The sequence below is a fragment of the Polypterus senegalus genome, chromosome 9, assembly GCF_016835505.1.
Source record: "Polypterus senegalus isolate Bchr_013 chromosome 9, ASM1683550v1, whole genome shotgun sequence".
NCBI lineage: Eukaryota > Metazoa > Chordata > Cladistia > Polypteriformes > Polypteridae > Polypterus > Polypterus senegalus.
Window position 1 is genome coordinate 120,134,847 of NC_053162.1, and position 72,089 is coordinate 120,206,935.

The following is a 72,089-nucleotide window of genomic DNA, read 5'->3' on the forward strand; positions in this document are numbered from 1 at the left end:
TCGTTCGTTTATAAAAGAGTGGAGAAGCTGTGTAAAGGCTGTTTCACAAAAAAACAACAGAGCGTCTTATATGAGCAGGCAGTCAGCTAAAGAAGGGAATCAATAAATATCTATATAATCGTAATAAACGAGCAAAAAATAAAGTAAAAGCCGCGGATTAAATAAAGGAAATGGGTACCTGAACAGTAAAGTAAGTCTCGAATAGCTACACAATAACTATAAGAATCATAATTAACGAACAATAAAACAGTACAGAACCGCGAAGCAAGGAGAAACGATGGCCTTATATGGTGTTAAAGCAGCAGAGAAGCTGTGTGAAAGCAGCTACACAAAAAACAGCAGAGCGGCACACTCTGAATGTATTTCTCGCATCACCGTTATACCCTCTGATCTCCCATTTCAATTGAAATGCCTCAAATTTCCAGTAAGGCTCTGCTTCGCGATGACAATTAATAAGTCTCAGGGACACACCATACAAAAGGTTGCCATTGATTTGAGGCAACATTGCTTTTCTCCTGGACAAAACTATACGTTGCATTCTCAAAAGTAATATATAATATAATATATATATATATACACACCCCGATCTACAGTGTACATACTGTCAAATAAATGAACCACACACCCTGGCGCAACATGAGAGGCTTCGCCTATAGCGCTGACGTCCGAGGTTCGATTCCTGAGAGGGGGTGCAGTGAGTATGTACTGCCTGATGAGCCCAGAATTACGACTAAACACGTGCCACGTACTGTTTGCATTATTTGACAGTAAAACTATTTCAATATATTTAATATACTGTATATATATCAGCACTTCCCGATTCATTTTACCCTCGCACCCCGTTGGTTTGAGAAGCAGTATGAAAAAATATGAGGTTAACGCAGAAAAATAGATCATCAATTGAAGCTTTATGAATAATGGATACTTTATTCGCCATCAATATTTGTTTTGGTAAAGCCATACTCAGTGTAATTCTCCTTCCATGTTATAATTTTTCCGCGACTAGCCATGATTAAATGAACTGTAAAAAAGTAAGAGCGAAGCAAGGGTGACTTATTTAGGCAGGCAGGCGACAGCTCAATAGCTCAAATTTGGGTATAAGGAGGTTCTATTTAGTCGCCAGAAATATCTTTCGTAGGAATGGAAGTTGAATTTAGTCTTTAAATTTCTATGGTGAAGAAAAATTAATGCAATGATGACTAAATTTAACTTACATTCCTACTAAACATATTTCTGTCGACCAAATAAAAATTACTTATATTTAAAATTTAAATAGAACTTGAACAGATACGATAGTTCATAATACCTATGCAGCACTAAGTGCACGTAAGAGCAGAAATCATCCATTTTAACAAGCAGCGTATTGCACTGATACAAGATAGCCTGCCCATTTAATTATTTAGGAATGGGTTTTTGTACAAATAATGTTTTTAATTTTTCTTCCTCGATGGATTCTGGCACCCCCAGCAACAGCTGCTCGCACCCCAAAGGATATATCTATCTATCTATCTATCTATCTATATATCTATCTATCTATATATATATATATATATATATATATATATATATATATATATATATATATATATATAAACTGCTCACAAACGGAAAACACATCAGATCTCAATGGAAAAAGAAATCCTCCTGGATATCTATACTGATATAGACTGGGTAATGTGTTAGGAACGAAAGGATGCCACATCGTTTGATGGAAATGAAAATGATCAACCTACAGAGCCCTGAATTCAAAGACGCCCCAAAAATCAGAGTGAAAAAATTATGTGGCAGGCTAGTCCATTTTGCCAAAATTTAATTTCAGCAACTCAAAATTGTACGCAGCACTTTGTATGGCCCCTGTGTTCTTTTATACATGACGGTGCATGCTTCTAATGAGATGACAGATGGTGTTGTGGGGGATCTCCTCCCAGATCTGGACCAGGGCATCACTGAGCTCCTGGACAGTCTGAGGTGCAACCTGGTGGCATTGGATGGACCAAAACATAATGTCCCAGAGGTGTTCTATTGGATTTAGGTCAGGAAAGTGTGGTGGCCAGTCAATGGTATCAATTCCTTCATCCTCCAGGAACTGCCTGCATACTCTCACCACATGAGGCCAAGAATTGTCGTGCACCAGGAGCCACTGTACCAGCATAGGGTCTGACAATGGGTCCAAAGATTTCATCCTGATACCTAATGGCAGCCAAGGTGCCTTTGTCAACCCTGTAGCAGTCTGTGTGACCCTCCATGGATATGCCTCCCCAGACAATCATTAACCCACCACCAAACTGCTCATGCTGAATGATGTTACAGGCAGCATAATGTTCTCCATGGCTTCTCCAGACCCTTTCACTTCTGTCACCTGCTCTTATCTGTAAAAAGCACAGGGCACCAGTGGTGCATCTGCCAATTCTGGTATTCTATGGCGAATGCCAATTGAGCTGCATGCTGCTGGGCAGTGAGTTCAGGGCCCATTAGAGGACATGGGGCCCTTGGGTCACCCTCATGAAGTCTTTCTGGTTGTTTGGTCAGAGACATTCACACCAGTGGCCTGCTGGAGGTCATTTTGTAGGGCTCTGGCAGTGCTCATCCTGTTCCTCCTTGCCCAAAGGAGCAGATACTGGTCCTGAAGATGGGTTATGGGCCTTCTATGGCCCTCTCCAGCTCTCCTAGAGTAACTGCTTGTCTCCTAGAATCTCCTCCATGCCCTTGAGACTGTGCAAGGAGACACAGCAAACCTTCTGGCAATGACACGTATTGATGTGCCATCCTGGAGAAGTTGGACTACCTGTGTAACCTCTGTAGGGTCCAGGTATCGCCTCATGCTACCAGTAGTGACACTGACTGTAGCCAAATGCAAAACTAGTGAAGAAACAGTCAGAAAAGATGAGGAGGGAAAAATGTCAGTGGCCTCCACCTGTTAAACCATTCCTGTTTTGGGGTCATCTCATTGTTGCCCCTCTAGTGCATCTGTTGTTAATTTCATTAACACCACAGCAGCTGAAACTGATTAACAACCCCCTCTGCTACTTAACTGACCAGATTAATATCCCATAAGTTTCATTGACTTTATGCTATACTCTGATTAAAAAGTGTTCCTTTAATTCTTTTGAGCAATATAGATAGATAGATAGATAGATAGATAGATAGATAGATAGATAGATAGATAGATAGATAGATAGATAGATAGATAGATAGATGTGTATGTATGTGTGTGTGTGTGTATATATGTAGATATGTATGTATATTGTCAGGGATGCCAGGGGCAACGACCCGGCCGGGACGCCTTGAGTGACCGGAAGAGGGTCAATGCCCACCTTGGATCACGTGGGGGCTGCGTTCCTGGTTGCTTTGGAGGCTACGTGTAGAGGGCTTGGAAGCCCAACCCTTTAGGGACCCGTGGTCACTGCCAAGGGGCGCCCCAATGCCTTGGGGACCCTGGACCTTAGCACTACCGCCACACCAGGAAGTGCTGGGGGGAAGTAGAAAAGCTTCTGGGAGAACAGCCGGAATTTCTGCCACACTGGGGCGTGACCAGGGAGGAATGCCGGGACACACCTGGAGCAGGCTATTTCGTATCAGTGCAAAATACGCTGCTTGTTAAAACAAATGACTCCCGCTCTTACGTGCAAGTCTGCGTGGATATTATGAACTATCGTATCTGTTCAAGTTCTATTTAAATTTTAAATAGAAGGAATTTTTATTAAGTCGACATAAATGTCTTCGGTAGGAATGTAAGTTAAATGTAGACATCATTACATACATTTTTGTTCACCATAGAAATGTAAAGAGTAAATTCGCCTTACATTCCAACCAAAGATATTTGTGTCGACTAAATAGAACTTCAAAAGATATATTTTTTTGAACGTGATTGCGCAATTCAGATCGAGTTGACACGCACTACATCGAGCTCGCGTGCTATTGCGGTTTCGCCTGCGTGCCTCAATAAGTCACCCTCCCCTCGCTCTTACTTTTTTACCGTTCATCTAATGATTACACTGAGTATGGCTTTACCAAAACAATCATTGATGGTGAATAAAGTATCTATTATTCATAAAGCTTCAATTGGTGATCTGTCTTTCTGCGTTAACCACATATTTTTTCATACGTCTCAAACCAAGGGGATGCAAGGGTAAAATGAATCTGGAAGCGCTGATATATATGTATGTGTGTATATATATGTATGTATATATATATTGAAATAGTTTTACTGTGAAATAATGTAAAGAGTACGCGACAAGTGTTTCGCCCTAATTTTGGGGTCATCAGGCTTAAATACTCATTTTCAAAATAACGTAACATGATTGTCAATATACAGTAATTGTTTTGTGAGTGTTATGAGTGTTGCTGTCATCAAGGATTTGATTATCATTATTTCTTTCAATCAGGTTCGTATTTGTAGGATGTGTTGTGTTCAAGTTACATTCCGTGTTTGTCAATCGTTGTAAAGATAAGAGGTTTCATTTATCGATTCGTTTCTTACTGCATCAATAAACAGCTCGTCTTCCTCTTTATTTGAGACGTGACACACTGCATGCACGGGTTTTTTTTTACACTGTCTTCCTTTAGCGGGACATTGACTTTTTCCACCGTGTGCTTTGTTTCCGCAGTAGTTGCACTTATGAATATGCTTGTATGTATCAGACGCTTCATATTTTTTTGCTGCCTTCTGAATTGTGTAATTCGGTTTTTGTTCAGCACTCTTTGTAACTGTTGCTTTTTGTCTGTGCGCTGAGTCAGTTCATGTGAGCCACTCGGTGTACATGCATCGAAGGGTCCCAGCTGTGCTGGTGGCGTCTCGTGCGATGTCCATGGCTGTATTTTATGTTAGCTAAGACCCGGCACTTAAAAGTTTCTCTCGCAGTTTCGCTGAGTTTGTGCCAAACACCACCCTGACCATTTCATCTTCGTCTGCATAAGCACAGTCCTTCACCCGTGAATATTTAGCGGCAGTGTTTCTATTGGATTGCCGCTGACGGACGGCCTTATATGGGCAGGCACTAAATTACGTGGGAGGCATAACTCCGCCTCCCCCGGCCATTGAGCAGACGTCTATTATAGTATATGGACGAAAAAATATGTTCCAGTTATGACCATTACGTGTAGAATTTCGAAATGAGACCTGCTTAACTTTTGCTAGTAAGCTGTAAGGAATAAGCCTGCCAAATTTCATCCTATCTACACGGGAAGTTGGAGAATTAGTGATGAGTGAGCCAGTGAGTGAGTGAGTCAGTGAGGGCTTTGCCTTTTATTAGTATAGATATATGCCAGCAACACTCATGACAATGACAAAACAATTACATTGTCAATCATGTTACATTATTATTAAAATGTTTCCTTTTCTTTTTCATTACTTCTTTAACACACTACTTCTCCGCTGCAAAGCGCGGGTATTTTGCTAGTAATGAATAAATTGTATACAAATAAATATATGCACTCTTGTATAAGAAAGATAGATAATTACAGTAATTACAGTAAGAGAACTTGAGTACAGAATCATTTATTTAAGTTTCTAAATGACAATTCAATGATAAGATCAGATGGCTAGGGTGGACAAAAAAACTCTACTTAAGCTGGAGAATAAAACAAAATCTGCAGTGGTTCCAGGCCAAAGAAACACCCACTGGGCATACTGTCACTCATAAATGTTCTTAAGTAGTTCCTTAGTGCATGCAAAGCAGTGGGTCTTGTGACAAGTTGAGGTATCTATTTTTATTCAGACATCACAGGCAGCTGCACAAGACTTTGATCAGCTGTCATGGAAGAACAAGAAAAGAAAACAGAGTAAAGTAACGATTAATAATGATTGCTGGTTTGCTGAAGAGAATAATAATTCTCTTTGTATTCTCTTAGATATTAGGTAAGATTCGTTGAAATTATCTATGTAAACACACTGTTTCTACTGTATATAGTTAAACTAAATATTATTTTAAAGATATCGAGCGTCTCTGATATCACATATGTTACAGCCATTACGACAGACAGGCCATCAGCTATAAATACGTACAATGCAAGAAAAATTGTATACAGTAAAATGTGTGTACAGTGACACTAAACTATGTACATGTAATAAGTACTGTACATAGAAAATTAATTATGGTTACTCACCAACAATGACACAGCGACTTGTCTGATAATGATGAGTTTAATTTTACTGCACAACAAAGGAGAGCGTTACAGCTTCAAGTGATTGTGTAGCACCGCCGTTGTTCTTCTTCCGGCAGTCTTCAATCCAGATCCCTAAAGCAGATTCCATCCGGACTACCGCCTTATTACATCCACTTACAACTTGTTTTGCACCCTGGTTAAAGGACACTGTGGCCGTAGATCTTATATTCTTTTCCTCCTTTTTAAATAAAAAGAATCGTGGACTCATTGATGCCGTAATGGGGTTTTGCAGCGGTGTAGATGTTCCCTTCCTTCAACATATCCAAAACTTTTACCTTTTTGGTAATCATTAGCAACATCCATTGTCGCTTGGGCACGGCCCCTGAAGCAGTAGCAGGAGCGGATCGTTTTGGAGCCATAACAAAGTGTTTGACTATGCACAAGATGAGCACAAAAGTGAACTCTTTACACAGCGAAACACGTTGATGCTGAATGAGCGAGACGAAACTTCCTGGTTAACGCAGCGGAATCAAATTCGGTGCACCGTCGCTGAGTCAATCAGCACACAGGAACTTAACTGTGTGCTCTGATTGGGTAGCATCTCAGCCATCCGCCAATAGCGTCCCTTGTATGAAATCAACTGGGCAAACCAACTGAGGAAGCATGTACCAAAAGTAAAAAGACCCATTGTCCGCAGAAATCTGCGAAGCAGGGAAAAATCGGTGTTAAATATTTAGATATGCTTACATATAAAATCCGCGATATAGTGAAGCCGCGAAAGTCGAAACGTGATATAGCGAGGGATTACTGTATACAAGCAGCTATTAGAAGAGCTAAGGTCACAACTTGGAATGTCGGGGGACAAGCACTGCAAGATATAGGGATGAGCAAGATTCTGTAATGCTTTACACACCATGAGTAGTATTTTAAAGTAATTTCTAAAGGACATGGGTTACCAATGTAACAACACTAAAACTGGTGAGATGTACTCATATATTATCTTTCTAGCTAGGATTATTTTGTGTTTAAAAATGTGGCTAAAACCTTACAAGTTTCACTATATGTATTGAAGAGGCATTTCATTGGCTTAACTGGTTTTAGATAACAATCAATAGTAGAAAATACAACCCTTGGTTTTCCACATGATCATGTATAATTTTAGAAAAATAGGATTGCATCTCAAGCCATACTGCTTTGTTATTTTCAGCTATATGTGCCTTTTAACTATATATAACTTTTAATCACAATTACTAAATCTAGCATATGTCCTCCAGTATGTGTAGGCTGGCTGACGGTCGACTAAAATCAAAACAGTACAATAAGTTGATAAATTCTCTTGCATTAATGAAAATTGAAATCCCTACAATAAGTAACCTGTCGTAATTAGTTATTTTTATGGAATCTGATAAATCTTCAATAAAGGACGATTATATTTAGGAGATCCATACCATACCACATGTACTTCAGAACAGTTTATTCACCTGAAGCTAAGCATGCTTGGCCCCACCTAGTACTTGGATGAAAGACCATCTAGGAATTAGTTTCAGTTTCTACTGGAAAAGGTTTTGGTGAGGCCAGCAGAAGGTGCTTACCCTGTGGTCTGAATGTGGATCCCAATGCCCCAGTGCAGTGATGGGGACACTGTACTGTAAAAATAGCACCATCCTTTGGATGACATGTAAACCTGAGGTCTGGACTTTCTGTGGTCATAAAAGATCCTTCCTAAAGAGTAGGGAACAGTGTGGTGTAGTGTTTAAGGCTCAGAGCTTCAAGCCCTGAGATTGTGGGTTCAGATCCAGCTACTGACACTGGGTGACCATGAGCAAGTTACTTGAATGAACAAAATTGTACAGTAATTTGGAGGAGCTGCTTCAATTAACACTTCCACACTATCACTACTGAATCACATGTCACTCAATGTGAGTCTATTGTCCTATCACTAATAAGATTGTTAATGTAAATAGTCTTACTGGTTAATGAGCTAATATTTAACAAAACCATATTTAAGTTCTCGGAAGACCACAGCTATACTAAAATGTTAAGCCATCTTAAATTAGCAATTACTTTGTTCACATTTATTCTGTTTAGTCCAGATCTTTTAGTTAGACCAAGGAGCAATATTATAGTGTTGATACATTGTACATCTATAGGTGAAGTCACTGCAGAACGATAACATCCTAACACAGGTTTTTAGTTAACAAGACTAGAGCTACATTAATAGTTTAAATCAGCATCACTGTTATTCTGATTTTTTTTCACATAAAACGATTTTCTAGTTAGACCACTGATGCTACAAACGGTCATTTTGTAAGACATGTGTTGGCTTGATTTCACCAAACAGGTAATGACAGGGGTATTTATTAAATTGTGGACATTAATCCCTTACTGTATACAATTTTAATGTGTTTATTATTGGTTACATTCAGCTTAATATAACACATGTTTTAGCAAATTAGCCTCCGGCTTGGCTATGTTTGATATATAATGTGCATTACTATGGAGATTGATTTCAAGTAGTCAAAGCTGATTAATTACCTTAGCTATTTTGTCTGTGAGGACCTGAGCACTTTGCCTGTTTGGATGTAGCCCATCTCTTCTAAAACTGAAGGCAATGCCCTGGTGAGCACATGTGCAGCAGCGATCCAAAGTCTTCTTTCAGCACCTCTGACTGGCAACTGCAAATGTCATTTGTTCCCACGTGGAAAATCACAGTACTGACATCTTTATGCTGTATGAGGACAGATGGAGTTTTTTTTAAACAATGTCTTAAACATGTGCCCCACGAAAGGAGGACACAAAAGATTTCCAGCCAGGAGATGCCCAGTCTAGGTTTCATACAACGGAGTACCCAAAAATGACTTTTTCAGGTAGCCGGTGCAGAGTTGAGAGCTTCAAAACAGTTGCTCAACAGTTGCTTCTCTGGGCACTTGACGTGGAGGACCCCTTTTTTGTTGGTACTCCCATACTCTGTCCTGAGTGAGTGTATGAGTTAAGCAGATATTCGCCAGCATCAGGTGCTGCTGATGTGTAGACAAAGCTGGCAGGCAATTGTTGGAATGTTGAGCCGGTTCATGGTGCCCTGCTACAACATGCTGTAGCTTTAGGGCTGTCATGCATGTGCATCAGAGGACTCCCTCACCCGCACTGTCAACGTATGTAATAATCTGCTTTGGGATCAGTGCTGCCGCTAACACTGTCTTTTTCTTTTTCCCCTCACAGCAGTGAGCACCTGTCCAGTGAGGGCAAGTAGCTTCATCACTTTCAGTCCCACCCACATAAGACTTTGGATTCCCAGAAGGAGGCGTCACTTTTGGCCCGAGCAAGCTGCAGGATGGAGCTTCTTAAAAGCCAGACTGTCTTAAAAACATCTCTGAAGCTTCCATTATGGAATACATGAAAAGCTACACTCTTTACATTATTTTTCAGCTTATTTTTTTTCTCTCGTCCTTGAACAAATAAAAGTAATTACTGGATTGTTGTTCCAAAAATGATTTGTTTTTGAGTCTGTCATTGCAAACCTGACCACATAGTTGTCAGGATTCAAGGGCTGGAACCATGACAGACAGCCCCGGGGACTGCTTAACCTGGTGCATGAGGGATGGGAGAAAGGAACAACACCTCCCTTCCATAACATAGTCTCCAATCTTTGAGACCACTTCGAGTGACTACACCCTGTGGTGAAGGAGCATCTTGAGGATGCTCCATGCTCCCAGTCCCTGTTCTACAAACGGAACTCTCACCTCCACAAATTTTGTCATGGGGACAAAGTCATGGTACTAGTTCCCACATCCCATTCCAAACTTCTGGCCCATTGGCAGGGGACATATGAAGTCAAGGAATGAAAGGGCTGGGTGGATTACCTTGTCTACTGGTATAACCGGCGTCCAGTGTGTAAATATCATGTCAATCTGCTGCAACCCTGGGTTGACTGAAACTCCAGTGACTCCATGGCAACTCCCACATTGTTACTTTTTACGGACTCCAGACAACTCGATTATGAAGACAAACTTGTTCTGCAGCAAAGGGAGGAGCTAGGGAGTGTCATTACCTCAGTCACTGAGCCAGGGGTGGTCTTCCACGAGTGGTCCTACCAGCTCCTGGAAGCTAAGGGGGCAGAAGTGGAGCTGGAAATACATCAGATGCTCGACATGGGGTGATAGAGGCTGTGGTCAAACCCAATCGTGCTTGTCCCTGGCATTTTTGTAATGACTGAAGTCAGACAGAAAATTCTCACAGCTGAAGTTTGTTTATCTGGGAATGAGGTGTCTGGAATTGTATAGGAATATAATATATCATTATCCATCCATTCATTTTCCAACCCACTGAATCCGAACACAGGGTCACGGGGGTCTGCTGGAGCCAATCCCAGCCAACACAGGGCACAAGGCAGGAACCAATCCTGGGCTGGGTGCCAACCCACCGCAGAATATATCATTATTTGAAATACATACATTTCATGTGTGTTCCATGTCTACAACAATCAGTGTAAATGTAGGATGACATTTCTTGTGAGGCAAGAAATGTTGAACACATAACTAAAGGATATTCTTTTTCCATATGTTATAGTGATAATGACAAAATGTTGACATGAAGTGTGTAATGTGTGAAGACTGAAGTCCAAATGTCAAATAAACACTTTCACAAAAGGTGTAAGGAAACAAGTGTGCTTATATTCAAGAATAAAACTGAAGAAAAAGAAAATGTTCAATTTACATGTTGCTGTCAATGTGTGAAGACTGAAACCCAAATATCAATCGATACAAAGAAAAGACGTTTGCAAGTGTTTGCGCCTTTCACAGTGGAAATGCGGCTTTCTCTTTGATATTTGCTTTGTTGGTGTAGGGGTAAGAACTGCTGCTTTATAATCAAGCCTTTGCTAGTTCACTCCCGGGTCCTCCCAGCATTTAGCACTTTGAGTGGTGGGCTGCTTTTGTTGTTACTATTGTATAATAAAAACATACATATGATTTGAGTCTTCAACAAATCAAAGAAAACAAGTGTGTTTTTATTCAAGGATAAAACTGAATAAAAACCAGTTTAAAAATAATTGTACATTATGCCATGTCTTTATCTGAAAGCTAACAGTGTCAGATCGGGGGGAGCATCAACATGACTTAAAGAATGAAACTGAATAAAAAAACACTAACTTTAGACAGGCTGTTAAGACTAACTTATGCGTGATCACAGTGCCGAGAATCCATCCAATGAGGGTCAGTAGCTCTGCCACTTCTGGTCCTGCCAATATAAAACCTGGGAGTCCCAGAAGAAGGTTTTGGCCTCACTTTTGGCCTGAGCAAGCTGCAGGATGGTGCTCCTTAAAAGCCAGACCCCCTTAAAAGCATCTTTGAAGCTCCTGTTATGGGATACATGTGAAGATGCACTCTTTATGTTAACTTTTAAGTTTTTTTTTTTTTTTTCCTCAGACAAACAAAAGGGTCGACCCGGTTGATGTCCCAAAATTTACTTGTTTTTGAGTCTGTCATTGCTGCTCCGGACCAGAGGCTTTCAGGTGCCTGTAGCAAGTGCAAAGCTTTAGTATGTGTTCCCCCAAAATCTTCAGTTCTTCATTGATGTTTACAAGGATGCCTCCTACTTGCCAAAAACACATTTTCTTAAGTAAACATTTTTGCTGCTTCAAAGTGGACATATTTTGGTAAGTTTTAAAGCTTTTTCATTCACCTCTGGAGTCATGTACCCTTTTACCCCATTGCAAACTGCAAGAACAGACAAAGTATTTTTGAAATTTATTTAAAAAACGCTTCACTTTAGATAACAATTGTATGTGGCAAATTAATATATACCATGATTGTGAAAAAAAAACTTGAAAAATACTGAAATTACCATTTAACTAAATAGAAAATACTGAAAGAAGTTCAAAGTAAAGAAATAAAGCACACCATTAAAATTTACAAGAGGACTGGGTCTTTAATTATGGGTGCATGTTATTTTGGTAATGTTGTCTAGAGGCAGTAAATTCACAGGCTTATTACAGTTGAGAGTGCCGGTTGTACTCAGATATTTCATTCATGTTTACACTTCAGTAACATGTGCTAAATGGTGGCTTAGAAGCGAACCTCAATAGCTTTTTTCTGGCAAATGAATTTATAAGAGAAGTTGCAAGGCACATCAGACCATGCCTTGAAATGTGAGTTGAGCACGGCACAATCCTCTCCTTCCAAGTCGTCAGCTTTGAAATTGTTTGGCTCGTTATTAGTTAAGTGCCAGTACCTATAAAACACAAAAGATATAAGGAAATAATGTAGAAAATCTGAGTATTCCACACATCAGGACAACATCAGGACAACAAAACTACTACATTTACTGCATTTGCCAAGCCCCACTTTTTTGTCTTTGTTGATATCACTCTGTTGCCCTCTAGTGGGGAAACGTACTCAAAAATTCCAGTTGGAAGTGAAAGAAATATATACTACAAGACAAAAATAAATTAAGGGTTTACTTACACAGGGGTTACTACTGTGATGTAGGGCTATACTGCTGTTAATCTAGCAGCTGGTTCACCTTACCATGCCTCATCAATTTCAATTTACCAGGTGTTTCCAGAATAATTCTTAGTGTTAATGTAAAAGGCCCCATGAGGGCTTAACTGAGTTATACTACTACGTAGCTTCTTAAATAATATCTTTGTAATGTTTACTCCTAACCATTTATAAGTTCTGCCCCTGCATATTTTTGGGAAGCTAGAAGCTTTTGAGATCGTTTACATGTGTCAGCGACCTATACCATTTGGATTAATTCTTGGTGTTGAACTGAGATGCACCTGTGGTATAGCGGGTTCACAGTTCAGATCAAAAACGCCGTTTTTTAAAAATAGATAGTCGCAACACTCACGGCTTAAAGAGGGTCCGTGGTAGTGTGGCCGGAGCGGTTCTCGGGTGCTTAGTGACGCGGGGGACCTCGCTTAAGTACAAAGGAGAGGAGTCGTCCGTATTCATAATTAATGCCGGGAGCTGCTAATTGCCACACCTGAGCCACGCCCCCCTAATAAATAAGAGAAGCACGAGACAGAAAAAGGGGAGGAGAACTGGGGTAGTGCAAGAGAGTGGACCGACCGAAACCCTGGATAGAGCGAGCGATCTGCGCTCAAGGGGACGGATCGCGTCCACTGAATGGGAGAGTGGGTACGATCGAGGAGGAGTCTGCCCTAGGGATCCAAGGGACGACCACGTGTGCGAGAAGGAAGATGGGAGAACAACCGACCCCGAGCTGTGCCGGAGGAGGCACCTAAGACGATTGTCGGTACAGGGGGCACCGCGGCGGCTGAAGTGTCGTTGGCTGGGAAGGAGCTGTGTCTTGCTGGTGTAGCCCCAATAACTACTGCAGGTTTTAAAACTTGCGTTATAGCCCTGTTTTAACCTTTTGGGTTTTCTTTTTACGAATTTATGGACATTTGAGTACTGCGCTTTATTTTGAAGACTTTTGCTTTTGGTTTGTTTTTAATAAAAGCCTTTTAGCACTTTTTTTGCACCATCCCCTTGCATCGTTGTTTCTTCACTGTACAGCTCATCCGGTGACATTACCGACGGTGTCGGGTTCAAGAGCTCCCAAACTAGAGACGGGAGCCTGGAGCAGAACCCACATCATCACAGCACCACGGTAAATTTCCCCAGACTGGCTCACTTGCTAACAGGTGTGAGATTTTTAAATAAAATGGTAAAATGGGCAAGGTTTGTATATTAAAAACAAAAAATGTAAGTTTAAAATTGAGCAGCCAGAAAAATAAACACAGAAATGTTATCATTCAATTAATATGGCAGTCAAGCTCAGGTTTATGTACTAAGTGATATAACAGACAATGATTTTTTTTTCAGTAATAGCAGTCACATTTGCCCATGTACATGGCCGCCTTCTCCTAAGTATATACAAAAGCTTACACATGTTGGTGAAGGGTAGCTGGGAATATGGGTGGAGAAAAAGCTATAATTATAGACAGATCCATATTAAAGAACATGTACAAAATAACATTCAGCATCCAGATGATTTAATCCCTTGATAGGCCACTACCTGGTACTATAATTAGTGAGTTTAGCTACCTTACCTCAAAGCTTCTGTCTTCCTTATCTTAAATAGCTACTTTTTCTCACCCTGCATCTTTTTAATACTATTTTTAAATAATATTAAAAGAGCAAATTTACAGGGGCTGTATTTGGAGAAATATAGCAGATATAGCAAATAGCAGAGAACAAAAGACGTATATTAAAGGACCAATGAAGACGGGGAGCAGTGAAGGGCATGTGGTGACGAGGGGTTGGCTATATGTATTTAATACTTTGTAATAATCAGGGTATTCTTAGGGTAAATGTAATTAAAACTTTAGGATATAGTAACCTTAGTATAATACATTTGACAGTGTTTTGGCAAAGCCCATAAAGTACAATTAAAACTGTTAGGTTTAACTTGAGTAGAGCAACATCTGAACAGATGAAGTAGAATCCAAAAATATTTGTAGGCCTACCGTTTTAAATGTGGAAACAGTACAGAATAAGTGAAGCAGGTTTAAAAGCCTTTTATCTATGATGCAGGTCAAGTCTGGAAATTTAGAAATAGTAAGAAATTAAATGGAACTGTATCTTAGATAAAATAGGAGCTGAAGAAATACCTGCTACAGAAAAACAGCTGAAAAATGCATACAAGACAAACCATTCCACTGCTAACCTAGGGGATATGAGGGTATGAGAGAGCCAATTAAAAAAAAAATTAGGAAAGCTAAACGTCAGAGAGAAACTTTGCTGAAAATGTGAAAGAAGACCAGTGCCCGTATTTATCAAGTGCCTCAGAAAAGGAAAACAATCCTAACTGTCTCAAAAATCTTGCCATAAAGCAAATTTGGTCCAACTATTAGGAGTAAAAGCATATTATCAAAGTTCCTAATTTAAGAAACTACTTCTAACTTCATCAGGATTTAGGAAACCTTGTGGGTTGTCCTAACATATCAGGAGCTTCTTGAAGGTGCCATTCAGGCAGAGATCAGCACACACATTCCAGGAAAGGCAGAATGTTTTGGAAGTGCTGGACAACAATTAACTCGCAAAAAGATATTATTTTTTTGGAAACGGAATAGTATTGATAGCAAATCTTGTACATCACATGATCGGCCCAACTACTTGAAGAAGTCATGTATTGTCAGCTGAATTAAAAGTGTTGGTAACATGATATTTTTTGCCAGAGGCAAAATGCAGGTCTGCAATAGAGGTATCACAACCAACCATTTCTTGAATTTTACACCAAACGTTGAATGCTCTAACAGCATGTGACATAATATGCAGATTAATACATTTCGCTCTGTACTCCACACAAGGTAATGTTAATGCAAGCTACATTCAAGCAAATTGCTGGTTTTCCTGGAGTTGTTGCTGTTACTGATAACATGCACATAAAGATCATCACCTCAACTGTGGATCAGCACCTGTATATGAATTGCAGGTGGTATTACAGTATCAACACATGGGTGAATATGGATGCAAACTGTATTGCAGTAGCCAGCATACTTCCCTGAAGACATAGGGGACTGGAGGGGTGCTTGAGATATCACACAGGTACACTAAGCTGTGCATTCCATGAACCTCTGAACATTTACATTACAATTTACTGTACAAACACGGGATGGTTCAAGTTGGCAAGCAAGAATTTATTGATAAATAGAGCCTCACAGAAGATAATGGGTGTTTATTGGAAAGAGGCATAGTACACAACTCCATTATGATTGGGAGCACAGGAAGAGTGGAGATGACTTCAATAATAATACAGAAATAGCTGTGGCTAGCTTCAGTAACTGTTACTTTAGGAGGTGTTTCCAGTGGCCATACATTGTTAAATAAATATGGCCATTATCAGACTTTACTCTCATTCAGTGTTTGTCTCAGTGCTTGCTACAGTATTACAGTCAATACATGACTCTAGAGTACGTATGAGCTGGCATAATCTTTTTTTAATGTATTCTTGTTCCTTGAATTATTATTATTATTACTAGGGGGCTGACCCCCTGCTCGCTTCACTCACCAACCCCTGTGGCCTATGCTACACGCCAGCCACTTAGCGTTTCTGCCGCTTGTTCTGTGAAGTGGGGGCTGAACGCACTCCAAGGAGATGCAGTTGCTCCTCTGAAACCCCCTCTTAAATGATAATACAATGGGAAACAAATAGTTTTTTTTACCTCCTCTTTGCTGGATCAGCTGCTGGCTTGTTGCTGCTGCCGTGCCGTGTGGTCTGCATCTTGCGCAGCGCTTCAGACATTTAAATGCCTGCCAAGCAGCTTGCTTTGTCATCTACTATTTGTCTTTTATTTTTGGCCCAGGTTGTGGTTAAATCTGTTGGCACAAAGTCTCGTCTCGTGGGACATGAGTTCTTGTTATTTTTTAGTTTATAATTTAAAAATGGAATATAAATCTAAAAATCTAACAACATCACATTAAAGTTTGATAAATTCTGAAAAGAATGATACCAAACATATGCATGTAGGTTTTAAAATAAGCCTGATTTAAAGCGTGACAAGAAACGTGACATAAAAATATCACATGAAATCTTGCACAAAATTGTTGCACTTTTAGGCTTAGAATTTTATATATATAAAGTATATTATTATTATTATTATTATTATTATTATTATTATTATTATTACCATGATTTCCAAGATATAAAATGCCTTTATGAGTGCCATTTTGTGACTTAAAATCATGATGTCATTCATTGCCAAGCATGAACTCCTACTCCTATCTTAGAGTGGGAGTAGGACACTTCATAAATACTTCTCATGTCCTGCTCTAAGGTGGGACAAATTTTTATCCTAGTCAGCACCTTTGTTGAAATTTCTAGGAGTAATTCTGAGACTCTTGAAAATACAAGCACAGGAATGAGATTTGTACCAAGGAGGCTAGTGGTGATACCAACTGTGCCATTATGGTATTACTAATATACTCCTACATATGTAAAATCATTTTCTAGACTTACTTAGTCCATTATAAAGTCAAGGGGGGCTACAGCATACCCTCAAAACACTGGTCACAAGTAGGATGCAACAGTGTATGAGACATTAGTCCATTACAGATTACCTTCATGTAAACATCTACAATTACTTATACTAACGAAATGCAGTTTTATCACTTGAGTACCACAGTATATTGGCAAAGGCATGGACATAGGAAGAACATATAAATTCACCTAGACAATAGCCAAGGTCAGGAATCAAAATGAAGATATCGCACCATCCATAATGACACCTCCAAATGTCTTTTGCCATTTTCATGGTTAATCACATATATTAAAATGTGTTGTTTTTTCCTTCCTTCTATACTAGTTCTATACAACTGTCTTATTCATTTACTTGATCTATTGGTGTATTATGCTAATTTTACTTAACAACTGAACAACAGAAAAGACCATATTCGGGCCTACTCACACATACCTGTATATCAACACAAATGAAGGACCAAATAATCTACCTAGGACAACTGTGGAATATAAGAGGAAGCTACACTGTTACCAGACACAAGGCTCACACCCAGACTTGAATTATAGTTTGTGAGTCAACAATAATCTGTTGAGCCACCAGTGTTCATTTAAGTATATATTTATTTTGATATTTTTATATACCTCCCTCCCTGCTGTTTAACTCTGGATACTTAGCTCTGTGTATTCTTCTTATAAGAAGGTTGTGCCATATTGACATTTGCAAAATTAAACAGTGGTTTCTTCAATTATTTCACACTTGAATAATAATAAAAAAAAAAAATCAGGTAACCTACCTATGTGAAATGTCTACATTCGGTGACTGTCAAGGACATGGCATTTCAAAAAAGTGGAGTGTTTAAGTTTTCAAAGTTGTAATGCATTTTTTGGTCATTCCAAAATATCTCATTACAAAGCAATACATCTCTTACTTTGGGTCTGAACCAACTTAATAGCTAAAAGGGTGATAATTTTTTCCTTGTGGTTAAATAACATTTGCAACATTTTGTCTTATTATAAATAATCAAAACACATAACATTTAATAATGTTGCCAATGGAGTTACTGAACTTGTCCCGAGATCAACATCAAGCTATGATATCATCACTATCGGGATTACACATACTGTACTTTTCACAACTCTGAATAGATTTCTTTTTATAGCCTAAAGAAATTTTCTCTAAATGGACTGAAAAAATGTAGTCAACCCTGAGAAAGTGTGGGAATGTGTATGAGCACTCCATGTGATGGAGCAGCATGTGATATTAAGTTGACTCCTGCACCCATTTCTGCTAGAATAGACTCTTAGTTTGCTGCAAATCTCTGCATGACAACAGAAATTTGAAAAATATTTGGTTGCATGCTCCCATTCCCTTCTTGTGCCCAGTGCTACCAGGATAGGCACTGGCTCTTCGTCACTCTGAACTGGACAGGTACGTTAAAAAATGAAAGGATGGTTACATGCTTAATTTGTTTTGAATGATGAAGCATTGGTACAGTGGAAAAAAGAGCTAAATATGGTAACCATAAGAATGCTTCTAAAGAAAGTGAGCAGGCTTCAGATGATGAGGAAGGAAACTACAGGTCTTAGCTCTCTGCACTTTCGACACCTCTATTGAAGTGGTGCATCTGTGCAGTTTATTGTCTTAAACAATGTCAGTGGCATTTCCTTCTATTGTAACCTTATTTCAAACTATTTGTGTTTATTGAATTTAAGATAGTAAATGAAACTAAAGAATCAATGTTTTATGTATTTAATGTAACAAGTTAAAACATGTGTCTATGACATGCATATAACAAACTCAAACCCAGCTATAACCTAATGCTGGGGGTCATTCCCCACAAAACAGGGTGTAAGGCAAGAAACAGCCCTGGACAGATTCAAAAGCTGAACAAAAGTGTATTTTTAAATGTTCTTGTTGGAGATGTCTATAACAGTGCAATATTTTTTGTAAAAGAAACAGTTAATGCTGAAAATCTGTTGTAGGAGACTCATTATTGTTGTTTAGAACTTTATGTTAAAAGCAGCGGTTGCAGGCATTAATATATCTTAAACCAAGTTAATATTCTGGGTTTGCTGAACTTACACATTTTTGTCCTAACTTATTGATTTTTTCAATTATCCTTTTCCAAACACCATTTTCCAATAAGAGATTATGGAGAGTAGCACTGGGCACAAGACTGGAAACAATCCTAGATGTAATGCCCACTCATCTCAAGTAACCCTCATATATGCACCACACTCATTCACACAAGGCCAATTTTGAGCTGCCAGTCAAAATAATAATCTGCATATTTTCTGTATGTTGGGATGAAACTGGTTATCACTCACATAGGGAGAACATACAAACTCCATAAAGATAGTAACCAGGCCAGAACTCAAAGTGAAGCTGCTGCAGCCTTTAGTCAACAGTGGTAACCATTATGTAAATGTCGTATTACTTACTTTTTATGTAATTTTAATAATATCTTAGTTTTTTATTGACTAACCCAAAATTTTAGAACTAATAAGCCATCTCTATTAGGTAAACAACATTAAATTTCAGTACAAAAATATTTCAGCCCTTGTTATTGTTGATCTACAGTACTCTCGGATAATAAGCAAAATGTTGAAATAGTGCCCTCTTACGTTGTGTTAAGAGGAGTTTTGTCCACCCATTGCCATTCTCCCTCCTTAACAGTATCAGATAGACCAATCCAGAAATGAAAATCCCAGGTTCCTGTTAAATTTCTGGCACCCTCATGCAAGAAGTCCTGCAAGAAAGAAAGAAAAACAAAACAATATTTTTAATCATATTTTGTCATTCACTAAATCAGAAGAATTTCCTTGTATTCATTTTTGGAATGTATTTAATCCATGCCTTTCACTCTCAGTTTAAACAGAATTATTAACCTGATCTGAGGTAGACAGGGAGATCCATCCTGTAACTGTGCTACACGCAGGTAATTCCTAGCTGGAGTGTCCACATCACAGGGATGGACACTGCAGGAGCAGTGACTAAATTCAGCCTGGGAACCAGCTTCGTGGAGTATAGTGCGGACCGCTAGCCTGGGGATAGAGGTGAAGATGTTGAGAAGCAGCAACATCTTCTGTTGGATCGATGGAAGAACCTTCATAGGTCAACCATGATTCAATATTCAAGGATGGATATATATCGAAATGGAAGTTCCTACTGCGTCAGAGAAAAGAACTGGGCACTGTGCTTCAGTATTTTGTCCAAGAATACAGCTATGGATAGGATATGAATCAAATAAGGACAAATAATGGCATGAAGAGAAACTCACAGGAATTAGCTCATTTATCCTTGCTTGGTAGGGGATCGTTTCCACTGTGGATCAACTCAGACTGTAAATTACTGACCACAGATTTTCTAATCGCAACAAGGAATGTAAGGGCTTTACACCAGGCAAATAAACTAGTAAAAGTGGTGGCTGAAATGAAAAAAAATAAACATTGAAATATTGGGATTAAGTCAGGTCAGATGGATGGAATCTGATGAAGTGAAATTACAGGATACAACCTTCATCTATTCAGGATTGGAAAAAAAACATGCTCGTGGTATTGGAGTGGTAATAGCTGCAAGAATGGTGTGAAGCCTTAAGGGGTACTGGGCAGTTTGTGGGTAGGGATACTGGGTGTTGGTGGTGAAATTGAAAGGATGTCAGTTTGATATTACTGTTGTACAGGCTGATGCACCAATGAGTAGTAGCAATTAGGATAATCTAGAGAACAGATATGGATAAATCAATTACTCAATGTAAGAATCAAGAGATTGTGTTTGCTATGGGGGACCTAAACGTGAAAGTTGGACGGGTACAGTCAGATGATAACAGTATAGTTGGGCCATATGGCCTTGGTGAGCATAATGAAAAAGGACAAGTATGGGATCAGTGGTGTGAGCAAAATAATCTTGTTATTATTAACATATTCATTGAACATCATCCTAGAAGACTGTAATCCAAGTAAAAGGATATCCTGGAGCAGACTATGATAATGATTATGTGCTGGTAGCCGCAGTGGTGCAACTTAAGTTGAAAGAAGTTTGCCGGGTAAAGCAACAACCAAGGCCGTTCTTAGGCATAGACAAAGTAAGCGACCGCCTAGGGCCCCACTGCCCAAATACAACTTACAGGTCCATATTTCAAAAGTACAAATTTCCTCTGGTGGCGGAATTATCAGTATGGTTAAATGCAAGAAGAGAGGAAAAAGTGAGGCCTGGGGTAGTGGGCGGGGCCACAGTGGGAGGGCAGAATATGCTCCTCGCTTGCCAGAGTGTCAGCACAACAGATTGATCTATACTAATAAAAGGCAAAGCCCTCCCTGACTGACTGACTGACTCACTCACTCACTCACTGACTCCCTCACTGACTCATCACTAATTCTCCAACTTCCAGTGTAGGGAGAAGGCTGAAATTTGGCAGGCTCATTACTAACAGCTTACTTACAAAAGTTGGGCAGGTTTCATTTCGAAATTCTACGCATAATGGTCATAACTGGAAGCTATTTTTCTACATATACTGTAATGGAGTTGAGCTCGAAAGCCGTGGGGCGGTTTCGTGTGACATTATCACGCAATCCACGTAATCACGTGAACTGACTATCAACGTAGTACGTAGAAAACCAGGAAGAGCTCCAAAAAGTGCTGAAGAAAACATGCATTATATAATTGAGAAGGCAGCGAAACAATAAGAAGCAAGCAAGTGACATATACAACCATATTCATGAGTGCTGCTACTTTGGAAACAAAGCAAAGTGTAATCCTAAAGTTTAAAATAAGTTCATAGACACGCTGCTGCTGGCGTTTGTCATACCCATGGGTAATGTTAAAAGTTTAATGAGAGGACGCAGGATATAAACGAGAGTTTTGATCACTTTGTAACTAAGTTAAAATTGCAGGTGAGGGGTTGAGCTTATGCAAATTCCGAGAGACTGTGTTTGTGGGGGATTGACAGTTAAGGCGGGTGGGGGGAGTCATGTCATCATCTCCCCTCCCATTCACCTCATTTCGCTCTGAGCTGCGCTCTGGAGCTAACGCAGTGTTACGACTTTGTGACGCTGCCACCAAATACTCACAGACAGATCCACAAGTTAATACACACGTTGTGTCTAGAGTTTCTCCACACTGAATCCTCCAGGCACTACTTACAAAAGGTTACATTGACAATCGTGTTATTTTTAAAATGTTTCCTTTTTTTAGCACAAGCACAGCTGAGAAGCTTCGATGCATGTGCTCCATAAAGCATTAAAAAATCACGCATTTAATCACATGCAAAGGGGAACTTCTGTCAATGCATGATTTCCTGGTACACCGATTACATTGATCAGCACTTCCCGATTCATTTTACCCTCGCAACCCCTTGGTTTGAGAAGAAGTATGAAAAAATATGAGGTTAACACAGACAAAACAGATCACCAATTGAAACTTTATGAATAATCGATTCGCCATCAATAATTGTTTTGGTAAAGCCATACTCAGTGTAATCCTCCTTCCATTTTATAATTTTTCCGCCACTAGCCATGATTAAATGAACGGTAAAAAAGTAAGAGCAAAGCGAGGGTGATTTATTCAGGCAGGCAGGCGACAGCTCAATAGCTTGAATTTGGATATAAGTAGCTTCTATTTAGTCGCCAGAAATATCTTTGTTAGGAATGGAAGTTGAATTTGGTCTTTAAATTTCTATGGTAAAGAAAAAGTTATGCAATGATGACTACATTTAACTATATAAAGTCAAAACTTGTATATATAAAGTCATTCGCAAATATATAAAGTCAAAACTTGATTATATAAAGTCACTGTTGGAATAAATAAAGTCAAAACTTTAATATATAAAGTCAGTGCTGGAATATATAAAGTCAAAACTTGAATATGTAGCCTAAAGTCATTTCCAAATATATAAAGTCAAAACCTGAGTATATAAAGACGGCGTTGGAATATTTCGGAATATATAAAGTAAGCGCTGGAATATATAAAGTCAAAACTTAAATATATAAAGTCAGCGTCGGAATATATAAAGTCAGCGCTGGAATCTATAAAGTCAAATCTTGAATATACTGTATATAGCAAAATACCCGCGCTTGGCAGTGGAGAAGTAAAAAGAAAAGGAAACATTTTAATAATAACGTAACATGATTAACAATGTAATTGTTTTGTCATTGTCATGAGTGTTGCTGGCATATATATATATATATATATATATATATATATATATATATATATATATATATACATGTGTACATATATACACACACACATATACTATGGGGTGCCAAACAGGCAAATAAATTGATTTTGTGAATATATAAAGTTGGCGTCAGAATATATAAAGTCAAAACTTGAATATATAAAGTCACTGTGGGAATATATAAAGTCAAAACTTGAATATATACTGTAAAGTCACTGTTGGAATATATAAAGTCAAAAATTGAATATATAAAGTCAGCGTCGGTATACATAAAGTCATTCCTGATTATATAAAGTCAACATCGGAGTATATAAACTCACTCCTAAATATATATAGTGAAAGTCAAAATCTATTGATTGAAACGACTCTGAACTGAACGTATTCAGAAAAATAAATTAAAAAAACACTGTTTGGTTAATGTTTTGAAAATGATGCATGTGCCCTGCCCAGGATTGGTTCCTGCCTTGCACCCAGTGTTGGCTGGGATTGTCTCCAGTAGACCCCCGTGACCCTGTGGTCGGATTCAACGTGTTGGGAAATGGATGGATATTCCAGCGCTGACTTTGTATATTCTGACGCTGACTTTATATATTGAAGTTTTGACTTTATTTATTGCAGCGCTTACTTTATAGCCTGTATTTCGACGCTGACTTTATACTGTATATATATATATATACTGCTCAAAAGAATTAAAGGAACACATTTTAATCAGAGTATAGCATAAAGTCAATGAAACTTATGGGATATTAATCTGGTCAGTTAAGTAGCAGAGGGGGTTGTTAATCAGTTTCAGCTGCTGTGGTGTTAATGAAATTAACAACAGATGCACTAGAGGGGCAACAATGAGATGACCCCCAAAACAGGAATGGTTTAACAGGTGGAGGCCACTGACATTTTTCCTTCCTCATCTTTTCTGACTGTTTCTTCACGAGTTTTGTATTTGGCTACAGTCAGTGTCACTACTGATAGCAGGAGGCGATACCTGGACCCTACAGAGGTTGCACAGGTAGTCCAACTTCTCCAGGATGGCACATCAATACGTGTCATTGCCAGAAGGTTTGCTGTGTCTCCCTGCACAGTCTCAAGGGCATGGAGGAGATTCTAGGAGACAAGCAGTTACTCTAGGAGAGCTGGAGAGGGCCATAGAAGGTCCATAACCCATCAGCAGGACCAGTATCTGCTCCTTTGGGCAAGGAGGAACAGGATGAGTACTGCCAGAGCCCTACAAAATTACCTCCAGCAGGCCACTGGTGTGAATGTCTCTGACCAAACAACCAGGAAGACTTCATGAGGGTGACCCAAGGGCCCCATGTCCTCTAATGGGCCCTGAGCTCACTGCCCAGCAGCATGCAGCTCAATTGGCATTCGCCATAGAATACCAGAATTGGCAGATGCACCGCTGGTGCCCTGTGCTTTTTACAGATGAGAGCAGGTTCACCCTGAGCACGTGACAGAAGTGAAAGGGTCTGGAGAAGCCATGGAGAACATTATGCTGCCTGTAACATCATTCAGCATGAGCAGTTTGGTGGTGGGTTAATGATTGTCTGGGGAGGCATATCCATGGAGGGTCACACAGACCGCTACAGGCTTGACAAAGGCACCTTGGCTGCCATTAGGTATCAGGATAATATCCTTGGACCCATTGTCAGACCCTATGCTGGTACAGTGGCTCCTGGTGCACGACAATTCCTGGCCTCATGTGGTGAGAGTATGCAGGCAGTTCCTGGAGGATGAAGGAATTGATACCATTGACTGGCCACCAGACTTTCCTGACCTAAATCCAATAGAACACCTCTGGGATATTATGTTTTGGTCCATCCAATGCCACCAGGTTGCACCTCAGTCTGCCCAGGAGCTCAGTGATGCCCTGGTCCAGATCTGGGAGGAGATCCCCTACAACACCATCTGTCATCTCATTAGAAGCATGCACCGATGTTGTCAGGCATGTATACAAGAACACAGGGGCCATACAAAGTGCTGCGTACAATTTTGAGTTGCTGCAATTAAATTTTGGCAAAATGTACTAGCCTGCCACATAATTTTTTCACTCTGATTTTTGGCATCCTTTCATTCCTAACACATTACCCAGTCTATATCAGTATAGATATCCAGGAGGATTTCAGGATTTCTTTTTCCCATTGAGATCTGATGTGTTTTCAAAGTGTTCCTTTAATTTTTTTGAGCAGTTTATATATATATATATATATATATAGATATATAGATATGACAATAACACTCATATCAAAGACAAAACAATTACATTAACAATCATGTTACGTTATTTTTAAAATTTTTCCTTTTCTTTTTCATAACTTCTTTAACACACTACTTCTCCACTGTGAAGTGCGGGTTTTCTGCTAGTTATACTATAAATAGCAGAACCTCGGAGGATAAAACCATTCCACAAAACGGCATGACCGTGGGTGGTTTGCTCCGTCCATCTATTTTGCTACAATTATAACTTACTGCGTTTCCTTCGAATTACACATTATTCATCATTAGTATGTCTATATGTTCATTCTGCCACTAATATAATCAAGACCACTAGTCTACGGTCAATTGTAGCATCAGTATTTTTGTATGCACATTGCACCACAAGTGATTAGCTAACACAACTCGATCTGAGTTAGTCCTCCCTGTTTGACAATGAAGTGGGTTTATCAGTCTGATGCTATTAAACATTAGAAAAAAGCCACTAAACAGGCTTTCTTTGTGTCATAAAAAGGAGCTCTGTTGAACTTAGTCGCTAGAAGAGAGGAAAGTTTTAGCTGTAACACTACTAGTAGTACTCCTGCTGATACCTCCTCAAAATCAAATCCAACAATAGTAGTAAATGATGCTGATGGTGAATGATTACTCGTCATTCTCTATGCACAACTGAGTGAGCAGAAAGATCAACGAGGTGGAGATGAATGCGCACAGCAGCATAATTTATCAACCCATGACAAAGACCATGATGGTGAGGGTGACAATGAGTAACAAGATATATCAGTGTCTTTGCCTGATGCTGAAACAGTTGCTGCTGGTCACTTGCATTTGCTTCCAAACATTCAGCGAGATATTGAATTTCAAGACATAGAACATCAAAAAGAAATGGACAACAACATCATTGCGCAAAATGTTTTTTTTTGATTACAGAGATTCAGGATTATGGCCTTCATCAATCTATGAATCCAAGCAAATTTTCTTAGTTAAGGAGGGGCATTTCAGAGAGGAGCATGTGAAATATCCACCAAGTGAGGATTCTTCAGAAAGATGTAATTTTTCTGCAAGTTTTTCTCTCGCAAACTGAAAAATGATGAGACTGTGAACCGTATCTGGCTTGTTTATTTGAAACACAAACACACTGTCTTTTGTTTTTGTTGTAGTCTGTTTTGTGATTCAAAAATAAAACTGATCACAGAGGGAAAGAGCGACTGGAAGAACATCTGTAGTTCAATCACCACCAAAGCACCTGAACGCTATTAGAGAATGGCATGAAATGGCACTAAGACTAAAACAAGGAGAACCAATTGATAAAGAATGTCAGCAGCTGCTACAGTGAGAATGCGATGATTGGAACGACGTGATACAAAGGTTAATTTTTATTGTGCAGTTCCTTGCACAGAGAAACTTGGTGTTTTGTGGCAGCAGTAACTGAATCTGGGAGCCTAATAACGGTAATTTTTTGAGACTTGTCAAGTTTTTAGCTAAATATGACCCCTGCTTACATGAGCATCTATGTCTCATCAAAAACTATGAGATACATGACCATTATTTAGGGAATCATATCCAAAATGAACTCATCAATCTGATGGGTGAATTGGTTCTTAAGAAAATCATTGCTGATGCTCAGGTTGCCAAATATTATGTCTTCGTGCTAGATTGTACTACTGATGCCAGCCATCAGGAGCAGATGACTATGATAATATGAATTGTCAATGTTAAAGCGACAACCAATGAGATTTGTGAGCATTTTGTGGGCTTTTTGACAGTAGGTAGTAGCACAGGATTGAGTCTGACAGAAGCATGCTTGAAAAAGCTTGATGAACTGAACTTGCAAATACAAAACTACAGGAGGCAAGGGTACAACAATGGAGCATATATGAAGGGACACAACAGCACAGTACAAAAACACATACCTGAGCTAAATTAAAAACCATTTTACATTTCATGCGGTTGTCACAACTTAAACTTGGTGCTCACTTATATGGCCAAATCATCAACTACGACCATTACCCTTTTAGGGATTTTGCATTAGATTTATGTGCTGTTTGCTGTGTCAACTCAACTGCGGGAAATGTAAAGGATCATGTGAAAACTTTTACTGTGAAGCAAATCTCAGAAACATGCTGGGAATGTTGAATAGACTCTTGTTAAAGCTGTGAGCTTTCAGATAGGATCGATTTATAATATATTGATTAAGATCTCTAAGAGTGCAAATGATCCAAAGGCAAGAATGGAGGGTACCGCTTTGGCAAACCAAATTACACATTACCCTTTCTTTGTGTCATTAGTAATCTGGTATGATTTCTTAGTGCAAATTAATATTGTTTGCAAAATGTTGCAAAGTGAGGATATGTAGATTGACATCGCTTTCAATTGCATTTAGAACACAGGTTTCGAATCGGCCCAAGATGCAGCCAAAGAGTTAGCTACAGAACTGGAAATAGACGAGAAAGAAATACACTTTCCAGCTGCACAGACCACACGTAGAAGGTGAGTGTGGAGACAATTTGATTATGAAACTCATGATGAACCGATATGTGATCCTAAAGATGAGATCTTCAATGTCTTGTTAGATCAAGCCCTAATGTCAATGACTGAATGATTTAACCAGATGAAGACCCATTATGACAATTTTGGGTTCCTGCACAATTTCAGATGTATTACGAGCATGAGTGAAACTGATTTGACAGAGTATTGCAATGTTCTCAGTAATATCTTAACAGATGAAATTAATGGGTCCGATGTTGATGCTCATGATTTATATGCTGAATTGCATAATTTAGCAAATTTGATTCCACAAACTATTTCTGCTCTTAAAAGTCTGCAATTCATATACAAGAACAATTTGCAAGATTCTTTCATAAATGTCTCTGTTGCATTACGTATCGCTTTGACAATTCCTGTAACTGTCGTGTCCGCTGAATGCAGCTTTTCAAAGCTCAAGCTGATTATGAGTGACGTACAAACAAGTATCATGCAAGACTGAATGAACGGCCTAGCATTAATATCAGTTGAGCACAAAGACGTCGGCTCCCTTGATTATTCAGACTTAATCAAAGACCTTGCAAAAATGAATGTACGCAAGGTATTTTTACATTAAAGGTTTGATTTATATGCTATGTTAGGTATAGTCGGTAGGTTCCTTTGACATGGTCCTCTCAAATCTGATATATATAATATATAATCATAAAATGAGAAGCTATGCAACATTAATTATTATGCATTTATACAGATAAAATAATTATTATGCATTCATATGGATAAAATAATTATCATACATTCATACGGATAGAAAGAGCAGGGCCCCGACAGATACCTTTGCCTAAGGCCCTAAGCTAAGAACGGCTTTGTTACAATCAAGATTGTATTTTTCTCAGCTTAGGATAGAATGCGTTAAAAGAACTTACCATGAAGAAGTAAACTGCAGGTTACGGAAAGAAAAAAAGAGAAAAGGTGGAAAAGATGAATATTAAGGAGCTCAAAAAGAACTTTGAGAGATTTAGTAATAATTGCAGCTGCTGAGTCTGTGTTAGTAATAACTCCTAAAGTGAGAAAGAAAAGCTGGATGACCAAAGAAATACTGGCTATGATGGGGCAACGCAGGAAGATGAGTAGAGGGTCAACACAATACAAGGAGTTAAACAAGGAGATATGTAGACAATGCTAGAAAGCAAAAGAGAATTTGAACATGGAGCCTTTTGAGCAAAAGAACCCACAATGTTTCCATGACAAGGTACAAGAGATAATTGGACAACGGAAACAAGTAACAATGGGATTATAGAAGCAAAAGATGGTTAAGTCATCATGAAACAAGAAGAGATGCTGCAAAGATGGAAAGAGCATATTACAGAGCTATTCAATGATAATTGTAGTAACTGGCCTAATATAAAGAATTCCAGTGGGTGTCCGATATTGGAGGATCAGGTAAAGAAGGCTTTGGATAGTATGACAAAAAGGAAGGCAGCTGGACCAAATCGGATAGTCACTGAAATGTTGACAGTGCTTGATATGTTTGGTATTGAATGTATTAGTCAGTTGGCAAATAAGATTTATGAGGAGGGTTATTTTCCAAAAAAGATGTGTAAATCTATATTCATTGCTATTCTGAAGAAACCAGGTGCAACAAAGTGTGAGCTATATCGAGCTATTAGTCTCAATAATCAACTAACCAAAATGATATTTAAGATGTTATTAAACAGGCTGGGTGGAGGAATGGTTAGTGAAGTGTCAGAAGAACAATATGGTTTTATGCCAGATAAAGGAACAAGAAATGTGATTTTTGTACTCAGGATGTTAGCAGAAAGAGCAATTGAAATGTAGAAAGATATCCATGTATAGATTATGTGAAAGTATTTGATTGTGTGAAGCATGAGCCATTAATTGAAATGCTTGAATATATCAATGTGGATGGACAAGATTTGGAATTATTAAAGAATTTAAATTGGGATCAGGAAGCTGCTATTAGATTAAATGGACTTATTAGTAAGTATACATAAATGAAAAGAGGAACAAGATAAGGTTGTGTTTTGTCTCCTGTTCTTTTTTCATTATATACAGAAATGATCATGCAGTATATCAGAGAACTGGAAGGAATAAAGGTTGGTGGCGTGAATATAAACAATTTGTGGTACACAGTGGATGCAGTGCTGTTAGCCAATGAAGAACAAAATCTGTCAGTTGAAGAAAGTTATGAGAAGAATCTGGAAATCAACAGAAGGAAATCCTACATGCTGGTATCCTCGAAGAAATTAACTATTTCTACCAGTAAAAGGAGAAGCCTTAGAGCAGGTGGATTGGTTTATATATCTGGGAAGAACGCTAATGGCTGATACGATAACAGACCAGGAAATAAAAAGCCCAACTGCCATAGCTAAGAGTGCTTTCAAAAATATGGAAAGGTTTTTGTTATGTAAAAAGTGTGTCAGTAAATACTTAATATTGAACATTGAAATGTTATATTTGATCTACTCTTCTGTATGGTTGTGAGAGTTGGACAATTAGTAAAGCTATTGAGGCACTCTTAGAAGTAGTGTAAATTTGGCTTCTCGGAAGGATGAAGAAAATATCATGGACTTAAAAGATTACAAATGTAGAGGTATTGTACAGAGCTGGAATGACTCGAGAATTGCTAGAGGTGATTGTGAAAACACAAATTCAATTTGTTGGCCATGTATTGTGAAAAGAAAAATTGGAAGAATAAGTATTGACTGGTTGGACAGAGGGTAAACAGGGAAGGGGTCATCAGCAATTAATGTTTTTGGCTGGCTACAATGAATAACTGGAATGAAGACACTTGACATATTGAGGAATCTCAAATACAGAAATGAGAAAGAAGCCATAGCTACCACCCATGTCAAGGTTTGGACATGGCACTTTGAATGAATACATTTTATCCATATAGGGTCACAGGGTACTCGAACCTGTCCTTTCAGAACTGGGCACAATGCAGGAACAAGCCTTGGATAGGCACACTTATTTACACCAACATACGGTATAATGGATTAGTTCAGAGTCAGCAATCAATCAGTTGTAAGATGTGCTCTTTGGGGTGTAAGTGTAAATTGTTAGAAAAAAATTAGCATGATTTGCTTTCTAATATTCACACACACACACAAAAAGCAAACCCTTTGTCTTAGTAAGAGATAATATTCACATTTTTCAGCAAAACCATTGAGTTTTTAGTATGTGTTTATCACATTACGTTAATTGTAATATTAATATTGCCACATGTAAAGATTAATGAATGAATGAATGAATTAATTACCCTGCTTACAGCACCTAATCTTCATATTATTACTACATCATTATTGATGGGCTGTGTTTCCAATAACTTAAAAGCAGACATTGTCAGAACCTTACGGAAGACATTAGGTTTAGCCTTTAATGATTATAAACCAGTTTCACACACACATTTTTAGTCTTGCATACTCAATATCAATAAACACTACAAAATATTTCAAAATTCTGAGTCCAGGTTTTTCAAAGACATGGAACAGAAACGATTTTCACTAATGTTAACTAATATTGGTAAAGACATTCTATTTTAATATCCACTGATAGGAGATTTTCAACAATTGTACTGTTTCAGATTATCAACAATTGTACTGTTTCAGATTAAAGTTTTTGGCATATTTGACTGCAACTCAACTTATGCATTTTGTTTTTTAGCATTATGTGTAGAGCACATTGCCCAATTTTTATTTTTTCTCTGTGTTACTATTATAAGGAGTGTCACAGATGTACGGGGACACTGCCCGGCCGGGACGCCTGGACAGTCCCCAACGGGGACAATACTTCTCCTCGGCCACGAGAGGGCAGCCACCCGGGTCTATTTGGGGGCCACAGAGACGGAGCTGGGATGCCCGTGAGAGGACGTGGCCACCGCCAGGGGGCGCCCGGACAGTTGGAGAATCCTGGATGGCAGCACTCCCGCCACACCAGGAAGTGCTGCCGGAAATAATTCCAAGAAGACCCGGAGTGATTCCAGGGGCTTTCCTGACACTACCGCCACACCAGGAAGTGACGTCAAGGGGAGCACCTGGGGCTCATCCGGGTCCTGATAAAAGGGGCCGCCTCCTTTCAGACAATGAGCCAGAGTTGGGAGGAAGGAGACGAAGCTTGTGAGGAGGAGGAGGAAGGAGGTCTAAGAGAAAGAGAAAGAAAGAGAAGAAGAAGAGAAAGAGGAAAAAAGGAAGAGAGTTGGTGAGAGAAGGCATTGTGGTGCTAAAAATAAAGGAGAGTGCTTTGGACATCCTGGTGTCGGTCTGTCTGTGTTTGGGGGTACGCTGTCCACAGGAGATACATGATTCTCAGCTGCACTTACTAAAGCATAATAATATTTCTTCAGTTGTATCTAGTTAAATTGGTTAGTTTACACATTTAGATGCCTGAAGACTACCTTCACTTACAAACAGGAAATCTCTTTGTATTTGTAAACTCTGCAGATAGCAAGAAGGCACTGTTATATTTTAATTCAGAGGGTCTGAACATCACTTTTACCAAATGCATCTTCAGTTTGCATTAAATTTGAAATGCTGGGGCATGAATCACTGCCAGAATCAGTAAATAGACTATAAAACTCTAGTTCTCTAATCTACTTGGCTTCAACTTAAGTTTATGAATGATTTCAGAATGCTTCTTATAATAAATACCAATTTAAATACCTTTATCCAAATTTAACTTACTTATAACCATTCTACAGTATACACTAGAATCACATGAAGTCTGTGTTTTAACATTTCTAAGGATAAATAAAGATACTCCATGTAGTGCGGACTTTAGCTACATGGCCTCAATCCTTGGAATGGCTTACCTTCTAGTATCATAGATGCTCATCTCCCTTAGCTTTTAAATCCACATTGAAGGGCACTGAATACTCATATCACATCTCCGGAATAGGCTTTAATATGGAAATTATTATTAATTATTCTTGTTAAATAGAACCTTAGAACTTGTAATTAACAACATTAAGTAAGTTGCCTTAATGTCTTTGTTCCCACTGCATCATACCTTGTTCCTTAACTACCTTCACTAAGTTACTAGTCCAGGCTATGTTACAAGAAGATTAGGGCCAGTAAGAAAATTTAACATTAACAATGACATGTACAACACCAGGGCATCAAATGCTAAATTTATGAATGCCAACACATGATATATTGTACTGTGTTGCTTAGGTAGAGCGGTGTGTTCAGTTCGTCCAGGAGTGTGGAGCCACTAGATGATTTTATTAAGCTATGAAAAATAATTTTGATTTTACTTTTCTCAGCTTCCAGCTGGTGGGATTTTCTGTTATTAGCATCTTCTCCCTAAATGTTTTAAACATTTCTTAACTTCACATTGCAAAATAAGAACTAACTGAACTGAACTAAGGACTGTCCAAAGCTGGTACTTGCCATATGCACCTCCCAATGCATTTGATACAGGCTTCAACTTTATGTGATCTTATAAAGCAAAAAGTAGATTTTAAAATTTAGGCAAGTGTTACAACTGGCAAAAGGGACCTTAATTACAAACACAAGGAGAGCAGTTGGAAGCAAACTCTGAAGTAGACTGCATAGTACAGTGTACATTAAACATCTTCAGCAAACTCTAAAATGAAGTACAAGATGCAAGAAGCTGGAAACATGGTCAAAAGGTACTGCATATAATTAGGAACAGAGATAGCAGAAAGTGAAACAGAAATGGAGACAAAATGTAGAGGAAACAGGATTACATAGGTGAAAAGAATAAAAGCTTTGGTCCTAGTGCCAGGTTTATACAACATAATGCACGTGAAGGCCAAATGATGATGTAGTATAAGAAAAGGAGACCTAGGTGTAAGTGACTAGCAGTTAAAATCAAAGAGCAAATAGTGAGATGCAGAAAAAATATCTTGTTCTGACTAAGAAAACCAGACATTAACATCTTCCTGTACATTAAGCTCACCTTCATTATCTAAAAGAAGCGATTGCTAGGTATGTGACTATTTAACTTCCTAGCCCATCATTGTGAAAAAGCTCTGAACATGGAAGCTACTTATGCTTGTACAGCTAGATCTGTATTTAACAGGCACAAAATTCAAATAGGCCAGTCACAGAACTAATTCAAATATTACAGTAAGATAAGCACAAAACTAGCCAACATTTAGATCTCCAACCTAAGTAGACTCACTAAGCAACTAAGTGCTGATAACTAGAATATTATATAATCAGAGGTAACAGTTACCTCAAGAAACAAGCTAGTTATGAGTAAACAGTTAAATTATACTGAAGTTAGTACATTCTAGACTTGAAGTAGATGAATTGCTGCTTGTATAACTAATTCCAGTGTACTGGTCAACTTTTCTAATGTGTTTCTACATTATATTTCATATTTTTGTTCATTATACAATAGTAATATACATAGGTTACTTTGGTTTACTGAACTATGCTGCACTGAAATGCCAAAAACATTTTAAACTCCATCTTAAGATCAATCATTCATTTATGAGTTTTTTCTGAAAAACCATAATTAAAGTAGTATATCAAATCCATTGTAATCTGTTTGCTTGCTGACCCACTCCTTAATCTCTTAGTGCTTCATAAACTGACAATATTTTGTGATGACTGTAGCAACAGACTACACATAGAACACATTAAATTCACATTATGAAAATTCTCTGAAGATTTAGAATACTAAGATTATATTATAAATTATGTAATTTTCCTGATTAGATTCATTAATGCATCTGTATTATTATTTTTTATTGAAAAACATTAATCAAATTAAAATAATTTATACTGCTAATAATTACAGATTTATAAGTTGTTAATGTTTCTATGTCCATTGTTCGCATGTTTTGAAGAATCTGTAACCTAAAGAGCAGGATGAAAGGAAAGGGAAAAACTGGCACATTAGGGCAGAGTTAGTATGTTTGAATTAAAAAAAATCTGATCAGAAGAACAGAATTCTGTTCCTGTGTCTCTGAGCACCACCTCATGAATCCAACACTTACACATTAATTAAAATGTATTGTAACTGATACTCGAATACTTACACCCTCTTGGAGTCTAGTTACTTCCACTGTAAAGATTCTCTGAAATTAACATACAGATGATTTTTAAAAATATTGTGACAAAATGGCCTGGCGGTGTGCACAATATCTTTATATGAGCCAATTGGATCATTTCTCAAAAGGCAGGAAGTGTAAAGTTGTATGGTAGGTGATGAACTTGTGATATTAAAGATATTAAATAAGATATTTAAAAAGTGTCCTCCCTGTGTGTAGTTTGCATGTTCTCCCCGTGTCTATGTGGGTTTCCTCTGGGAGCTCGGGTTTCCTATCACAGTTCAAAGACAAAAAGGGTTAGGTGCATTGGTGATTTTAAATTGTCCCTAGTGTGTGTGTCCTGTGGTGGGTTGGGAGGCCAGGTGTAGTTCCCAGCTCTGGATTAAAAGAAAGCCCACTGCCTCACTTGAATTAAGTCAGAGTTTGGAGGGAGCAGGCACCACTCAGTAGGAGGTAGACAGGAGGAAGAATACTTATTGAATTTATTTGTATTGTTTATGTAACTGATTACTGGAGGATTGTGAAGAAGTGCTTGGTGTGAATAAATAGCTTTTATTTTATTGATATAATGCCTGCTGTTATATTGTGTCTTGGGTTTGGGGCTCTCTGGTGTCCACAACATGGAAAAGCAGCTTGTAAGTTATATACTCAGTAATTTCTAAGATTCATAATTTTCAGAAAATTTGCATATTTGTTAGTTTATTCACACTGTTAATGCCTGCTCAAAGTGAGAAAATCTTATTAGAGGGTTGCTGCTTTAATTTTTCTGTCTTGGTTATAGATAAATCTTTCTTTTATAATTATTTTTTTTTTAATTTAGCATCTCCTCAATTAACCTTGAAGCAACAACTGAAACTAAAAAGGCAAATCACAATTCACACACACAGATATTATGTTGATATTTATAGAAACAAAATAAAACATTTTATTGAATTAAAAATGTTGCAAGTACAGTACTTTTGACACAGAAATGCATAACTTGGCTAGATGTACATATGCTTGCTTATTCTGTAATTTTAGTCATTTGATTGCTGCTGATAAGAACTTTGTTAAATAACTTATTATGTCTTATTTTGTGGATAATGGCCACTTAAGACATCACAAGACAATTCTGATGATAACACATCATGTTTTAAGTCAGTAATAATTACAGAGTAAAAGTCTAATTGTGCTAGAAAGACAAATTTCTATTTTGCAGCTGACAACATTTTTCACAAAATTATACAGTGAAGTCCCTTTTGCTGCAAGTTATTCAAATAAACTTAAGTGAGTTGTGACTGTAAAGCCACAAATCTGAACCGTTACTCATAGATGTTTCATAAGTGATGAAACGGCCATAGGACCCTAGATTATAGCTTGATACCTTATATGTATTTTGTTTATTTTTTGCCTGAGTATACAAGTGACATTATAACTGTAGGTTAAAATAACTAGTCAGTTTATAACTCAAAAGTCAGGTGGGACGCACCCATCCCTAGGGCACTGGATATACAGTACAGACAAAAACTCTTAACAAGATAAGGTGTTTTGCACATACTTTTAGATTAAATCTTTTAGGCCAAACCATTCATCATTAGAGCGATTAGCCATTTACTTTACTAGGTAACATCACAGTGTCAGGAGACCCATGTAGGGAACATGACACAAAGGATAACTTGAAGCTCAGTAGAAGAAAAACCTCATCTATCTTGAGGTCAGCCGTGTCATTCATGAACCGCATAGACTTCTGAATCAAGACCAGCCACCTGAAGATCCTCTCTTTCTCTCTCCTGCAGAAATGCATTTTTTACGAAAACTACTCATCATCAACTTTCATATCCTAACTGAAAGGAAAACTTTTTTTTATCTGATTGGTGCAAAACGTTTTAATTTTGAGACAAATGTGTATTTTATTAGGTCTTTATATTTAGAATGTTTTGTTGCTATTGTTTTATTTGGCAATAAATGGTGCCTTAGGGAGGCATAGTGGCGCGATGGTAGCGCTGCTGCCTCGCAGTTAGGAGACCTGGGTGCGCTTCCCAGGTCCTCCCTGCATGGAGTTTGCATGTTCTCCCCGTGTCTGTGTGGGTTTCCTCCGGGTGCTCCGGTTTCCTCCCACAGTCCAAAGACATGCAGGTTAGGTGCATTGGTTACTCTAAATTGTCCCTAGTGTGTGCTTGGTGTGTGTGTGTGTGTGTGTGTGTGTGTGCCCTGCTTTGTGCTGGCACCCTGCCCAGGGTTGGCTGGGTTTGGCTCCAGCAGACCCCGTGACCCTATAGTTAGGATATAGTGGGTTGGATAATGGATGGATGGATGCTGCCTTGCATTAAGCTCCTATACTTTGTCTGAACATTTTGTGTGATTGAGGAAATAAAAGTAAATGCATGGCATTTGATGTGTGGAGGTAATTGCTTAGATGGCCAAAACGGGGCACCTCCAGTAGAGGAGCGGCACTGGAGGGAGTAATGAATAGTGGGTAAGTGACAGTAAGGCCAAAGATACACTAACGTTCACTGTCTTTGGGACACCCGGTTAGCTTGCTCTAGCCTATGTTAGTGAGTCCCTATCAGACGAGCAGTGGTAGGTTGTGCAAGTGCCACTCATTTGTTAGGGAATGTGTGTGTTCAGATAAGTGGGAGTAAGCCAATCAATAGAAAAACTAGTGCGCCCCACTCACCCCACAATAATGTATTATAAGTCATCTAAACACACATTATGGTGATTTAGGTTATAATAATATATAAATAAGTCCATAATAGCAGCCTAGATAAGCATCTCTCATTTGTAATAATTAATCTTAATCCTCATCTGCAGAACTAGGGTGTTGTACCATGTTAGCCATTATGGACGTAGTGAGAAGTTAAGCAAAATGACACCTTTTATTGGCTAACTAGAAAGATTACAATATGCAAGCTTTTGAAGCATTCAGGCCCTTCAGGCAAGATGGTATGCTCATATGTTTTGCATTTGTAAACTGTTAGTCAAAACCACTGGTATATGCAGACATGCAGTTGTGGGTGGATGCCAGATGTGTGCTTCACATTGTATAAGAAAGGCGGAAATGTGATGGGAGCAGCAGAAAACTTAAGTGTGTAATTCTCTGATGTGGAGATCAGACTTTCAGCTAAGGGAATTTGCTGAGGATACATGCTGTGTGTAAACAGTCATCTTATGTTTGTACAGCAAGTCTTTTATTGTTAAATCTCAGGAAATGTTTTGTCACTTTTTTCCTGCTGATTTTTTTAGTGTTCCAGACAACTACTGTGGTATATTTAAAATTCAGACAAATATTAATTAAAACATTCGTATTTATTATCTTAAATTATTTAAATACTGAATGAAATAAAAGTCAAAGGAGTATTTTACAAAACAAATCAGCTATTCTTTGCTAAAAGAGGGTGCCTCTAGGCGTTTCTTCTCTTCAGACAGAAATGCCACAAGGATGATATTCATAACTAGAGAATACAAAGTATCAAAACAACAGATGAAGCTAAAGTAAAATCCTGCTTCTCCACTGGGAGGGTAGCATGGTGACCCAATAGACAGTAATACTGCCTTATGGACCCAGCATCCTTGGTTCAAATTCCACAACCATTTACTGACTGTGTGGGTTTACATTTCCTTAAGTGTTTAAAGAGTGTTTTCTCCAATTACTTCTCTTTTTCCTTCTAATATTATTCTTGAATTTCTCTCATTTTAGGTTAACTTGAGGTTTGATATTGGTCCAGTTTGTAAGTGTGTGCGTAAAAGAGCCTTGTGATAGACTGGTAATCCATCTAGTGTTGGTTCTTGCCTTGAAGCTGATGGTCCTGGGATAGACTTTGGCATCTTGCTGCCTTGAATTCAGTTAATCAGGTTTAGGAATGTTATGTAGGGTAACTGGATATCCTCCTTTTGGTGACTAAAATATTGTTCCAGTTGAGAGTTATACAATTTGTAAAATTGTCTGGAATTTTTCTGCTCAGACGATGTAAACAAACATAGGCCTACATATTATCATTTGTTCCTTACACTACCAGTAGACACTTTAAAGTTTCAGCAGCATAGCTTGGTAGTCTGAACCTTCCAGAGTAGAGGTTTGCTTAATGAACAACATGCATGCAGGTTCAAACAACAGCTGATGTTGGAGGCAGAGTGTACAATCTGTAGAATTGCATGTACTGTACAGGTATACTGTATGTCAATAGCAATTACAGATGCTAGCAACTTAGGAGCCCATGTTCACTCCACAAAGCAAATAACTGCTGTTAGGAATAAAACTAATCAGCAAAAGTGGCAGAACGTTTTGTGAGACCAGGCAAGCAAATGATGCTGTATCTGCAGCTGAAGGAGCATCTTCAAATGCGGACACAAAGTATTCCCTTTCACCTACTACCCATCTCTGAGTGCCTCTAAGAGATTCCAGTCCTTTTTTCTCCCTTCAGAATCTAAATTCTGATTGCCTTTTTAAACTCCCCTAAATGACAGGTCTGGACTAGGACTTGTAAATCACTTCTGGAGGCACCCCAGGCCAACATGTTTTGACTTGCACTTAAATGGCTTAGGCCTCAATTTTAAGCGGCACCACCTCATCTGGCCAATCTGCTAAAATGGAGGCATTAAGTTGGTTATCTTTATTTGCTACAGTATGTACTTTACTCTTTTCATGTAACCTGATCAATTGTCCTAAGTCATGTTTACCAAAAGTTAACTAATGAGGTGATCCCCATAAATGTACTGAATATGTCACCTTTGTATCACACTTTCAGGAAACTGTTTTCTGAGACCTGCTTGTGTGGATTTTGCCTCTTCTCCCATATGCTGCTTTGTTTCTCCCCAGGTACTAAAACAGTGATATGTGTTTTTGTCTGTGAATTTTGGATCTTGCTGTTTTTAATTGGCCTTGTATGAGTGTTTATGAGTATTTGAGTGCATGGGAATGATCTTGATACTCAGTCCCAAGCTGACTCCAGGTTCCAAGTACCTTCATTTGGATTGTTTTACTAGGAATATCTTCTGATCATGGTGCTCTAGAGCATCAGTGTGTTCCAAACTGGTCAGAAGTGCGTGGGAGAATGTTGGTTAATGTATATACCATATTTTCATTTCCATTTGTTCAAACATTTATTCTACATTAAATCTAAACAGTGTACAGTGCCTTTGATAAAGATATGCTAAATCCATGTCTTACATGCCCCATTACCCAGTTTATATTGATAAGAAGCATAATGCTGTCTTCTGATTGTAATCCTCCTGAATGAATTTACAAGCAAACTGCTCTTCATTAATATGATTTATAAAATAAATGATTTCTTATGACTTTTGCTAAACATTATCTTTCCTTTATTCATTTAATATTAATTCCTAGATGTTGCTTATGCAAGACATATACATTACTGATGAATAAATGTTTCTAAACTTTTTGGGCAAAAGTGAACAAGAAAATATGGGAGAGACATCATTACTGACATGATGCGTATTAACCCATTAGGCACCAAACAGTGAACATCAAGACAACATGCTGGTATGTGCTGAGGAAATGAACATCCTGATTATAACAAGTCTTTCTGAAAATACATCCTAATTCCAAAGAGCTAATGGAAGCCAGAGGAAGGATGGGAGTACAATACAAATTACACCAAGAGAGGCCTGGTTAGGTATTTAAAGTAGGCTGGAGAAATCTGATCTCATTGTCCTTCCTTTCAAGTCTTGTTCTATTATTAATAGTGCTATACATACAGTGTGCTTATATATATTTATATATATATATATATATAGTAACAGGGATACTCCCTATGACAAGCAATGTCTGAACCAACAATGGAAGTAAAACTCATTTTTTGTTTTATTACAAGGGGAAGGTCTTGGAAAGACTGGAAGTAAAGATTAAGACTGCTTTGGAAAAAGGAGACAGCAAATGAAAGTGTTGTGTTTCTAAGAGATGTGGTAAAATCACATTCACAAAAATGAATAATGTGAATGACTGAAATGCACATTTCAAAAGATACAATAACAATGACCTTGAGTCATACTATTAGCAATTGCATGTCTTCTCATTTTTCTGTGTTGCCTTAACATTGGATGCTTTCCACAAAGGGTACTGCTTTCTTAATGTGTTGTTTCTTTTTTGTAGTTGTGCCAGTTTTAAACTGTAAAGCTATCAGAATTAAAAAGCAGTGATATATTTAAAATCTTGTTGGTATGACGTTCATCTGCATCCAGCCCTGCAAGCAGGTCCTCCAACTTACAAGGAAAACTTGGGGGTTGGTGGCAGGATTGGCACTGCAGCCACTGTAAAAAAAACCTCACACTGTACCAGTGTGGTGCTGAGGTGTCACCCGCTGCACTTGAGTCCCAGTCCAGGTGGTCTGTCATGTGGTGGGGGTGGCGTCGCACTATCAGCGCATGCTCCAAACCTTATATAATATGCAAGTTTTTTATATTTTAATTTCTCTGTGATTGTCGAATATTATTGCCCATGAGGCACTGTGTACTTTCACTAATAAATTTATTTGACAGAGAAATGACCTGATCCTTTGTTGCCATGTGGAGACCTTGTCTCTTGTCGATGACACTCACTGGATGTTCTTATTTTCATGGGTTAACAGAAATGAAGGTTTTGACAAAAGTATAAAAGGTGACAGTGATAATCCAACCTATATTTTTAAATGTATTTAATTTTGCAAATAACTGCCCATCCAGATATAACTCAGGAGATAACTATTTTAATTTTCTTAGACTAAGCCCTTAGGAGCTAATTGTGTCAATTCCAGCTTTATTCTGTTACTTTTTTTGTTCTAAATGCCTATTTTTGCACTAATAAGCTGACATCAAGTGCTTCCCAGCTCCTAACATCAAACATATTATAGAATATGGTCATTTCAATGTAGATATGGGGGAGCAAAGGGGTTACCAGCCTAACCTACCCACTCTCCAATCAGCTATTCCTCTTCACACTTATACATTTAAATAATTAAAAATACATAAATGTTTAAATACATACATGTTTAAACAGTTTAAATACAGACATAAAGCTCAAGTATTAGAGGAGGAGCAGATACTGTATTTATTAAAAACTGGAGGCATGTCTGTCCTGCACAAACAATGTTATAGCTCATCAGTTGCAGGATAAAAGTTATTACGGAAAAAAAGCATAAATAAAATAAATTAAAAAAACAAAAAAAACAACAGTATGGGAAATGGTGAGCACAAGCACGAAAGGTAGCAGAAAAAGGAAGGATAAAAATATAACACTTAAAGGTTTATTTGAAAAACTCACTGTAAAATAAAATAAAGGGACATGGGTTGTAATTTGATGACAAAGATGCTAGAGAGATAATTGATGGCACTGATGTCATTTAGAATCAACTGTCCCGTAAGTGGTGTTGCATGTCAAAGTTTCCTGACCCATTGTTAGCCTTTTTCAGAAGTAGCAGACACAAGGCAGGAACTAAACCATATTCCCATGACAAACCAGAGTAGCACAATCTCATTCACACATGGCCACAGTTTATAATTACTGTTAAATCTAACAGTGTCTGCTTGAAACATGAGAAATCCTGACACTTTAGAAGAAATGTGTGAACAATCGGAAATCTGCAGATTACATAAAAGCATCCTACCTAATATAAAGTTGTCAATAGGCAGCAATACAACTAACCATGGTGGCTTTCAAGTAGTGAAAATAGAAATTAAAACAACAGGAATTCTGGGACAAAGTACCAGGTTATATACTTAAGCAGATTTTGGGATAACTTAGCTGTTAACTAATTGTAGATGATAGACTTTCATTTATGGCATTTCCTATGTTCAGAAAATAAACACTTTTGTATATATTGGATATTTATAGCTGTATATTAAATTATGATGTATGTATATGTCACAGCAGGCTGTGTTTAGTTGTCACATTGATGACAAAAACAGTTGCCATCATCTTTTGTTACTTTTGTCTACTTGTATAAAAGGTGTTCTAAATCTTTGCCATGCACAAACAAATGTCCAGTTGAGCAGTATTTATACTTTATTTTTTCTTGCTTTAATTTTATATTATAATAAATATATACACTGTTGATCAATATTTCATAAACATTATTATTTGTCTTTTTCTTTTAATGATTCTGCCCTGCATATCGTATGCATTAAAAGATACTACATTTATATTATTTAATAATATTATTTATGTTTTTACTGAAAGTTAAAAGTAAGACTTCTTTTGGTAAATACTATAAAAAAATAAACTCTAAGGCAATTTTTGAGACATCTTAAACAGCTTACACATCCATTTTCTATGCAGAAAACTAAAGCCATAAATAATTCCTATCTATCTCCACATCTTGCACAACAAGGGCAATATTTTCTGCCCTTAAAGCTGACCTGTACGTATATAATCACATATGAATAAATGACATTGTTTTTTTTATCCATCCATTTACTGTATGAAAACTCACATGCTCTTCTTGCGTTTCAAGAATAGCCAGGGTTCCTCCAAGATTTTCACAGGTAGTTTCACTCTCACTCCAGGTTTTGCGTTCAGTATTAAAAGAGAAACACTTTTTCTTGTGTTGAATCCAATTCATTGGGCATGCCTGGCATAAATGACCTTCAAAAGGAAAAAATATTCAGAAAGTAAATAAATTAGTTTACTGTGTTTATGCAATGTTTTCCATTATACTTTTCTGTATTGTAAATCTTAATGTTCTCTGAAGTGAGTTTTTTCTTTCTCACTATTTTTTGGAACTCAGTTCATAACCAACTGTTCAATGCTGTTGGTGGGATATCCACAGAAAGATTCTCTGTTGTGTTTTCTGCCACATTAAGGCACTATAACGGAAGCGGGTTTCCAAAAACCCATATAAAGTGCCAGACCTGCCATAAAATCAGGTGGGCCCCCTGCATTTGGCCTCAACCTAGGCACCCTAACCTCTACTTAAAAGGCAGGCCAGGCTGCACAGGCTCTGAAATGAGGCAGAGATTTTTAAAAGTTCAAATACATAACCAAAGGATCACAAAACACTGAGAACAGATAAACAGTGAACTCTCAAATCCAAAACACTGAAAAAACTATTATATTATCAAATAATGTATTAGGTACAAAAGGCAGCAGGGCAAAAAAGACAAGAACAATGCAAAAATAAGCAAACTAATACAAATAAAATCAAAGACAGCACCCTGTCCAAAAGCCAGAAAATACAAACAAAAACAAAAGAAACAAAACAAGAATCAATAATTAACCAAATACCATTAATGCCAAAGCTGTTGAACACTCCCCAGTTTTGGCTTAAGTACTGCTGGGGCCAGTAACATAGCTGCTTAAGTATGTGGTCCTGCCTCTTTAGGGGTCACATACAGGAGGCATGGCACATAACCAAAAAAACTAAACATATACTGTACTTACCAAAAACCATAACAGTAAATTTAAACAGCAGGTCAAGGTATTACTAAAGTACAACACAGACAAAGCAAAACAAACACTATATACAAATCTTTATCTTTAAACAGCAAAAAAAGACTAAATAAAGAAAAAATAAACTTAAGAAAGGGTAACAACTCTGACTGAACCATAATAGACCCTGGTTGAAGCTTATAGGATCTTACTGGCCACAACTCCATACTTGAAGTAGGCAGCTCAAAAACTGGTTGGTGAAGGCCATAGGCTTGTGGAGAAAAAAAGGTACTGAGTTGTGTTTCTTACAGGTTGGAAAGCAGACCAGTTTCTCCACTAGCTAGACTGGGAACTATAAAGTACACGCAGGTTCAGAGTAGCATTGGAATGAGTTATTTTCTGCTTTTTTTGTACTTTGTTACTCCTTGTATTCAATCCCTTCCTTGTATTCTTTATTTTATTAAAAAAAAAACAAATTTACAGTTTTCAACTTCTTGATGGCTATTTCAGAAATAGCTTAAGAGCATTTCCTTTTGTCAACAAGACAATATACTTCAGTCAGCAATCCTTTAGCTTACAATATACTCACATCCATTTATCTTGTTGATCCACCAAAACAGAAATGGAAAAGGGGCAGACAGTTCTTAATAGTTGGAGATAACTGTTACTCAGCAAATATGGACTAATATTATAGTTGTTTATAACTGGTTGCAACACATTCATTAAAGCATAGCATAACATTCTCAATACTACTTAATTAAATTCTGGGTCATGGGGCCAGAGCCTGTGGAATCATCGACTGCAAGGCAGGATGCCTGCCTGGAGAGGGTACCAGTCCATTACAGGAGTTATTCATGCATACACAAACAGAGCCAGTTTTGAAGTGCCAGTTAATATAAAACATGGGCATCTTGAGACTTTAGAAGAAAACTGAGTACATGGAGAAAAACCACAGGCAACAAATGGATGTGGGACTTCAGCTTGCTGTATCTGTGAGGTGGCAGCACTTCACAGTCAGTGGGATATTGTTATAATATTAAATATTACTTTGGTCAGTGACTTAATGGACGAGAATGTTGGCATTTCTACTTAAAAACTTTTAGTAGGGTTCTTTCTGATTCTTAGGCAAAAATGTTTACATTACTACTTATTAACTTTTAGTTGGCTTCTTTCCTATTTTTTGGCACTGAGTAAGTATACAACACTAGCAAAACCAATGTATGCCCATGGCACTCCAGTACATGGTGCTGTAGGGATATCAACTCCATTGAACTCAAGAATCCTTTATAGTATTCAATGTTTATTCTGAACTGGTACATACAAATTTAAAAATAGTATATAACTTCTGGTATCTTTATTTAAGTGAAAGTCAATAAAGATAATGCATTATTGTTTTTGTTTTCTTCACTTAGCTCACTATCACAGAGACATCTCTTTGTCACCATATACATTAACTACAGCCACTAAAAGCACCAAAGTAAATGCTGTGTAGGAATGAAAGTGGGGTAAGATGGTACATTATGAGGTATAGGTGGAAGGAGTAAAACTAAGGGATGTGAAAGGTGCAACATGTCAAAGTGGATATTAAAGGTAGCCATTCAAAAAAATAAAAAGTGCACTCAAAAGGTTAGTGAACTGAATTGAATAGTGAATTGAATTGATCTGATCTGCACACCAGTTCACCTTTTACTAATATCCCACCATCCGCTAACTCATTTGTCTCTATTCCAAATGGAGGCAGCTCTATACTTTATTTCATAAGTTATTAGTGTAATAATAACTACCAGCAGTGTGATTACACATACCCTACCAACTATCCAGAAAACAAACAAGGCTTTTTCCACTTGGGACCCCAAACATTTATCTTGTTTATATTCTTTTATAATTAGTTTTCTTCAACATTTTAAACACCTCCTATTTTTTACATGTAATTATTGGTGTTTTCTCAAATTACAGGTCCTCAGGCTTGTCTTTCAACTTTTTTTAAGATGTAATTTTTGGTTGATATTACTGTCATGCAGACACATGTCTGTTAGGAGTCACTATATCTTGGTGCTCTCAATTCAATCACTGTTGTTTTCAGAGACTCTTTATCTGGTATTGGAATCAGGAGGCATTAAAACATTACCAGGAGATTTTGTTTTTATACAAATAGCATCAAAATGCAGTTTTCATGGTTATATGAATTTTTAAATGGTAACTTAAAACTGTTTTTTTTTTCAGATTAGTAATACTTCAGTTGTTTTGTACTATGTAGTACTTTTCTCTTGACTTTAATGTCCATTCACCTTCTGTAACACTGCTTTTTTGACTCTACTCCTGCACAAGTTAAGTTAATGATTACCAGAAAAGGCTTTATTGACCAGACAGAGCAGAAAAACTTGACCCGTTGTAACCTGATGACCAGACAGAGTAGCAACAAATAAGTATTATATTTGTGTAAGTGAAAGGGTGCTTTGGTTTTTAACTGTAATACCAATTTACAGTTCCTAATTAGGCTTTTGTTTTTGGCACAAATGGTTGACATCAGTCTTAATTGCCACAGTCTTTGAATACAGATGCTGGAATTATACAGAGAGTTGGAGGAAGTAAAACCTCTAATGTAGCCTCTCATTTCTTGTGCTTTTATTCTACCATGTTGTAGGAGCTTAAGTTCTGCAGTGGTACATAATACACTTAATCATTATTGTCAGGTAATTTTTAATTATTGATTTAAACACTCTTGCAACATGATCAGTAAAAGCTTAAACTCAGGTCTATGGAGTTGTAAGCAGTGCTAACCCCATTGCCACCACACACAACAAAAAAAAAAAAGAAAGAAAAAGAAAAAACATGTACTGTATGTCCAATTTTGTGGTAAAAACATAAAAAGTATAAATAAGGGTAATGCAAGGAACAATATTTTAATAAACTTCCAAAAGGAACACCAAAATAAAGGAAACATTTCTGAAGATGTTTGGGAGAGTTCTTTCAGCCCTTTAGCCTGCTAGCTGCCAGCAGCTGTATTCTATAGCTGTAAACCAGGCTTCTGTAAAGGATGTGGGAGATATAGTTCATCTAAGGTTTGGATATTACATGGGGTTAGGTACAACTGATCAGTCCTAGGCTAAATGGTACTGGAAGTACTGCTGGGTCTCCAGTCAGAGCTGCTTAGATTTGGGAGTGGAGAAGACACAAGGCTTCATTTTAATAGCACAGTGTGATGCGTCTGTCGATATCATAAGAATGTTGATGGATGTGATTACTGGCAGAATGGAAAAGAAGACCAAAGGTTGCTACTGAAAGGGTTTGGAGGTGCTATACAGAGTAAAAGTTAGGGCATTTTTATGATATTGAAAGATGTAAAGGGCATAGCCTTTTCTATTTTGTATTATTTCCTCATTACATTTATTCCTTCTTTTAATGCCTCCTGTACTTTTTTAGTTCTGTAGTTAAAGCCCTTTTGCTCATCCTTTAGACTCCCATGATGTCTTTTTGAGTAAGGAATCGTTCAAAACAATCTCCTACTCATCACAGCAGGTAATATATGCTACGTACAGTCAAACTATTTAGACATCTAAAATAAGATTTACTTATTTCAATTATCTAGAGTAACAACTGTAGAAACAACATGTCCCATCCTGGCCATAAAATTTGGCTTCTCTTACTCACCGGAATCTGCAAGCTTTAGATTATCTGGAACTCGTTGCTGAAGAATGACATATTTGCTGCACAACTGACTGTAGAAATCCTGAACTTCAACAAGATTTTCTTCACATGTCTGAATCTGAGCATCAAGTTTAGGAACATCTTGTTGGCAGCCGCATCCAGAGTCCTTCATCTGACTCTGTCTGTGGACTAAATTAATGAACATTCAGTATATACAGTAATGAATTGTTAGTATAATGATACATAATAAGCAACCCAAGACACCCAAAAACACACACCAAAAAAACTGGCAAATTAGGATTTATTGAGTTCCTATACTGCGGTGGGCTGGGATTGGCTCCAGCAGACCCCCATGACCCTGTAGTTAGGATATAGCGGGTTGGATAATGGATGGATGGTTGGAGTTCCTATAATAAGTGGTAGTATATCTTGGTTGTGCTTAGCTAGTTTTCCATATTCTCTGAATTAATTCACATTTAATAAAAAAACACTAATATACATTATATTACTAGAGTATTAATAATATTTACTTGTATATAATAACTTACATTTTATTATTTTTATAATTGATTACATTTATGACCTACTACCTACATTTGTAAAGTATTTTATTTGTTGAAACATTTCAAAAAAATTAAATAACAAAATTGATACATTAAAAATATATTTATACAAAATGTATTTTGATTATGTGAATTTAAAAGGTACCAGGGAGTTTGCATGTTCTCCCCGTGTCTGCATGGGTTTCCTCCGGGTGCTCTGTTTCCTCCCACAGTCCAAAGATAAGCAGGTTAGGTGCATTGACGATCCAAAATTGTCCCGAGTGGGTGTTTGGTGTGTGTGTGTGTGTGTCCTGCAGTGGGCTGGCTCCCTGCCCAAGATTTGTTCCTGCCTTATATCCTGTGTTGGCCTGGATTGGCTCCAGCAGACCCCTGTGACTCTGTAGTTAGGATATAGTAGGTTGGATAATGGATGGATGGATAGATGTACCAGGGAACTCTAGCTAGGTCTTGGGGAGCTGAAGTGGCCGCAGGGTTTTCTTCCAACTCCATTTCTAAATTACAAACCAATAATTAGAAGCCAGTTGTTGATGCAATTATTACTCAGGCAGTATTTTTGTACTTTGTTTTAGTGAATTCATATGTAATGGCTTCTTGTTTTTATAATCAGCTGTCAATAACAATAAGATGCAAATGAAATGAGAAATAGTATCTCACCAGGTAATTAATGCCTTTTATACCTATGTGCATCTAACATGAGTTCTCTAGTTTTAATAATGTTTGGAAAAAAAATACAATTGATGGACTGAAAATATCTAAATTGCTCTGGCCCACAAATCATTTATTGTTTTTTTTTAAGTAATATACGATACCAGTAACAGGACACTGCACGATAATGTGCAGTGAATACACTTGACTTGAGCATTCATAGTTTTCCTACTCTTTCTCTGTACATTTACCATTCATTTGCTCCAAGGTGGATGCACTTGCTGCTTCCTGAGCAGCTCTTCCTTTCTACACCCTAGCAGCCCCCACTTCTTCTCTTCTTTTGTCTGCATCTTTTCACGTTAAAACTGATTAAGTCAGCGTTTGTGTTATAATTGCTTAGTATGTTTTCTTTAATCTTTCACTTAAGCTGGCCCTTAAGTCTTCAATCTGCCTCAAGAATGATTTAAGATATGAAGAGTTAGGGGAAGTGATGGCGAAGGTGTTAGGGAATGAGAAGGGCACCCATACGCAAGTGCCACATGGCTGCCCTGCTGGCCGCTGCCAAGAGTTGATTCCACAATAAAATAAAATAAAAATAAAAAGAGGAATAACCTTGGAGGTCAATCATCACCCTGAAAGCAGATAGTAGACGTCACGTAGTATATGTGTACCAAATTTCAGGTCAATGGTTTGCAAGCTACGGGTGATTTAAAATCCTGGACAGACAAATGAAAAGCCATGGTAGCGTATTACAGTTGTGCTTGAAAGTTTGTGAACCCATTAGAATTTTCTATATTTCTACATAAATATGACCTAAATCATCATCAGATTTTCACGCAAGTCCTAACAGTAGATAAAGAGAAACCAGTTAAACAAAGGAGACAAAAATATTATACTTGGTCATTTATTTATTGAGGAAAATGATCGAATATTACATATTTGTGAGTGTCAAAAGTATGTGAGCCTCTAGGATTAGCAGTTAGTTTGAAGATGAAATTAAAGTCAGGTGTTTTAAATCAATGGGATGACAATCAGGTATGAGTGGGCACCCTGTGTTATTTAAAGAACAGGGATCTTTCAAAGTCTACTCTTCACAACACATGTTTGTGGAAGTGTATCATGGCACTGACAAAGGAGATTTCTGAGGACCTCAGAAAAAGAGTTGTTGATGCTCATCAGGCTGGAAAAGGTTACAAAACCATCTTTAAAGAGTTTGGACTCCACCAATCCACAGTCAGACAGATTGTGTACAAATGGAGGAAATTCAAGATCATTGTTACCCTCCCCAGGAGTGGTCGACCAACAAAGACCACTCCAAGAGCAAGGCGTGTAATAGCGAAGTCACAAAGGACCCCAGGGTAACTCCTAAGCAAACTGAAGGCCTCTCTCACATTGGCTAATATTCATGTTCATGAGTCCACCATCAGGAGAACACTGAACAACAATGGTGTGCATGACAGGATTGCAAGGAGAAAGCCACTGCTCTCCAAAAAAAACACTGCTGGTTATCTGTAGTTTGCTAAAGATCATCACATGGACAAACCAGAAGGCTATTGGAAGAATGTTTTGTGGACGGATGAGACCAAAATAAATTAAAGTGTTATGCTTGGAGAAAGGAAAACACTGCATTCCAGCATAAGAACCTTATTCCATCTGTGAAACACGGTGGTGGTAGTATCATGGTTTGGGCCTGTTTTGCTGCATCTGGGCCAGAACGGCTTGCCATCATTGATGGAACAATGAATTCTAAGTTATATCAGAGAATTCTAAAGGAAAATGTCAGGAGATCTGTCCATGAACTGAATTTCAACAGAAGGTGGGTCATGCAGCAAGACAACGACCCTAAGCACACAAGTCGTTCTATCAAAGAATGGTTAAAGAAGAATAAAGTTAATGTTTTGGAATGGCCAAGTCAAAGTCCTGAAGTTAATCCAATCGAAATGTTGTGGAAGGACCTGAAGTGAGCAGTTAATGTAAGGAAACCCACCAACATCCCAGAGCTGAAGCTGTTCTGTACGGAGGAATGGGCTAAAATTCCTCCAAGCTGGTGTGCAGGAATGATCAAAAGTTACCAGAAACGTTTAGTTGCAGTTATTGCTGTAATGGGGGGGGTCACACCAAATACTGAAAGCAAAGGTTTACATACTTTTGCTACTCACAAATATGTAATATTCGATCATTGTCCTTAATAAATAAATGACCAAGTATAATATTTTTGTCTCATTTGTTTAACTGGTTTCTCTTTAACTACTTTTAGGACTTGAGTGAAAATCTGATGATGTTTTAGGTCATATTTATGCAGAAATATAGAAAATTCTAAAGGGTTCACAAACTTTCAAGCACAACTGTATATATAACGTTTTTATTGACAATAAATAAATGGAAAACACTGAATTAAATTACATGTTATTAGCAAGTTTTTTTCTAATTAAGAAAGAATTTAAAAAACTGTAACTACTGTGGCAATTCATGACTGAATATGAGTATCCCAGACATATAGTGTGCATGAACATTTTCATTGTTGAAAACTACCAAGGTTTTAATTTAAACAAATGTGATTACTGTAGGTTTTAATTTTGTTTGTTTTAAATATTTCATAAGATTCATGTGATATGGTTAGGTTGTGCTATTTTTGGATTGTTCTACAGTTTAAAATAAAAATTTGCATCTACTTTTACAGTCATATGGCAATTATTACCTTAAATTATCTGAGTAGCACAGTGCAATGTCTCTGTCAATGATGCAAGAATAATGGAGGATGGAAGTTACAACTTAGATAAGCACTGTAAGCATTTTCTCAAGTTTCTCAAGTGGGTTGTGAAAAATTTCTAGTATAAATTACTATATTATATGAATATTTGACCTGCTTTATCTTTTGTTAACATCTGGGTCTGCTGGATCTGGTCTGCTTGCAAACGAAAGTGTTGATTATGCCTCATCTTCTGAGACTTTACAGATCTGGTGCATTTTACCATCTAGACTAAACTGTTTGAAAAACAAAGGCTTATCAGTCAATACACTATTTCAAATTATTTTATAGTTCATCTAATCCAATTAATTGCTAAAATTAAATTAATAACTATTAACTTGTGAAAAAGAGCAGGTAAAATACAAAAACATGATACAACCAAGCTTTCACCAAGGGACAGCTGGAAGATTCAGAATTCAAAATCTGAATTAAAGCCAATATATTGACAAGCATTTGGGTATTGCATAAAAATAGGCAAAAGGCTGAAATTAGAACAATCTTTTCCTTTTTTTTTGTTGAAACATTTCAGATTACTGTTGTAAAATAGGCTATCACTAAATAAGACATATTTTAAGTTCATCAAGAGATGTAATCACCTGCATTATTTAAACTTCATCATATTTTCTAAGTTAGGATATTTTATTCATATAAGATTTTCCATTTTTATGATTAATTTAGCATTAGTTCCAATAAAACTTTTTTATACCCATATGCCTTTAAACATTTTTATACTGGAATTAGAATATTAGAACACTAAAACAATCTAGACAATAACAGGCCATTGAGCCCAACAGAGCTTACCATTCCTATTCACTTAACTCTTCTAAAAATACATTAAGTCTAGTTTTGAAAGTCCCCAAAGTCATATTGTCTACCACACTACTTGGTAGCTTATTCCAATTATCTATGGTTCGCCATGTAAAGATAAACTTCCTAATATTTGCTTGTGTGAAATCTACTCTTGATAAGTTTCCAACTGTGTCCCTGTGTTCTTGATGAACTCATTTTAAAATAATAGTGTGGATCCACTATACTAATTCCCTTCATAATTTTAAACATTTCAATCATGTATTTTCTTAATGTTCTTCTAGTTAAATTGAATAGACTCTTTTCATCGTTCCTTATAATTCATCCCCTTTAGCCCTGGAATCAGCCTAGTTGTTCTGGACTTTTTCTAGTGCAGCCAAGTCCTTTTTTAGCCCGGAGACCAAAACTGTACGGAATACTCCAGATGAATATTCTACACATTGTGTTATATAACCTAATATTCCGTTAGCCTTCTTAATGGTTTCTGAACACTGTCTCGAAGTTGATAGTATAGAGTCCACTACTACTCTTAAATCCTTCTCATAAGGTGTACTCTTGATTTTCAGACTTCCCATTGGGTAATTAAATTTTAACATTAACATTTAACTTCCTACATGTAATACTTTACATTTACTGAAATTTAATGCCTGTATGCTGTGCAAGTTCCTCTATGATTCAACAGATTCCAGATTATCTGCCAATTCACCTATCTTGGTATCATCTTCAGATTTAACTGGTTATTTATATTCCTATCAAAATCATTTATATAAAAAATAGCAGCAGCCCCTGACACTAACCCCTGTGTAACACCGCTCTTAACATCATCCAATTCTGATGAGGTTCCTCACGCCACAAACCTCTGCTTCCTGTGTCTGAGCCAATTCTGCACCCATCTGAAAACATCACCCTGAACTTCCACTTCTTTTAGTTTGATGCCCAACCTCTTATGTGGCACCTTATTAAACTACTTTCTGAAAGTCAAAATGATTTTATATGTGCCACATAGAATTCCTGCATGTTAGTAAAATATGACCTCCCTCTTCTGAACCCATGCTGAATCTTCAGCAAAACTCCTGTTCTTACCATGTGTTACTCAACCTTATCCTTAACAATTACTTTCATTAAGTTTCCTGTGATGCATGTCATATATCATATAAAACTTGTCCATACTATAAATACATAGCATATGGGTATACTGTTGTTTTTCTTTTTCCCATAATGCACACAGTTTTGCGCTCTGATCTAAAACATTCTTTACATGATAGAGCCCAGTAAAAATTGTCCACCTTCATCTACATTAAGCCCCATGAACTAACAAACTGACAAAAAAGCTTAACACAGCCATATATTTCCTATATTCTTCCCATAACATTAACATTCTTCACTCCTAGACATTAGTAATCTGGTGGCAGTGCATGAGTACATCCCTAAAACTAGTAGGTCAAGTAAACAAGCAGGTACATACAGAGTGTTCCTAGCATGATATTCATCACCAGAGATAAGCAGCAAACCAGGGTGAGTAAGATTGTTGCCATACGATAACACTTTGTTGATTTGGAGTATGCCATACCTGCAAAAAAGCAAGAAACTTTAAATACAAAGAGAAATTGGCAAAACAATTCTGACTGTAAATAGTAGGCTATATTACAAATTGTTAAACACATGCATCACATCTTAAAATTCATGGTGTGCAAATACTGTCCATAGGGTCCTGTACCAAAATATTAATTTTGATTGCTATACATTATTTAATTTTGTTATTAGCAGCATACTGAGCAGTACTATATGGGGAGACAGAGTTACTGTTAACATTTCATAATTAAATAAGTTAAACCATTGTCTGACTTTTATGAAAAACAAAAGTGGAAGCAATTAATGAACAGACCTCTGGGATATGAAACAGATACGTTTTACTTAATGCAGTTATCTTTTAAACTGAATATGCTGATCTGGTACATCATATGTTACCAATTTCCTTTAGCTCCTCTAAGATCTTAAACTCTTTTTATTCTTGAACAAATGTTGCCCCTTTCTCATAACAATACTGAACCCAAAATTCAAATTTAGTTAAAAATGAAAATTCTTTATATTAGCTAGATATCAATTTGGCGTGTTCAGTGTTATACTCTTACAACAGATCATCTGAAACTCTAGTATGTACTAAATGTTTTTCATTGTCATGTTCATAAAATTTACTTTGGTTCACTGTAGATCAAAACTACTGAAAGGTCAATTAATCAAATCAAAAAAGCTGTCATTATTCACTTAACTCAAACTTCATAAAACATGCCAAGACCATGTTTCCAATTCCTGGCCTGAACTTTCACTGTTCTTTTCAATAATCCTTAAATATTTAACATCTCAAAAGCTGCGTGTTGTCCCTGCTATCGTTGATACTCATTGTCTGGATAAATTGTTTTACTTTACCAATAACATGACTGTATTTTCAACAACAGTCTCTGTATCTGTTTGACCAGCTGTGATGCCTTTACATCACTTCTTGACTTCAAGACCCCTTTGAGAGTTTTTGTTGATCTCTGTTTGTCACTGCCTTAAGTCTCTTTGAAGCCTACATTCTTTTTTCCTAGTTTTTGCATTAGTATTCTCTTTACATTTCAACAGTAATTGCCCATTTTCAAAGACAAAGTTTACATGTGTTTGATTACACAAACGCTTTGCTTGATATCGTATACTTAATACTTCAAAAAAGATGATCCTGCCTCATTTACTGTTCCACCTTTCTTCTAATGACTATTGTGAACATTTTCAGTCTGGTTTTAGCTCTGGCCATAAAGTAGAAACATCTTTCTTGTAAGTTTTAAGGTACAGTATTTTAGAGAACTGTGATGTATATCTGACCCACATTTTACTTTAACTGGTTTGTCGGCAGCATTTGTGTGAGGATCTAACATTTCTCTTCATTAAGAAAATGCAACAGCAAAGATTTACTGAGTGACAAAGAAAAAAATTTGAGAGGGCAAAATCAAATCACAATTTTATTTGCTGCTTGTATTAAAATAATCAATCATTGTCCAATCCGTGTCAGGCAGAGTTTAATTGGATTTTGGCACAATGAATGGTGCTGCAGCAGTTAAGATACTTGCCTGCTTGCTCTCTCTTTCTTTTGGTCTCAGTGCTCTGGCCATTATCTTCTACATGTTCTATCAGAATTGCAGAAGCTTGGAGAGTGGATAGGTGGTAGTGATGCCCCGGTCTCCAAATCTGACATATACGTTTGTGACTGGGGTGTCTCTGTCTGGTTAGTACATATAACAACTCTAGGAAAGTTTATTTCTATTCTCATGTTTTCAATTCTCTCAAGTGCACATTTGGTATATTTTGATTTTTGTTACTGATATCCTCAAAACAAAATCACAGGAAAACAAAGCATTACTTGTAACACATACACATGACAATAAACTTGACTTAATTTGACAATATAAAACTTTCTTTTCCTTCTGATCTTTTAAATAATCTTCAATCTGTAACTTATTTCACTTAATCTGGAATTTACAATGGAAGTTAAAATGAAATATGTTTTTAAATTGACATACTTTCAGTGTTAAACATTTAGTTGCATCCAGATATATCTAGAATTTACCATTCCAGAAACAATCAATTACACCTTTATCATCTTACAATTAAACTATTAAACCTTGAAGAATTTTATAAATGAGAGGAAAACATTCAGTGTAGCATGCTTATTACAGTGGTCACTAAAGGAGTTTTTATTGAAACATTCCTCTGTTAGTCTTTTAATTCAATTAAGGTTTTCCATCCACATCAAACTTCTTAAGTCATTTCTATTGGGTTTCAAGTACTCGGTATACAAAATTTAAAAAACTGTTCCCAAACCTTAAAGCTGGGCATGGTTTATCGCAATCACCTAAAACAAAGCTCTTAATGTTTTTTTGCAGAATCGAATATAATAGTGCACAATATTGTGGTTTAGGACCTTTAGTGTCCTTTCTCCTATACAATGCTTGTATGAGAAATACAATTGAATTGTTACATCTGTTTACTCTAGTAGTACTGGTTACAAAAGGCAGGAACCAGCACTGACCATGCAAATCAGAACCAATCAGAGCGTATACTCACAGACGTGCTCACACTCACCCATAGTAGACTAGGACAGAATCATCTGTCCACTCGAGTACTTGTCTTTTGACTATGGAATAAAACTGCAGCTCTCCAAGGAAATGGGGAGGTAATTAAACCTCATTCTGGTTAGGGCAGGAAATAGGGCCCAAAAGAGAGGAGGAAATATTATCTATCTATCTATCTATCTATCTATCTATCTATCTATCTATCTATCTATCTATCTATCTATCTATCTATCTATCTATCTATCTATCTATCTATCTATCTATCTATCTATCTATCTATCTATCTATCTATCTAACTTTCCAAAGCATGTCTATATTTATTGAAACACATGGAGAAGGTCCATTCCATGTGATATCTTTGCAGCAAGCAGGGCTATTTTTCTGAAGGTCAAAGAAAAATTAAAATGCCACCTAATGAATCATATTACAAATGTTTAAATATACACATTTGCTTTTGAAAACAGAAATTTCAATGCAGAAACATAAAACGTAATATTAGAAAATATAGATTGTGCATTTTAATAATTGTTCAACACAATGTTTGCTCAAATTTGGATGTGGTGAGTTGCGCACAAGTGTAGAGTTTAATATTCTGTGTTCGCTTGTTAAAACATTGTTTTGTAGTTTAAACAGAACTGTGTCACCCTATTCAAGAACTGTGTATTATGAAAGATGCTGTAATAAATTAAAGGTTAATTCATTTAAAAACCTAGCTCAATTCTCTAGACTCTGTTTTTTTCTTAAAGTTAAAAGACATGATTGATATTTAAGTGTTGGGAATGCATTCTAGTAGGGACTTACACCTACTGAAAAATTCTTGGTACAAATTTATTAAGCCTACATAACTGTTTAGAATAAAAAAAATATATATCACAGAAAGCTGTATACGAACAATCTATGCTGCTTAAGCCTAATGTTCATTAATCAACAACAGTGTCATGCCAGAGTATGTTATTTACAAAACTGTTTCATGGAAGATAGGAACTCTTTAAACAGAATAACAAGCAGAAAGCATACAAAAATGTACAAAATGTCAATCTAATTTATAAATAAATAAATTCCATTAACTTTTTAATTACGAACAATAGATTTTTAAACTGTGTGTAAAGCTTTTTTTTCTTTCTTCAAGAAAGAACTATACGAAATAGAGCACTGTGCAATTACCCGTAAATAAAAAGAAGCGTTCTGGCTTTTGGCTTATCAGATGTGTTACAACACATTTTCTTGGCACTCGAGTACAGCTACACGAGGCGTGTGCGGTAGTGAGGAGTGAACTTTATTCTGCTTATTAGCATTCCCGAAAATGTGTTTAATTTTAATAGTTACGCAAACCGTTTTAGTAAAATAAGCACTTATTTCATAAAACGTATATTAAGTGCTCACTATATGGGGTTAAAGTAAAAGTAATTTCACATTGCTATAGGTAGCACTGCAAATACAATTTGTTTATGTAATGCCTAGTCGTGACTGGAAGCAATAATTAGGAGCTCGCAAAAAAGAATATTTAGAAAAGTCGGATTTATAAAAACAAGTGATTAATTCATGGATAAATTAGTAGCTAAAATATTGAACTGCAATACCACAACACAATCCACTCTGCTATCCAAATACTCTTCAGGGATTAAACGACTGAAATCGCAGTTGCAGAACTTGCCATCAATGAAAATGCTACCGTTTATTTAATTTCAAACCCAATCATCAAAAACTAGATACCTTCATATTTAGCATTACACCTATAATTATACCCTAAAGCATTAAGGTGTTAAAAACCGACGGCGGTCCGTGGGCGATACCATTTAGTAAAAAATGAAACACTTTTAGATTTTCTCTTCTTTTTCTGAATTTGCTATCGTGTAAATCCAAATCGGCAGCAAAGCTTTGTTTAACGTCTGTATTTTGCACGTTCTCTGTACGTGCAAGTGACGATTCCTCTCAACACCCCCCCAAAGATGCAACTAACGATTCCAAATAGGCCCTATGGGAAGGGTGGGCGTGTGAGAGAGTGGCCGTGCTGTAGAAGGTCGTCCAGACTGCTGCTTCCTGCACTTACTATGAAAAGACCAGTTAACAAGGAGCCCTTATTTCACACAAGAATTTTTCACTTTACAAGACTTATTTATAAAAAAAGCTACTCGCATGTATGTTTGCATTGGCACATATTCTGTATTAATATGAATTATATGTATGTATATGAAGATCTATCTATCTATCTATCTATCTATCTATCTATCTATCTATCTATCTATCTATCTATCTATCTATCTATCCACACAGACTTATATAATATGATACTGTAAGTAGCATTGTCTATTAAACGTGTTCCAACACGTTTTCTTGGCACCCGATTATAGCTACGTGCTGAGTTAACGCACAGGACTGTGCACTTATTAAAAGTGAACTTTATTTTCCTTATCAGCGTTAACTAGAAATATTTATTCTTTTTGAAATAATTGCCGGAATGTGTTGATGGTTCAAACTGCCCAATACTTGATGTTTAATAATGGTTATACGACACTGTCTTATTGCCTAATCAAGAACGTTAACATATTTCCAGTGAAAAATCATTAACACAGTAGTCAGTCCAAACGGGCGCACATTTGGATTTTCGAACTACAACAGTTATAAAGCAATGTTAAGAGCAATTATGAACGTACAAGGTGATGGAGAAGGATATTATGGAGAAAGACAGTCCACCCACAGGCAGGTCCGGTGAATTGGCGTTGATAAATTGTCTGAAGTGTGTGTGCGTGTACGTGACAGGGCTGACTCCCTGGAAGGCGATTTTTTTTTGCTTGATGCTTGATGGTATTGGCTCCAGCCTCCCCGCGACCTTGCTCAGGATAACCGGGTTTGGAAAACTAATGGATGGGTGGACTGTATATGAAAAATAAAGTGCCTTTAGAGGCGATTCCCGATCTTGTGTTGCTAGCTGCACCCAAAAAAAAAAAAAAAATATATATATATATATATATATATATATATATATGTACATGGTGATGTGAATAATGCGAGCAGTTGACTGTAGCTCTACTCAAACCCCTGCCCCGTCATTTATACCGAGTTAGGGTTTAGAGCAGAACTGTTGTCAATGTTACTGATTTTATTTAGACTTCTTTTGAAAGTTTTGACTACTTTATGTACACATGTATTCATATATACAGTATAAATTTTGCATGCTTGGTTACCAAGGGTGTTTGCTGTTTGCTGCTCGTGTCAAGTTCAAGTATAAACAACGGATAAACAAAGTTCTCGGCCGAGTGAGTCAAGTCGTCATGTCCGTTGTATTCTCATCCGAGCTCTCTAGGTTTTTCTTTTCATTCATTCATTCATTCATTCACGAATCTTTGTCTAATATCGTTCGCGTGAAGATTCGATCTACCTCTTCATTTACTATGAACAGTGTGTCCTGAAGAGACTTTACTTTCAACCAGACAGTGTTAACTCACAGTAGTTAGAATCGTTTGATTAAATTATATTTACCTGGCAGTTTTTCGTTTGGCATTTTAATGATTGGCCGTGTAGCACTTGAACCGATTTCTTCGTTGAAGTCGTGCAACGCAGTGTAGTTTTCACTCGTATCCATTTTTTCTGAGCACGTTGAAGCGGCTGGTAGACTGCTCCTTGTCGTCTCCTCTGTCAGTTATCTCCCTACAGTCTCGCTTGCCTCGGGAGATCACTCGCTTTTTCTCTCTGTAGCGATTTCCTGTGCGTATCACAAGCCCGGTCCCGTACCAAAGCCAAATAAAACAAAATATTATCCAAAGCAAATCGTACTGCTGCAATAGTGAACCTATTTTCGCAATCGCTTACAACACGCTTTATCTCCGTAAAAAGTTAAACCAAATCTAAGCTTTGACATATTACTTTTTACAAGTTATTTAAAAAAAAAAACACTGCCAAATGCAAGCTCTTACTGTGGGGCATTGCAGCCTCGCGTTAGCAATACACAGTATGAGTTTTGGAAGGTGACGGTGGTCGGAGATCCAGACACAGGATTCAAAGAAAAGCAAGAAAGATCCCAATAAAAGAAGCCTTGTTTAGTAAAATAAATAAATAACGCGTAAAATAGAAAGACCAGATTTTCTGTTATAAGCATTTTACGTCAGGTGTTATATTTTTGTGTTTCATTTTTATATCGAACTTTGACAGATTAATTAAGTTTATGGGCTGGCCTTATTTAGAAAAATGTGAAGTTCTTTGAGATAAACTGAAATCTGAGGAGTTATGTGTGTTTTTGTTTATTTGAAAACAACTTTGACACTTCTTTAATTTACTGTTTCTTAAATGTTAAATCAGTTGTTAAATAATTTGTTCACATTTTTAAACTTTAAGAAGAATGTCCATTGAATTGTGTCTGCATCTCCAGCCACTGCACCTTCGGAACCCAACACTTAAAGTACCTTAATAATTTATTGGTCATTAGTTAAACCATCATATTAAGAATGAACTGGTCATGTTACATAACTTTAAAGTGTTCCTTGTGCTATACTACCAAAGATAAAACACATACAAATACTTTTTTGCAGTAAATATGACTAGCATGATTCTCTACAGTTGTGCTTGAAAGTTTGTGAACCCATTAGAATTTTCTATATTTCTGTATAAATTTGACCTAAAACATCATCAGATTTTCACTTAAGTCCTAAAAGAAGATAAAGAGAAACCAGTTAAACAAATGAGACAAAAATATTATACTTGGTCATTTATTTATTTATATTTGTGAGTGGCAAAAGTATGTGAACCTCTAGGATTAGCAGTTTGAATGTGAAATTAGATTCAGGTGTTTTCATTCAATGGGATGACAATCAGGTATGAGTGGGCACCCTGTGTTATTTAAAGAACAGGGATGTATCAAAGTCTGCTCTTCACAACACATTTGTAGAAGTGTATCATGGCACAAACAAAGGAGATTTCAAAGGACCTCAGAAAAAGAGTTGCTGATGCTCATCAGGCTGGAAAAGGTTACAAAACCATTTCTAAAGAGTTTGGACTCCACCAATCCACAGTCAGACAGATTGTGTACAAATGGAGGAAATTCAAGATCATTGTTACCCTCCCCAGGAGTGATCGACCAACAAAGATCACTCCAAGAGCAAGGTGTGTAATAGTCGGCAAGGTCACAAAGGACCCCAGGGTAACTTCTAAGCAAACTGAAGGCCTCTCTCACATTGGCTAATATTCATGTTCATGAGTACATCATCAGGAGAACACTGAACAACAATGGTGTGCGTGGCAGGGTTGCAAGGAGAAAGCCACTGCTCTCCAAAAAAAAACACTGCTGGTCATCTGCAGTTTGCTAAAGATCACGTGGACAAACCAGAAGGCTATTGGAAGAATGTTTTGTGGACGGATGAGACCAAAATAGAACTTTTTGGTTCAAATGAAAAGCGTTATGTTTGAAGAAAGGAAAACACTGCATTCCAGCATAAGAGCCTTATCCCATCTAATAATAATAATAATAATAATCCCATCTAATAATAATAATAATACATTTTATTTATATTGCGCTTTATATTTAACAATCTCAAAGTGCTACAAAATAAGAATAAATTAACAAACAAGATAATGTATAGAAATAATTTAACAAAATGCCTTTCTAAAAAGATAAGTTTTAAGGTTTCATTTGAAAGCATCAGTCGACTGTGGGGCTCTCAGGTAGTCGGAGAGAGAATTCCGCAGCCTCGGCGCCACCAAAGAAAAGGCCCTATCACCCATACTGCTAGGCTTAGTTCTAGGAACTTGAAGAGTGTTAGTATGCACAGAGCGAAGGGTGCGTGAGGAAGTATGAGGGATAAGGAGTTCCTGTAAATACAGGGGAGCAGATCCATAGATGCACTGATGGGTAAGGAGGGAAACCTTGTACTCAATTCTAAGTGGTACAGGGAGCCAGTGAAACATGGTGGTGGTAGTATCATGGTTTGGGTCTGTTTTGCTGCATCTGGGCCAGGATGGCTTGCCTTCATTGATGGAACAATGAATTCTGAATTATGTCAGAGAATTCTAAAGGAAAATGTCAAGACATTTGTCCATGAACTGAATTTCAAGAGAAGGTGAATCTTGCAGCAAGACAACGACCCGAAGCACACAAATCGTTCTACCAAAGAATTGTTAAGGAAGAATAAATTATTGTTTTGGAATGGCCAAGTCAAAGTCCTGACCTTAGTCCAATCGAAATGTTGTGGAAGGACCTGAAGCGAGCAGTTAATGTGAGGAACCCCACCAACATCCCAGAGTTAAAGCTGTTCTGTACGGAGTTATTGCTGCAAAGGGGGGTCACACCAGATACTGAAAGCAAAGGTTCACATACATTTGCCACTCACAAATATGTAATATTCGATCATTGTCCTTAATAAATAAATGACGAAGTATAATATTTTTGTCTCATTTGTAAATACAGGGAGCAGATCCATAGATGCACTGATGGGTAAGGAGGGAAACCTTGTACTCAATTCTAAGTGGTACAGGGAGCCAGTGAAACATGGTGGTGGTAGTATCATGGTTTGGGTCTGTTTTGCTGCATCTGGGCCAGGATGGCTTGCCTTCATTGATGGAACAATGAATTCTGAATTATGTCAGAGAATTCTAAAGGAAAATGTCAAGACATTTGTCCATGAACTGAATTTCAAGAGAAGGTGAATCTTGCAGCAAGACAACGACCAAGCACACAAATCGTTCTACCAAAGAATTGTTAAGGAAGAATAAATTATTGTTTTGGAATGGCCAAGTCAAAGTCCTGACCTTAGTCCAATCGAAATGTTGTGGAAGGACCTGAAGCGAGCAGTTAATGTGAGGAACCCCACCAACATCCCAGAGTTAAAGCTGTTCTGTACGGAGTTATTGCTGCAAAGGGGGGTCACACCAGATACTGAAAGCAAAGGTTCACATACATTTGCCACTCACAAATATGTAATATTCGATCATTGTCCTTAATAAATAAATGACAAGTATAATATTTTTGTCTCATTTGTAAATACAGGGAGCAGATCCATAGATGCACTGATGGGTAAGGAGGGAAACCTTGTACTCAATTCTAAGTGGTACAGGGAGCCAGTGAAACATGGTGGTGGTAGTATCATGGTTTGGGTCTGTTTTGCTGCATCTGGGCCAGGATGGCTTGCCTTCATTGATGGAACAATGAATTCTGAATTATGTCAGAGAATTCTAAAGGAAAATGTCAAGACATTTGTCCATGAACTGAATTTCAAGAGAAGGTGAATCTTGCAGCAAGACAACGACCCGAAGCACACAAATCGTTCTACCAAAGAATTGTTAAGGAAGAATAAATTATTGTTTTGGAATGGCCAAGTCAAAGTCCTGACCTTAGTCCAATCGAAATGTTGTGGAAGGACCTGAAGCGAGCAGTTAATGTGAGGAACCCCACCAACATCCCAGAGTTAAAGCTGTTCTGTACGGAGTTATTGCTGCAAAGGGGGGTCACACCAGATACTGAAAGCAAAGGTTCACATACATTTGCCACTCACAAATATGTAATATTCGATCATTGTCCTTAATAAATAAATGACGAAGTATAATATTTTTGTCTCATTTGTTTAACTGGTTTCTCTTTATCTACTTTTAGTACTTGAGTGAAAATCTGATGATGTTTTAGGTCATATTTATGCAGAAATATAGAAAATTCTAAAGGGTTCACAAACTTTCAAGCACAACTGTAAGTGTTCCGTTTAATAGATTAAATAGACTGTAGTGCAATGTCTGCCTTACTGGTGGCCATTCTTCACTGTGGGTGTGGTGTTCTTTTGATGATGTGCTGTGTTATTTTTACACAAAACATATACTTTTGGAATTATATCCATATAGTTCGATCTTGGTCTCATCAGACCATAATTAATTTTTTCACATGTTTGTGGGAGACTGGGATATACATTTTTGCAAAGTTTAGCAGGGCTTGGATGTTTTTCTTAGTAAGAAAATCACTTACATTTTGCTACTCTATGAACCCAGCCATATGAAGAATATGACTGATTGTTGTCACTTGCAGGGAAAAACCAGTACTGGCCAGAAAAACCTGCAGCTCCTTTAATGTAGACCTCTTGGTGGCATCCTTGACAAGTTTTCTCCTTGTCATCCCCTCATTCTTGGAGGAACATCCTGATCTTGGTAGAGTCGTCATATTTTCTCCACTTTTTGATGACTGTCTTCACTGTGCTCCATGGAATATTTAATGCTTTGGATACGTTTTGTACTTCTGTCCTGATTGATACCTTTCATTGATGAGATCCCATTCATGTTTTCAAAGCTCTTTGGGGACCATGGCTTTTGGAGTATGATGCAATCAAGAGGATATCAGAATAACCCTACAGGAACAACCAAATTTGATCTGACCCAATTCAGAGCCATTATAATTGATGTCAAGTGTTTACTTACTACTATCTGAGAGGAGACTTGTTGTGATTGGTCGATTCTCAACATATCCACATTCTTGATTGTTGTAGGGTGTGTACACTAATGCAACCAGGATTTTGTATGATCTTTTTTTTCAATAAACAGTTTCTGATTTGTTTTCACGTTCTTTGTATAGAGTGCAATTTTGCAACAATAGTGGAATAAGTTCTGACAGGATTTATCTTGGTTTCATGTTTTAATTACACAAAATCTGCGATTTTGGCAGGTACTGTATTTGTAGACAATTTATATCCACTGTAAATTTTATTTGATGTGCTAATAATTGTTACATTGTTAATGTACTTTTTATATACAGGTATGCATTTATTTTTAAATTCCAGTGTTAAAAAAAGTAAATGCATGTATTTTCTAGTGGTTTCTCTGCATTAAAGACAGCCACACTATCTGTGCAACATAAGCAATAAGCTTCTCTCAGCATTAAACTTATTAATAAACATATATAAAAACACTCAACTTTGTCTTCATAAGCATTTGTTTTTTCAATTTTCTATTAACAACAAGCAATTAATATTTTAATAGCACATTTTCATACATGGGATGTAGTTGAAGGTGCTTTACAAGATGTCAAAGAAACAATGCAAAAACAATACAACTAAATAAATATATGAATCAATAAATGAAATACCAAAGATAAAAACAATATATCAATATGCACTTAAATAATACATATATACAAGTAAGAAATAAAATGGAGTCCTTACTTATAGATTTTTAAATCTCTCATGGTCAGAGGGCCAGGGAGGACAGAAAAAAAAAAAAACAACTCCAGCTGTCAAGATGCAGCAGAAAAAAAATCTGCAGAGATTCTGAAGCCAAGAGATCATCCAGTTCCCACTGGGCATTCTAACTAAGAAAAATATGCTTAAATGCTTCCTATTGTTTTTCAAGCTTTGTCCTACAAGATATGATGCAGTGGGTCTTGTCAACATTTGGAATGTCCACATCCATTCCAAAATCACTGGGGGTTGCTCAGTACTTTGATCAGATGTGGATGACATTTTGTACCCCACAGAAGAAAGGCAAAAGAAATCAGAGAAAAGTTGAGGTTAATAACGATTGAAAACCCAAGAGGTATATGATATTTCAATATATATAATATCTATTAGAAGTGGAACTAAAAAGCTGCTCTAAAAAATACAAATTAAAAAAGTGGGTTTTTAAGAGTATCACTATTGGTAATGAATTTGAAAATTTTAATGCATAATAGCTAAAAGCCACCGAACCACTTATTTGTTGCTGTGCTCTTGGAATAATGATCAAACAAGTATAAGAGGATCTAAGATTGCAACTAGGAATATATAGAACATTCACTCCAAAATGTAAAAAGGATTAAGGTAATTCAGAGCTTTATATACAATTAATAGTTTTAAAATTTTATTTTTTATTTCAAAAGAACAAAAATAACCAATGTAATAATGATAAAACTTATGAGATATACTCTTTTTAATTTTCTTGCTTTTTAGTTATTTTGGTGTGTGTTCAGACCAAAGTGTGTGCATATTTATTTAATTTTTTTTTTTACCTATTTATGTATTTATTTAAAGAGTTTCTGTAAAAAAAACAAATTTCCCACTAGGGAAAAAAAATAAAGATCTATCTATCTATCTATCTATCTATCTATCTATCTATCTATCTATCTATCTATCTATCTATCTATCTATCTATCTATCTATTGTAGGTATCTAAATGGCTAATTACAAGAACCTGAACTTGCTTCACATGCTAAATGTTAATGCAGTATTTGTGTCACTAAAAATGAATCAAAGGTTGGTATGCTGGTGTTTGGATTGACATTTTCCTCTCCTCATCTTTAATGACTGTTTTCTCACTAGTTTGCATTTGGCTATGGACAGTGCCGTCATATTTTCTCCATGAGGTGATACCTGGACCCTACAGAGGTTCCACAGGTAGTCCAACTTCTCCAGGATGGCACATCAGTACTTGTCATTGCCAGAAGGTTAGAGTATGCAGGCAGATCCTGAAGGATGAAGGAATTCATACTATTGACTGGCCCTCATGCTCACCTGACCTAAATCCAATAGAACACCTCTGGGAAATTATGTTTTGGTACATCTGACTCTGCCAGGTTGCACCTCAGCCTGTCCATCCCAGTCCCATGACATTGTCAGGCATGCATACAAGCACGTGGGGGCCATACAAACAGATTTAAGATTTTGAGTTGCTGCAATGAAAATTTGGACTAGCCTGCCGCATCATTTTTTTCATTTTGATTTTCGAGGTGTCTTTGAATTCAGCCTCTGTAGGTTGGTAATTTTCATTTCCATCAAACAATGTGGCATCCTTTCATTCCTAACACATTACCCACTCCATATTTGTACAGATATCCAGCATGGTTTTTCCCCATTGAGATGTGATGTGTTTTCAAAGTGTTCCTTTAATTTTTTGAGCAGTTTATTTTCTTGGGCAGTGGGTTGTTGCAAAGCTCCTGGTTTGCCTAACTTTTTTGCTGTATTGTGTATGATAATGACAATGTCAAAGAGTATCACAATATTCTGATTCCAATCGAGGCAAACCATGCAACAAGCATCCCATTGTCTGATGAATTTCTTGTGATGCATTGTGCATTGACACTTTAGGCATTATCAAATATTATTAGCCTGGTAACTTAATATTAATGTTAGAGAAGTCATGGATACATTATGGTCAGTTCTGGTATGCCTCCATTTGAATTTTCTTGCCAAATAAAGCCAGTTGTTTGTGCTTGGAATTTTGAGACCTGCTATGAATGCCATTATACGGTAAAGACATCTACCTCTATCATTAGGCATTTAGAAATATTAAACAATATAGTGTTTTAATTTAAAAAGAACTATATTGATTACTTGACAAACTGAAGTTTGTGAATTACTGGAGAAAACCTCCTGTAAAAAAAGTTATCTGATCGTGTGTGGTTTAGTGTTGCTCCCTCCTGGATCCTTTATCTTAGGTCCAAATTGTACATGCGTTAGGTTTCTATGTGGATTTATCAATTCTCTGATTCTCTGGTTTGCATCCTACATTACAAATAATACGTATTAAATGTTAATAGTACATATGCCCCTGTGGGTGTGCGCCTGTGTTTTGCTGTGGACAGATGCCCCCTCAAGTATTTGGTCCTGTCTTATGCCTGAAGCTCCAGTAACTGACTGTGCCTCCCCACAATCCTTGACCATAATTAAGTGGATTTGAGTATGTAACTCTATGTTATGTCACTCTATATAACTTAGTACTTGCAAGCATCTGCTTCTCATGGCTGATGTTGAATACCTATTAGCACACCTCATGGCAAGCAATTCAGTTATTTTTGTTGGTACAGTGCTCAATTGAGACAGTTTATGAATTCATGTATCTGTTAATCATTAAGTATCACTTTTCAACTGGCAAGAAAACTTGCTCAAAATATATTTCTGAGGACATGCAGTTCTTTCAGAAAGTTCACATTCAGATTAATCCCTTTATCTGGACAATTTATAACCCAGAGTCGAAGCTTTCTAATAGCTAGTGTCTTGTAGATATAAATATGGCTCTAGTGGAGTTATTCACAAATTCTTTAAGACATTTAGAACAATCAACAGTTTCATACATTAGGAATTCATAAGTCATTTTAATGGTGCCTGGCAACCAAAGCCGAGATTTAAGACTTGATGTTTCTTCTCCTTTCTTTGGACAGCCAAAGATGTGCACATTAGGTGAATTACTAACTGAATGTGTGACGTGTATGAGTTTGTCCTGCGAACCCCTGGCATCCCATCATAAAATTTATAATTTTACATTAATAAGCTCTACCTTTCATTACTCTGAGGATTAAGCTGGTTACACTAAATGGATGGATGCTAATAGTTTACTTTTTAATTATTCACATGCTACTTTAATTTTGTTCAATAACAATTTCTCAAAGATCTATATAATGCATAACTTTAGTACATTTGTTTCCATATACTGTGTAGTTATACAGTTAGAGCACAGGTTTGACTTTTTCATGTTTACGGTAAATCAGAGAGGACACCTTAACTGGAACCATTTTTGTTTAACCTCCAATCCATGGTCTATGCCAGTAAGTTACACTATCTGGTTTACTGTGCAATGTGATGCAATAGATAAAGCCGCTTGAAATAAACAACTAAATGTGTGTAAATATTATGTAACTGTGATGGTATTGAATAGGAATTATAAAGCGTTGACAAGGAGTTAAAAAGAGAACTTCATGAGCCGTGTTTAGTATATATAGGTAAAGGTGTATGTAAGATAATTTACAAATAAAAAAAAAGTTTGGAAACTGTTTCTCTGCTGTTATTAAACTTTACAACTTCCATGTCCATAAAAGTAAAATACATACTTTTCTGCTGTATACATATCTTAATTCACATTTATACTTACAAAATAATTTGGGACAAAGTTAACTGCAGGTAATATAATAACGGTAACCTTTATTACATGTTATATTAATGCTCCCAAGGAAGCTAAGGGGCAGGTAGCCGTTCCGACATTAGAGATTCTATGACGGTGCGGGTCAGCTCCACGCTGGCAGTATTGGGTGCCTTTTGAACCCGCCACCCTCGATAACGTAACCGGATGGGCCAAGGTAAGTTGGTGGACAAATGCAGGTGGTTTTATTAAAATCAATCCAAAGCAGTGTCCAAAGAAATAGTGCAGTGGTCAGTTCCATGCAAATAAATAAACCATTTAAAAAGAGCTGTGAAAGTTAAAAACAATCAATGAAAAAAAGTCCAAAACATGATCCATCCACTTTTCGGACATTGCAAACCAAGGTGAGATCCACTAGCTGGCGCAGACCCCCTTCTGCTGTGGTTGGGGTCCTCATCTGTCTCTTGCCTAATCTGGACATCGCTTCAGCTACTCGTCCCTTCTGCCGCTAGACCGGTCACTTGCGGAGCCTTTCCTCACCCGGGTCCTCAGAGTTCAGCCATGACGCGTCCACACCGGATCTTGCTTTATCCTCCCATTGACAGTGCACTTAGAGCTCTCCCTAATCCCTAAACAGGCCGACCCAGGCCCGACGTGTGCTGATCTGCTCACTCCTACTCCTGGGGCTCATAAACCCGTCGGGTTACTACACTCTCTCTGTTTCGCATTAACGTACGTGTGTGTGTGTGAGGGTGAATGCTCGCGCTTCCGTTTTTAAAGCGAGGGTGAGCGCAGCTACAGCAGTCACAGCACCAGCGCTAATTGGAATGACGGGCGATTCAGCACGTCTGCATGAAGTGCAGGGCAGTCTGCTTCCACATCCCGCACCGGAACCGCTCCTGCCACCCTACCACGCCCCACCCGAAGAGACGAGTGTAAACAGTTACATAATTATATGCCAGTTTAACAAGCCGTGGGCATGCCTAATCAATCACAAGCCGTCTACTTTAATGTTTCTTTTGATTGCATTTAGCCATCCTTCTTACTAAAGCTCATTGATTAACAAAGTTTTCTGTCATAACAGAATTCCAGCCCATCAGCCAAAGTCCTATGATTAGCTAATTTTTTTCTTTCTCCCCATATCTACTTCCCCAACAGGCTTTTATAAGTTTTTGGCAGCCATCAGCGCACAAGGGACTGGGTCACACATTCCTTAGTAATGTGTCCTATGCGCCTTTTAACAAGTTTGCTCTACGTACACCAACCTCCTGCCTCAGCCAGCAACAAAAGCCTCACAAAAAACGCAGTTCTTAAAACTGCTATTCCCTATCTTGCCCTATCCAAACCCGAGGCAGCAAGTAAGCACCACTGAAGGAAACAGACAAGCGGTGGCCAATACAACTTCTTGAGGGCCCTGTCAGGTGAGATGCCCCTAACACTATCCAAAATCCTCCTATGATGCATCACTCTATGCACCTGATAGGATGTAAGTACATGCCCTTTCCCTAATCTTTATTTATAATACTGAAGACTAACAGGACAAACAGAATTTAAATGTAATTCCTCTTCAGATGGACAAGGAGCCCCATCTTAGTGAGGGCATGTGGCTTTGCCTGGAAAATATTAGGGAAAGAGGCCTTATTTTATGAGGTTATAGACCACCCAATGCAGTTATTTTAAGACACAACTTTTAAGTAATATTATAAGGCAAGTTTACAGTGGGACATTATAATCATGGGCAAGTTTAACTATTTGAATATTAACTGGGATAACCTTGCAAATGGCAGAGCACAAGAGCAGGAGTTTTTAGATGTGATCAGAGACTGTTTTTTAACTCAGTATGTTAAAGAACCAATGCAGGGTGAAGTCTGTCTGGATTTAGTATTTTGTAATAATCAGGATAGAATTGAGGTGATTGATGCACTAGGGTCAAGTGACCATAATATAATATATATAGTTCTCACTGTCTTGTAAGAGTGCAGATGCAAAGACTAAAATTGTTAAGTTTAACTTTGGTAGGGCAAATTTTGAGCAGATATAGTAAAATCTATGGAGGATAGAGTGGGATAGCTTCTAAGTGTGGGGACAGTCGAGGAGCAGTGGAACAGGTTTAACAATGTTTTACAAGTAACGCAAGACAGGTACATAACTAAATTTGGAATTAATAGGAAATTAAAAAAAAAAACTCCACAGTGGATTAATAAAGAGTAAAAAAAAAAAAAGCTGCAGGAGAGTTTTTACCCCCAAGCTGTCAGACTCCTTAACACCATGCTGCACCCTGGAATCTTCCACTCTGCTTCAACCACCTCTAAAAACAGAACTTTTATACATGCAAGCCACTTTCCTACAAAGACAATGGGCATGTAGAAAAGAACTGAAAATCTCATACTGACCTTTAAGTATTTTGACACCCTTGATATCCTTCTGCTGTGAAACATTTTGACCTGTCATTGTTTACA

General features: G+C 37.3%; 1 protein-coding gene and 1 long non-coding RNA gene across 2 annotated transcripts; one reads left to right on the forward strand and one right to left on the reverse strand.

The window, feature by feature from the left end:
* The first annotated feature begins 5,733 nt into the window (after positions 1–5,733).
* LOC120534983 lies at positions 5,734–9,596 on the forward strand. Its single transcript, XR_005634833.1, has 2 exons — positions 5,734–5,857; positions 9,325–9,596. It is a non-coding gene; the product is annotated as an uncharacterized LOC120534983 (long non-coding RNA).
* A 2,414-nt stretch (positions 9,597–12,010) lies between these two features.
* LOC120535678 (C-type lectin domain family 4 member E-like) lies at positions 12,011–60,568 on the reverse strand. The gene is made up of 6 exons (XM_039763651.1): positions 60,322–60,568; positions 54,201–54,305; positions 47,975–48,160; positions 43,389–43,540; positions 19,696–19,820; positions 12,011–12,333 (listed from the first exon to the last, which is right to left on the reverse strand). Exons 1-6 carry the CDS (start codon positions 60,422–60,424, stop codon positions 12,168–12,170), a joined length of 837 nt encoding a protein of 278 aa, XP_039619585.1. The 5' UTR covers positions 60,425–60,568; the 3' UTR covers positions 12,011–12,167.
* Positions 60,569–72,089: the final 11,521 nt, after the last annotated feature.

Coding starts and splice junctions, on each gene's coding strand:
- LOC120535678 (XM_039763651.1), bottom strand. CDS start 60,424: ATGGATACGAGTGAAAACTACACTGCGTTGCACGACTTCAACGAAGAA. Junction 48,161..54,200: donor TATCATGCTAGGAACACTCT/GTATGTACCTGC, acceptor TCATTAATTTAG/TCCACAGACAGAGTCAGATG. Junction 19,821..43,388: donor TTGAAACGCAAGAAGAGCAT/GTGAGTTTTCAT, acceptor TCTTTCTTGCAG/GACTTCTTGCATGAGGGTGC.